The sequence below is a fragment of the Thermobia domestica genome, chromosome 5, assembly GCF_964235325.1.
Source record: "Thermobia domestica chromosome 5, izTheDome1.hap1.1, whole genome shotgun sequence".
NCBI lineage: Eukaryota > Metazoa > Arthropoda > Insecta > Zygentoma > Lepismatidae > Thermobia > Thermobia domestica.
In genome coordinates, this window is record NC_137458.1 from 92,589,262 (window position 1) to 92,661,350 (window position 72,089).

At 36.2% G+C, this 72,089-nt stretch overlaps 1 long non-coding RNA gene across 1 annotated transcript; it reads left to right on the forward strand.

Annotated features, from left to right (window-relative positions):
- The first annotated feature begins 22,058 nt into the window (after positions 1–22,058).
- LOC145684668 (uncharacterized) lies at positions 22,059–28,915 on the forward strand. Its single transcript, XR_014131354.1, has 3 exons — positions 22,059–22,200; positions 25,227–25,364; positions 28,625–28,915. It is a non-coding gene; the product is annotated as an uncharacterized LOC145684668 (long non-coding RNA).
- Positions 28,916–72,089: the final 43,174 nt, after the last annotated feature.

Consider the following 72,089-nt stretch of genomic DNA (forward strand, 5'->3'; position numbering starts at 1 on the left):
AACAATAATTCACTGAATATAATACGGGTGTTCATATCTGGTGCTTGGTGCTCCGGGTTGAAAACCTGCTCCCGCCAGTGATCTTTGTGGTGGGCAAACACCGTGTGCGTGGGTTTTCTTGGGGTTCTCTCGTTTCCTCCCACTTTCTTCAAACCACCAGTTCATTCATTTCTCATCATCACCGGCTCCTTTAGCCTAACCGACATAATCGTGGGACGTAAAACTCAAAGATTTCATTTCATTTATAATGCGGGTGTAAGTTCATAAGTTGATAACACTCAATGTAGAAATCAGTGCCATGTTTTGGTCGAATGTATAAATTCTGCCTGGAATTCTTTTTGGATAGATAGCGCCAGATCTCTGGGAAAATTGAAACTGGCGAAACCTTGTTGACCAAGTCTCGTAAAATTAATCGTTTAAAAGGTATTATCTAAGTCTTGTACTGTAAGGGGTTCTTTTCTCTTACATAAATCTATTATCTTCTACGCATGTAGACTTAATTTTTTAAAGTTGGTTTATCCTTAAAGTAGCTATCATTGGTTTAGGATTGAATAGTGCATATTGTACTTTAGTTTACCTTCATTAAAATATAACAAAATTGTGATTGGTTGAGTAGTAAACATATAGAGTTATATGGTATTCTTCCATTTTACTCTTTTGTTTATCTATTAATATCATTATAATTAATTCAACAACAATCGAACTTTGTATATTTGTTAGTGAATCTAATTCCGTACGCTCACCATAAGGTCTGCGTCAACGCAAACTAAGAAAATATCCTAATGACGTTTGTTATTTTTGTTAATAGTATGTGAAGAGAGTGGGTTGGTCGTTTTCAAAGGCAAGCAAAAGACGCATCTCTATTCACTGATTCTAGGATGCCTTTTTGTTACTTTGTCTTACACCGCCGAACTAAATAATATGGAGGAAGTCTAAGAGGTCCAGGGGTGACGCACGGGGGGCATCGGGACCAGGCCCAAAAAATGATTTACTGGACCCCCAAATGACCAGCTTTACGAACATAATCGTAAGATAACGTGAGGATGTAAATTTGTATGAGATTGGCAGTGACATATTGCGAAATATCTCCAATGACAAATTTTCGAAACTGTTCTGTGAAAAATCAATAAAGTGCATCTGCTTCAACCCGAGTGGCAAAAAAAGCTAGTTCAGTTCAGTTTCAATTACATCCAAATTTTATGGAAAAGGTTTAGACAATGGAACTAAATTATTCTTCACCATTTATAATTTGTGCATCTGTGTGTGTATTTTTTCTTTAGAATATTGTGTCAACATAAACCACTTAATAAACAAATGAAGTTTGTAAAACACTTTCTTGTGACTGCTGATTACACAATTTACTGTGATTTATATTTGATAGTTTCAAGACAAACGTTTTAAAAATGTACTGTAAATACGGCCATAAAACAATGTTATTTTCTGATTTCTAAGTGCTTTATATTTTTATATCTTGCAACTAGTTTTAAAAAATGTCAGATGAAAAATGTGGTAAAAACAACGCTTTTATTCAGATTTTTAGTTTAGATTTCACTCTCTTTTTATTATTATTATTATTATTATTATTATTATTATTATTATTATTATTATTATTATTATTATTATTTGCTTTTCGGATATATTGCGTCAGATTTCTGGGAAAATTGACACTTGCGAACCCTTGTTGACCAAGTAAAAGAAGAACTGAGATATAGCAATAATTAAAATAATTATGGCATTAGTCACGAATAATAAAAAAATATACTTTTCTCAGGGAATCTTCAAGAAATTAAATGAACTTTCAAAGAAAGTCAGTTTTATGTAAATATATTCTGTGTAAGAAAGCTTATATTTTTGATTTCTAGCGTGTTCGGAAAATGCAAATAGAAAAGGAAAGGAAAGAAAGGCAATCTAAGAAAGGAAAACCAAGATGAGCAGTGCGTATCAGTTCAATTTGCAAAAAAACATTGCGTGATTTGAAAATATGCCATATCTTTCAAATGTGACGAATAGTCATATTTTGTGGGCGCATAACATGAATTTGAGTAATTTAATCCTTAGTTAATATTACAAGCATGTTTTTATTAGAAACATATACGATATCAAAAGAATAGGTAAACAGCATGATTGCTTGTCGCAAGCTTGTCTGTCGCTTTTATTTGATTTTATTTCGCTTTGACTTATATACAAAATTTTATTTTTGCTTAGCGCAAGCTTCACTTGCGAGATATCTTTCTTTAAATTGAAGTAAAAAGTCTGCGCGCATTCGATTTTCAGTTCTTCGCGAAAACCACGTGGCGCTGACACCTTAACTTTCAGCTCCAATGCAATGTTAGCATTTTTCTAACATTTACCTTGAATAAAGGACAAAATTAAGTTTTTTTAAAAAAAAAAATCCTGCCCTCTAGTCGCAATACTAAAATGTCCCTCTATGTCCTCATATTTCGTTAAACATGCGACATAACGAATTGTAGTATTTATTTATAAAGCATAAGTGTGAACGTAGATGGCAGCAGATTTGAGCCCATTTGTTTGGCGAAAGAATACAGAACAGTTGCAATTATTTTAATATGAACCTCAACTTACAGTATAAACTTTACCTGAAAGCCGTGTTTAAAGTTTAAAGATTTTTGTGTGTTTTTATTTAAAAAGTCACAAAATTTCAAGTATTCGCGGCTAATATAGCAAGATATTGGATATTGGTAATAAGCAACGCCGCATTGCTTTACCACATTACTTTTTCGCAGCGTACTCTAAAGATACTGATTGTCTCACGACAAGTAGCTCAATTGCACAATGTTACATCTACATGCAACGTCAACAAAACTGTTTCCAGGAATGGGCAAGGCGTTGGAGGATTAAAATAAATGCAGACAAAAATGTACTGTCATCAACACTCGAAAACGCATTCGCGCTTCTCGAAACTTAACCTATAAGAAAGCTCGCAATCCTCATGCTATGCACGCCAAGTACATGGGTGTGACTTTAGATCGTGGTCTAACGTTCGCCGCACACATGAGAGCCAAAGTAAAGAGTATTAGGAAAAATCTCAGCGTTATATTTCTTCTTTCGCTGCAGCTCTCTTTCTCATGAGGTCCGAGTTCACACATTTAAAATGATAGTCCTGTCTACAATTTTTTATGCATGCCCCTGGCAACATGCTTCACACAGTCACATACGAATATTCGAAACTGTACAAACTCAAGTTGGTCGTATAATCACTGTCACGACAGATATATACGAAACAGACAGATTCTGGAAGATTTAGAGCTTCCCACTGTTCGAGAAGTTTTAGGGTATACTCACAATATATTCTGGCGTACTTAACCTAGACATATCAATTCAGCTATAGCTAACAACGGCACCGAATGCGCTCTCTGGAAAGTCCATCACTTATTTAACATATTTCTAGAACTCGCAATGAAGTCATAATCACCTACTCCGGGACAGTTGCAGATGTAGATTCCCATACATAACAAAATAGTATTATCCAACAAACCACATGTAGATATGCATGTATTCTTCACGCCATCTCACTCATGGAGTCAGGGGCTCCGGCCCGATAATCTATACAAAGTTACATTACCATGACAGTGACCGTTGCTTATCACAACAAATCATTATGATTATGATTATTTTGATTTTTTAAGAACTAGAGCGGAGTCGTGGCTGTTATCAAGGCTGTGGCTTTGCTTCAATAATTGGACACTCTAAGGGAAAATTTATATCTCATAGATGTTTTTATGTTTATGTTTTTGATGCGCTCAAGTATTGTGGCATGGATTTAGTCAGACGATCGTTATGTACGGATTTCTTACTGTTATGTGTTTTCAGCTAACTTTGCTTGCCGTAAGCTTGAATATAGCTACTTTTGACTGTCTTTCGCATGCATTTAGCTCAATTACACTTGCCATTGATGAGTTTCGCCTAGACTTGGCTTGCGTTTGAGATACGTTCACTTGTGTTTCATTTAAGAATACAAGTTGCGTCAATCCTTGTCCTGATGTCACTACCTATCTTGCCTCAAGTTTGCAGCAGTCAAATTGGCTTGCATGGTAGAGGTTGCGACAGGTCAATTGACGTGCAACTGCAATTTTGGTGCAACTTTGTAGGAAATATAAATTGCTGTCTGGGTGCGAGATCACTCTTGTAATATGCCGTAATATATCATTCATTATTCCTTGCTATATTCTATGTAATAGAGAACTTTAATTTTACAAAGAAGAATAAACAAATATGAACTAAACATAATCAAATATAATATCGATGAATGTTTCTGATAGTATTTCAGTAAGAGATCCATCCACTCTCTCTTTCTCTTGGCTAATAAGGACACGATTCTTGCATCTCATTTCTAGATGGAGAGCTTTGAGCAAAGAGAAGTCATCATGCAATTTGAAAGAACAAATTAAAAGTACAATATGAGGTACAGTGGATTTTAACTCGCGACTCCAGAATTTCTGAAAAAAAAAACTGCCTATAACACCTCAACTATTCCTTCAATACTGCCGAAGTCTCCTAACATGAGCTTTATGTTCATCAAATGATAGGCAGAGAGAGAAGGAAAGGGAAAATAATTTTGAATTAAAATGAAAAATCTAAAAGAACCGTATTTCGTTGTAATTTAGTAGGCTACGTTACTATCTGTCACAAAGATTTTTGTCGCGGGTCTAGAACGTTTAATCCTTCCTGGAATCAGCGGCGTAACCACGATCACTATGGGGTAAGTGATTCGTCTTTAGTGTTCAGGTCAGGTTTCTTTGTCTCCACTTACAAACTTCTACACGTTATTTTTCTTCGTTTCAAAAGGTATTTCATATATCTTTTATGATGGTATATATCAATAATCTTTGGCTCAGTTTATATTAATAATTTGAGTTATTCCTAAAACTTTGGTTCACAATTTTGCTTCTTCTCCACACCAAAATATCAGATTTAATCCTCATATCCTGCTTTTGGTTCCAAAGCAGTTGCCATTATATTCGCCAAGATTCATAACACCGATTCTAGGCACTGGCACAAATCCCGGGAATAAGGGGGATATGTCGGCCCCAATGTTGTAACTGAGTGTACTATCCCTCCAATAATTTAATCTGAAATGTGTTTTGGAAAGAAATGTGATTTTTGACCGATTGCCACAAAGGAATGTGAGACGAAACTGATGACCCACAAATATAACCATCAAATCTGCCCGCCTCCCAGCGTTGAAGACAATTTGTTTCCTTTATAATAGACAACATTATTTTTCAACTTCATAAATATTTTAGAAATCGCTTAAAAGTGATTATGGGAAGGGTCTTAGCCGTCCTCCAATGTTGAAAACAGATTTGCGCCGCTGATTCCTGGAAGGGTTAAACATTGTAGATCCACGATAAAAATCTGTGGCAGATAGTAATGTATTATATTAACGCAAAAGGCACTGGTTTTGATTTTTTTCTTTTAAATTTAACATATTTTACCGTTCCTTCTATCACCGCCTATCATTTGATGAACATAACGCTAAAGTGAGAAGATTTCGTCAGTGGTGAAAAATAGTCGATGTGTTATAGACAGTGGTCTGGAGTCGTGAGTTCAAATGCACTGTAAATCAATATAATTCTTTTAACTTGTTCTTGCAAACTGTATGATCACTTCCCTTTCCTAAAAGTTATCCATCTAAAGATGAGATGCAAGAATCATGCACATATTAATTTTAATCGACAGAAAGAGAGAGTGGATATATATCTAATATAAATATTATCAGAATCATTCACCGATATTCATATTTGATTATATTTTAGTTCACGTTTGTCTATTCTTTTTTACGAAATTCCAGTTCTCGATTACTTAGAATATAGCAAGGAATAAATAATGATATATTACAGCTTATTACAAGAGACAACTCGCATTCCTTGGATATGGTAAATATTTCTAACTAAAACATGCTTATTGGAGATTAAATTACACACACTAATGTTGTGCACACAAAATATGACTTTCTGTTATATCTGAAACATATGACATGTTTCCAATTGATGCAATGGTTTTTGCAAATTGAACTGACATACACTAAACATCTTCTTTTTACTTCTTTAGATTGCCATCATTTCTTTTTCCTATTCCTTCTTTTCATTTTCCGAACACACTGGAAACGAATAATATTACATCGGAAAATATTCTTGTTAGCTTTAATGTGTAAATGAATAGTAATAATAATAATAATAATAATAATAATAACAATACAGTTTGTATAAAAATAAAATCCTACAATGGTTTTGGTAATAAAAAGTATTCCCGCCAAACAAAAATGGGAGTCAAATCAGAAGCAGGGCCTGATAATTTTCTTCATAAAATTTTAATAGAGATATTAAAACTGATAACTAAGAAAAGTAAAGGTAACGTTGAAATAAATAACGTAACATATTCAGAAATGTTTAAAAAACACTGTAACTTGTTAAATAAAATGAATGTTTGGCCACCATTGATTTCTACTTGGATGTATAAGGTTGAATACGGCTTGTTTGTAACTTCCTCTTATCAATTGCTCTGTAGATATTAAACTATGTCTTCTATTCGACTTTTTATTCGTTCAGAGGCATGTATAATTTTTGCTGTTTGCTACACTGACATTTGTCAAGGAAACTAGAACACTTGTAGAACGTCTTATGGAGTACTGATCTAACCAACCTTAACGGTATTGTTCGTTGTCTAACGTTGCAGGAAATGAAAGTTGAAAGTGTGAATGCACTTTTGCTCGTGTGTATACAGTGGGCAAAGGTATAATGTTTTTTTCTCTGGTAGTAGCCCTTGGTTGAGGATAGGAAAAATTACTTGGTCCATAATATTTATGGATAAAAACAATTAAGAAACAGTGTTTTTAGTTCTCCGGACCGAACCTAAAACTTTCCGGTTTTTTCAGGCATCAAAATCACTAACGGTAACACAACGTTTTTGCCTGTGTACACTGTAGCTGTCCCCCTCGAAAAAACGGACTCCTCCGAGATAAACCTGCTGGCTACACCCCTGAAAAGGTCGCAGGATTCCTCGCTCCAGAATCCCTAAAAAAGGGAGTAAGTATAGAACAAGAGAGGTAAACTCTGTTCTTGAAATAATAAGCTTCGGTGCTCTCATCGTAACATATAAAAATTTGTTGACGATGTATATTGGTGTTTTTCTGCCTAAGTGAATAATGTCGCCTATGGTTGATATTTGTTAACTTCATTGTGTAGTGCTTCAACTTTACGCACTTGGGTTTCCTATATTGACCCATATCGTGTTCTGTTTCAAATATTGACCAATAGTAAACTTCACTGAATCTACTCTGTTTTAGCATAACTACGGCAATATTTTGATGGAATAAAATCTTAGTTGATTGTTCTGTGGGAACCGAATTCGTTCATTATAATCATTTATTAGTAGTAAACCATCAGACTGAAAATATTCATCTAAAAATCTATTAAACTGTTACGGGTAATTTATAAGCTTAGATGAATTTTAAGGAGGTGGCTACATTTAATGAAGTTAGTGCGCATAAGAAAATTTACTATAGAACAGTCATTTGTTCCATCGTTCGAGGAATATTGATTAGCAAGGCTTCTAACATACAAATGTGTATAGTCAAATGTTTCTTCCTTTTATTGGAACTATCTTACTAACACGGTAGGGTCCCACAAGTTGTCGCTAAAATCTTATTGCCACATAGCACATCTGATAGAGCATCATTAGAAATGAACATTAGCAAAATTTAAGGTGTTATGGACCAGAAGGATGCGAGCTAGGGGGCTTAAAAAATTTGAATCACCAAAAAAAAAAAAAAAAATCATGCAATTATGTACGTTTAAAGTAAATATTTTGTGAAACCGTTAAACCAATCAAAACAAAATTACACAATATAATGAGAACAAAATGCCCTATCGAAAATCATAAACAGTGTTGCCATAGGTGAAGCAGTGTTGCCAACTCAGCATAAAATTATTTTATTTGAAATAGCAGCATATACAAGTGTGCACACACTTAAAATGCACTATTATCACTAAACACAACAATGAAGTGTAGTGGTACAGTGTTGCACACTATTGGAACTACATGTGCCGAAAATGTGCAATAGAGAAGTCTGATATGTAGCAACAAAGGGTAGTAAAGGAATGCGCAAGAAACAATTGAGTATTTTGCATTACACTTCTGTAGCCCGATGAATAAGCAGAGAACTCGCGAAAACAAAATGATACACGCGAGAAAAGAAACATGTGTTTTCTATTTCTGTAAACTGGTTCTCTATTATCTTATCAGTATTTGGAAGAGTAGTTTCTTGGTCTCTGTCTTTCGTGTTAAGTGACATTCTTTTACTTCCTCTCCTACATACATTTGTTTATGTTTGTACACTGTAATATAACCATATTCACATTGGTAATATAATTATGTTAGCCCGGTCCACTCTAGTGCAAATGAATGTGGGGATTGTAGCTAAAAGGAGAGGACCAGACCAATCTTAGGGAAATATCTGAAATTCCTCTTATGAGCATGCCCCTAAAAGGTAGGCAAAATTGTGTACAAAACTAATTCGAGCAGTGATCAATGAGGTTGATGTTTAATTTAGAAAGAAGCTTTGTGATCATTTCAGATCAATTTATTGGACATAGAGTTTTGTGTTCTTAAATTGGACGTGTTTAAATGTCTGAAAAATTGTGTAGGATAAAATAAAGGAAATCTGCCCAAAGAGAATGCCATACCTTGAGTACTGCTAGATCCATGTTGATAAGAGTCCCTATCTGTAGCCCCGTTCCGGGTGTTGTAAAATGTTCTTGGAAGTATCAAACTTGGTAATCGAAACACTTGGTAGCAAGAATCGTTCACGAAATTTCTGAACACTTTTAAGACTTAAGTGAATTATTCCGTCTCTTTATTTCGTAGGTAGTACTGTATCGAAAAATTGATATATTCGTCTAGTCACGATTCACGGCTTTCTACGTTTACTAATTTGTCGTGCCTCTCGTCTGCACTCTACCGACTCTCGATCTCTACTACCACTGCCTATTTCCAAGGAAACAATTTTATGTAGCCGAAAACATGAGAATGCAGCTTTCAGAGATACTTCGAAACAACAATGGCTCCAGCCAACACGTGCAAATTCTTCAGGCAACTCAGTTGAGGAAGAACATTCTACTGACCAAAAGTCCTTAAAATCCCGAGAACGAATCAAAATACGGTTTTGCTTACTCACGTCTGATCTTCTTGATGCCCAAAGGTACTGGGCTGGCTGCTGATACTTTTGGCTGTATAATTTTAAGATACACTTAAGCACTTGTGTTTGAGGTGAAAGTCCTAGCTTCGAACCCGCCTGAAGAATCTTCCTCTTCTTCCTTAGGTCTCGCCTTGCAGACTCGCAGGGTCTCGCTGCTCGGCACGGGATGTCGTGGTCCTGGGTTCGAACTGGCTGTCGTCTCCCTCTATGGAACTAGACTCTTGAGCTCGAAGTCCTCCCTGGAGGTCGTCTTATGCGGTGACGTTTTTGGAGACTCGGACGTACGCCGACTCAGCTTCTTGGACTATAGGTGCTGGCTCTTACATTATCCAAGTAAATTCGTCGGGTCTTCTTGAGCGACGCTCGGAGTGGCGACGTAAACACTCTAATTAATAGTTATGAACTGGACGAGTAAATGTTCTAAAATTTTGCTTTTATACGGATAAGCATCCTTGTTTACTCATATGGATTTTAATTTTAAGTTGGTAAAAGTGTGTTACTGTGACATCCGTGTGCTTGTTTCTGGAATTAGGTTCGTTGTTTTCCTTGACTAAGAGTCTATCCTAGAGTTACAAAGCTTGTCTGGATCTTTACTGCTAAAACCAAGAAATAATAATTTCTTAATAATAATTTTTTTAAAAAAATAAACTTATAATTTAGCCTATTCTGGCTGCATGTTCGCTATGTTCCTCCGACCAAGACACGATGCGAGCGCCATCGAAGTATGCGCCATTCGTCCTGCATAATTCGCCCATTCGAATCTGAGGCAAGAAGACCTGGTTAATCACCTGTATGAACGAAGTTATACCTTGGCGGGGAAATTATGCACGGAATGGACGACAGAGTATGACGTGAAAGAGCAGCAGTGAGCAAGCAAACCTTAGAAAATCAGGATTTCTCATTACATATGACATGAGGCTTGAGAAAAAAGGAAGGAAAAAGGACATGATCTTTCATGTAAAAAAAAGGCATGGAGAATGAGATGATATACATGTGAATATACAATGTAATTGAAAAAAAAATAAATTGTTGTTGCATTGGAGACTATTGTTAAAATCCAAAGATCAAACTTCATTTCTGGTTCATATGCAATCAAAATTGAGACAAAAAAAACTAAATTCAGTGTCTGCACAAGTTGCCACTGAATGTCCACAATCAAGGGAAGTGCGGGATCGGCAACTTCAATTATCTTGCCTCTCGTCGCCGGTATCAGGAAGCCTTGTTGAAGAAAAAAGGAAAAAACACAGCATGTCAAAACAAGTGTCCACAGTTGGTTGGGCGGACACTGACGTAAGACCTGAATTCGTCTGGGCGAAACACCACTTGAAAAAGAAACACAGTTTAACACTATAAGGTGTTCCATGCGTTTTGTGAGCAAGAAAACCACATTCTAGCTGTCGACGTTCTTATCCTGATTTCATGCTAATGGATGTAATAGTGCTATTGACTTGAGTAAACTCCATAATACCTTAAAGAAAAGTAATCTACTACTAACATGCTAGCTATGGAGTGGGGAAAAGAGCACACGTTAAACGACATACAAAATTCCCAAAACCAAAAATTGAGAAAACAAGAAAAAAAAGCGAATAGGTTGTAAAGTCGTTTGCTTACGCGGGGGAAATATATCCCAAATCTCCAACGGGATACTCCACTTGGAGTATTTCCATGGGAGTGAGGGAAAGATTCACATGGGTATTGACAAATATCTCTGCCTGGGAAAACGTAACGTTCCTTTTCGCGCGTTGTCTATCAATGGAAGGATGGGATGCAAGAAAGGATATGTCACCACGGAGGGAGGGGGAAGGGATGAAAACGCCGGTGTTGGCAAGGGTACGGGGTGGGGGGTGGTCATTGATTTGGTTCGGGTGGTTTAAAGCATCAAACAGATGGTCAAGCTCCGTATCATGGGTTGGTTGTCGTGGGGTGGCTCTATAGTGGGACGTGATGTTACGCCTGTAAAATTTTGAAAAAGGGCTACTGTTTTTCGTGCAAAAATAAAAACAAACGATGAGTAGAATGAAGGCTCCAGCGACGACAGTATTGATTAGTGTAATGACTAGGATGCCTGTCAACTGCATGGTGGGGATCGACTTGGTTGCAAACGAGTGATGACTGGAAGTCCTAAAAGAGACATGGGAAAATGTCTTCAGGATTTGAACCTAATACGAAGGATTAACTGTTGGTAATATATTGTTATTTCTCGGACCTACTCTTATGAATGAAACCAAAGAGAGGGCAGAGAGAGATCACGCTATTTTGTAAGTACATCGTAGTGGCCAGACACTACCTCAGAAAAACGTGTTGTTCTATATTTTTGTCATGATTCTCACGTATCGATATGCCGAGGAAGGTCAGTACACTTTGACTTCCTGGTTAATTCCACATGTCACAAAGAAAATATGTCAAAACAGGGTTGGCAGTATATTGTTTGTGTTGCGGGAGGTCGTTAAAACAAAGTTGGAAAGAAACCTGCATAAAATTTTGGAAACAAATATCATTTCGTGTAATTTCACCGAAACTATGGCAACAGAAATGAGTTTGCATACCGAACGTGGTTGACGGTTAAGAAAATTATTATACAGTACTAGGGAAAAAAGGTAAACTGGTAACACTCAAAGTGAAAGTATGAGTTCGACACACGTAGGTTACATTTGTAGTCACGGCTAATTAGTGAACTTGGTTCCTATCGTGTGATAAATGCGTATGTATAAGTAATACACTTTCGCGAAAATAAAGTGCTATAATACCTTTAAATCCTGTTATGGTACGTTTTAACGTGACAAGTGTTACAACTTAATTATTTGTTAGGAGTTGTGAACCTTCGTATAAAAACCTAAAAAAATGGAGAAAAAGGGAAAAGTTTGAAGAGCACAAGAGGATTTACCGTATGTTAGTACCTTCAATTTTTTTTTGGGGGGGGGGAGATGTACGAAGTTCTTTCCTTTAATGTCTTGTGGTTGTGCAATATCGAAATGTATTGCGCATAGCTTTACAACTACTCCAAAGGTTCCTTAAACAATTCAATATTAAATTCTTATGAACAAATGGTGGAATGAAACAAGGAGGAAAATAATACAGAATTAATGAAGTAGGGGGAAGGTGCTTGAAACAGAACAGAACGATTTGCAAGGATCCGTGAAAAACAAAGAGAAAAATCGAAGGAAAAACTTATAGCAGGAAATTAGCAAGAAACGTACGTTGGTCGCTATGAACTAAGCTATGGTTTTTGGTGAAGTTTCAGCCTTGGTTATTGCAAATACTGCATCTATTTAGTGTTATACCTGTTAAAATTGTTTATGGTGAGTGCTGCTTTATACACTTTAGCCGCAACGTTCTCTTATAATGTTAGGCTTAGAAGTTAGGCCTAACGACATAAATTTTGCTGTATATATAACTTCCCACTAAAACGTATCATTACCAAATAGTAAATATGGATGTATACTTTGTTACAATCTATAATTAATTAAAAGCTGATAAAACAAAAACATATTTATAAAATACAGAACCATGAACATATACTGAGTACACCTCAGCTAAAACTATATAATCTGAATTTAAACAATCCACATAATACAGCCTCATTTTTATCTTCTTCAAACATTGTCACTTTGACATGTGTGTACTTACTGCAGCACTTATTTCCCAACATCTTCCCCGGGTCTCCGCAAACATTTTAACTCCCAACATTTTCCTCGGGTCTTCGTAAATAGCCTTTCTGCACTTCTCGTTGAACCTTTATGATCGGCAACCTACTCACTGACATAGCTTTCCTGTTCTGAAGCATCTCGACATCCTAATGTTTTTGAGCACTGAGCTCCTCCTGAGCGCCAATCTCACTTTAATCTGAGCACAAGGCACCAACTGAGCACACAGTTGCTATTGAGCACATCGTTCCTCTCAAAGCTACTCCTGAGCCCCAACTGAGCACACAGCTCCTTTAAAAGCTCCTCTTGAGCACCAACTGAGCACAGCTCCCCTAAAAGCTCCTGCTGAGCTTCCACTTAGCACACATCTCACCTTAATATAAGCACAAAGCTCCAAACGAACACACAGCTCCGATACCTGCATAGGATGTACGATTCTTCAGATACCACCTTTGGCTATATTTAGTCTAACTAAACTTTATTTATGCACCTATCCTGGAATGGTCTTATATGGGAGTCGTTGTCGCTATGAACTAAGCTATGGTTTTTAGTGAAGTTTGAGCCTTGGTTATTGCAAATACTGCGTTTATTTAGTCTCAAAATGGGGGTCAGATCGTTATTCTGGGAGATAGATCTTTAAATTATTTTTAGCTACTGGACTGGGCTTGCCTTTAATGGATAGTAAGTACGAATTTTCATCCAGTTTAGGCAAAACTTGTTCGGTCCTTGAAATAAAGCTCTCAATGGTCCCGTTTCGTGTGGCTTGGTGTACAAACGTCGAACGATGACCTTGAACTGCGGAACAAACTCAGTCGATGTTCGTTTAGCGTGTTTCGTGTCACGAAGACGCTGAACACTTTCTTTTTCTTATGTAGAACATAATCCCGTAAGTCTATCAACGTTGTAAGTCGATAAATAAAGCCTCGTTATTCACAGGGGCCTGGAGTACCCTGTCCACCGTGAGAACAGGTTGAACACCATACAGGAGTTGAAACGGAAAGACAGCGAGGGAAGTGAGGGGAGTTTTGTTCACGCTGGCGACTGCCATATTAATGAAATGTTCGCCATTTCTTATGATCGTCCTTCGTTAGAAAACGGATCGCGTCTTCTGTGGTTATCACGTGGCTTTCAGAAAACCCTAATGTTTTATGGTTTGCTGGTAAAGTATAGAGAACTTGCACTCCATAAGATTCTAAAAACTTCTTGGTTTAATGGACGTGTGACTAGACTAGCGGTCCGTGAAAAAAAAAAACGTTTTGGCAAGGATATGAGATGGTTATTTGTTCCATAAGGAAAGAAAAGAATGCATCGGAAGTGGGGGTAATGATCGTATGTACTACACAGAAACTAGTTCTATGTTCCACAGTAACGTAATAATACTGATAGCCGTCAGATTCTGATGGAATCAATTTCTCACATAGGTCCACCGACCACGCCTCAAGGAGATCATAATTCGGGTGTCTTTGAGCTGCGTCGACAGTAGTGGGTTGGGGACGTTTAAAAATGGCACACTCAGTGCAATGCTTTAACGGTGGTAAAGCCATTTTTTTTTTCATTTGCGGGATGAAATACTTGACCTTCAGGATATTCTACATCTTACGAAAACCTGGATGTGTTAGACAATGCACATAAATCTCATCAAAAACAGCATCCCGTAATTTTGCTGGAACACATAGCAAGGAACTGTTATCGTGCATGACTGTTACTTTTTTGTATAGTACTCTCTTAGATATTTCTAATTTAGTGGTGTAGTTTTTGTATTGTGGGTGGGTGTATTGTTGACAACACACGGCAAATTACTGAAAAATACGCGTCTCCTCGCTGTAGGGCAGCGATATCATCGTTTCTGTCTAGGGCTAACAACTGAAATTCATGGATTTCTTCGTTCGCATCTCGTTCTGTCTCTTCTGTCCGGAGAAAGGGGTTGCGTGATACCTGGTCAGGGATGGTATTAAGAATTCCTTTGACATGCTGAACATCGAATTCAAAACATAGCTCTCCAATGTTGTGGCTTGGGTGGAAGCCAATTAGAAGATTTTAAGTTTGTCAAGGCCGTGGAATCAGTAAAAATTGGAAACTTTTTACCAACTAAATAAGGGTAAAATTCTTTCATGTACAAACGCCAAAATATTCTTGCTCATACACCGGCGCTGGAGTATTCCGGGATGCATACATTACAGGATGTTACTCATTCTCATCTATCTTCCTCTGTAAAAGACATGCGCCTACCCCCTGTAGGCAACCATCAACAGCAATGGCATGCTCAGTATTTTCTACTGAATAAATTTGTAACACAGGAGGGGAAGTAAGTTATTTTCTCATCGAGTTGAAACTTCCTTCGCGGGCTTCATTCCAAATTAAGGACTTCGGTTTTCCACGCAAACCCTCATATAATGGAGAAAGTTTTGAAGCCATGTTTTTGAAATGATTTCGAAAATAGTTGACTGAAGACAACCGACTACGTAACTGTTTAACTGTCTTTGGTTTTGGAATGTTTAAGATCGCCTCTATCTCTTTCTCGTCGGGGCGGATATGACCGTTCTTAATTTTGAAACAAAGGCATTTGATTTCTTGTGCACCAAAAACTGATTTGTCTAAATTCAAAAGAGCCGAATACTGCTGCTCTGCCTGTAGCACTTTTTCTAGGTTCTGCAATAAATGCTCGAAATCTGATGAGCCCAAGTAAAGATCATCAATATAGGATGCTAAAGATTTAGGGCAAATGTCCTCGAAGATTTGACGCATCACGCGCTGCACATTAATGGCCGAATTTTATGACCCATTGGTATTGCGGACAGGTGATATTGCCAGTGGTCTAGCACTGAAAACGCAGTAAATTTGCGATCTTCTTCAGTTAATTTGAGCTGGTTTAAACTGGTGTAAATATAAAGTTACAAAGAGCGTACCATCAGCTTGCTTCTCTATCGTGTCAGAAACGACGAGATTGCATCGGATATTAAATCGCACTGTATGTTTAAACTGCGCTAATCGAGTACCAATCTCGTATCCTGTGAATTAGGCTTTGGTACAATCAAAACATTGTTGCGAACATCTGAGTTAGACTTCTCAATGACACCCTAATGCAAAAGTTTAAGAACCTGTTCCTTAGCCTTGGGTCTAAGTCGGTGGGGAATTGAAAATTGAGGTCTCTGAAGTGGCTCGCGAGAGTTGAGATTGAGACTCGCCTCAAATGCAGTAATGGATGTAAAATCATCTGGATGCCATTTGAAAGCATTCGCATAACGTGTGAGTAATGCTCGCAACTGCTCTTGGTAGTGCAGTGGTAATGTACTATCAATATTAAATTTTGATGGTTCCACCAAATGTGTTATTTTGTTCCAACGCTCAGGCGTAGATTTACGGACCTGTTCTAGGGTTTTTGTGTAACATTTCCTAATTGTACTGAACTGAACACGCTTTTCATTGTGTGCATCAAACACTTTAGCTAAAACAATATCCATGTTTTTTCAAAAATAACGGGTCACTGATGATGCATTCACCACTGGTACAAAAAGCTGATAGGTTTTTGCGACAGTACATACAATCACACATTTATGCAAATTCTTTTCAACGGGAGAGTGAATGTACAATTCTTCAGTAGTGATGTTAAGCGGTAAAGTCAAAGGAATTAATATGGCCGTTCGGGGTGGGATTACAACCCTACGTTGTGTACTCAAAACGAAATAGCTATTGTTCGTTAGGTAAAATGAAAGTAAGCTAGTGAATTTTGTTTGTATGGCCACCGAACTATGTTGGAAACCCGTGATGCTGCAACGTAACTGTGTTACGTTCATAATTTATACTTGCAGAACTGTTGTTTCAAAAAAAGTATTCGATAGTATAACTGGAAAAACCATAATAAGTATCAAGCGAAAGAAAACTGTAAAAGATTTTATGTTAAGTTTTATCGGAATTAAACAAGCTTGAGAAATCTGAATGGGAGTATTAGATATGCCAATCAGAGCGGTTTTGCAGCTGGTGGCAAATTGTAACAACTAATAGTGTTCGATTCAGCTCCCGTATCCAGGAGGAACATTGCTTGTTTCTTAGCTAGATCGCCCTCAACAAACATTAAATCGCCTTTGTGAATAAGAGGTAAAACAATGTTTCCCTTGTTTTCATTATCATTCTTAGAAGCTTGGTTAACGGGAGTTTCAACGAAAGCACGCATCACTGGAGGAGTGATATTATGTGTGCTGCAAAAAGAGCTATGAGAGGGGAGGAAGTGTCAACTGGAATGTTAGTGATAGGATGCTGAGTGGAGGGAGGGGAAGGAGGCTGAAGGGGAAGTGGGTAACACAGAAACAGTGGCGGAGATCGGAGGGGCTTGTGAAATCTAGGTAGAGTGTACTATAGTAGACGACGGAGGGGGTGAGGGTTCAAGACCCCCTTCACAAGTTTTTTTGTTCAGTAATCATAACTGAAGTAGATGAGCCTTGTGAAGGAAGTGCTGGGATGGTATTCGTACCGAAAGGGTATACCGCAGGGAAATTTTGCCAAAAAATAGAGGTGCGGGGGTTCAAAAAGTCGTTTGTACCGCCATTGCTTGATAAGAAAACTCATTATTTTTGTTAATTTCCCTTTTTTTACATTTTCCACCTTTCTTTTTCTGGGAGCGGTTTGAATTGTCACCTCGCTGCTTCGAGAAGACATCGTTCTTCTTGCAACGACAATTACAACAAGTAGAAACTGCACGGGTGGGGAGGGTGACCGTTTACGGGCAGGTTTTGCGACCTGAGGCGATGCAGAACTATTGCTATGCTGAGTGGAAAAATCAGACTTTCAAGCAGAAGAAGATTCAGGCTTTGAATTTTCCTTACTAGTGACAAAGTTTACAAGTTCCTGCGACTCAAGATGCCAATTAAACTGTAACTGCAATTGCTGTATTTGAGAAACTATATCTTTCAATGTTTCGCTAGTATGCTGAGTCGTAGTAGAAAGGGGAGGAAAAAAACATGTCTGAGTTTCTGTTGTGAGCCTAGTTCATCGGCCGTTTGCCTTTGGCTGCCTATGCGATGAGTTTCTCAAACATATTAATGGGTAGTTGGGCAAAATGTTGCATGTACTGTGCCATCTTTGATGAGACTACCTCTAAAATAAACTCTTTTTCTGTCATATTCTTATTCAAGAAATCTGCCAAATATTTCTTCTCGTATAAGAAGAGAGTTAAAGGTTCAACTGGTTTCTCTACACGTGATCGGAAGGCACGGCAACGCGGAATTGTATTCCTATTAGCACCAAACTCATTCAAGAATTCTGTCTTTATTTCGTCCCACGTTTTATTTTGGAATGTATCGTTGTGCGCTAAAAACCAGAATTTGCTGGGACCGTAGAGTGTCGATCGAAAAACGCTAAGGAGTTTATTATGATCCCAATTATGCAATTCTGATATGCTATCAAACGAAACAATGAAGTTTTGGGGATCTTCTGTTTCTAAACCAGAAAAGGTGGTAAGCGGCGTTGACGGCAGAACAACCGTCGTAGTTTTTGGAGGTGGTGGGGATGTCTGCCTATGTCGTGACATCTTTAAATTCACTAATATTTCTCTCGAATATGTCAACAAAATATGCAATGCAAAACTGTAAATAAAAGAGTTCCGAAAGCACAATAGCACAGTAAAATACAAAATTAATGAAGCATGCACGTAAGATTACGTGATAATTTGGGGATAAAGAAACCAAAATACTCCTAAAATTATCACGTATCAAAGATTATTAATAAATGCGGGGAGCCATAAAACGAAACCGTGTTGCCAAAAGGCTTACAGCGATACTATGTAGATTTCTGACCTAATTAGAATGATATCAATAGGATAGAGCGAACGTTGGACGACGAAGAAGAAAGAGGAACAGAAGTTGCGCTTTGCGGAGATGAAGATATTGCCGTCAATGTGTGGAATGACACAGAAGGAAAAAAATAAATTATTCGGTTATTAATAAAGGTAAGACCAGAAGTACAAAAACTGCAAGGAATGAGACTGAGATGGCATGTAAGAAAAAGACCTTTGGAATATGTAGCTCACTGACTAGATGCTATAGAAGTATGTGGGAAACGAGCCCTAGGCCGGCCAAAGAAGAGGTGGTGAGATTGTGTTAAGAACGATATGGTAAAGTGTGGTGTCACATCGGTTATGACACAAGATAGAAACAAGTGAAGGACAACGATCTGAAAACCTAACCGAGCTAACTAGGAAAATGGCTAACAAAAAGAAGAAATTCGCTTCAAATAAATAACATACCATGCTCAATTCCATAAAGACATATTTCTCATTAATCTCATATCCCATCAGGATAGGATCCCAATTAAAATTCAAATAAAAATCATGTGAAGGAAACCTAAGTTCTTTAATGACAACTCATCAGATTAACTCTACCCTTGTTAGTTTCGAAATATAGGGCGTATTTTGAAATATTTAAGAAATTATTGAATAAAACTGTATTTCAAGTAGCGTTGCTTACAAACGTCAGAAAAATCTCCCACCAGCTAAATGGTGAAACATTTCTTCACTAATGCACTGGACTTTTGATTCAAGATCTCTTATCATGTGATTCAAATCTCGTGTTACAAGCTACATCCATATTCTCATATATTCATCATGACAAAACCTTTAAAACTCTACACAAGTAGCAACAAACAACTGACATCGTTACAATGTCTTTCTTCTTGCGTATTTGTCAGAGTAAAACTTAAAGTTCACCATCAAATGAAAAAAAAATAACATGTAGCTGTGTTAAGAAAATCATAATTATACATATCAATTTATTTCTTAAGTTCACCTTTAAATAACATCCCTACAACTATTTTAATTTTCTTTATATTACGTTCCTTATAGTTGTCATTGTACATGCAACTGGAGATAGAATAGTTTATATACATTTTGACAAAATTATGTTATACTATAATAATTGTCTGAGTTATATTCTACTGTAATATCAAGTGTGGATAGTAAAATAATTTTGTGCTGAGTCTTTGGAGCCAATATTTTAACGTAATTAGTATCTTACAATTTTTCCATCAGCAAGTCGTATATAGGCTACATACTGATACGTTCGTCTTACCTTTTCGCAAATTTTTTGATAAGCCGCATGTTTGATGGAGGATCACCACGTACAGTCAGAGATGGCATATTGAATTTCCATTCCTCCCGCTTTCTGTTGATTGTTAATACTGTAGGGTTTTCTTGATACTTCCGCCATGACTCCAATATAATTAGTACTGTTGCTGTGATGCATGAACCGACTAGTAATACCCAAAAAATTCTGAAACAATATTGCAAGTATTGCTAAACAAACATCATATTCGGTTTAAGAAGTGTAGGAAACTTCATTTTTAAAAATTGACACCTGACTAAATACTATCATATCTCGCTAAATAATGCAAATTGAAAACTTAAATAGCAACAGAAAGTAATAGAGAATAGGACAAAGTTAAAACTACTTTATTAAAATGCATATTTTTTAAAATTGTCAAAACAGTAAAGCAGCTGTTAAGGTCTATCAAAATACTATATAACGTCAATTCATGATCGTTCACTTTTTTAAATTTTTACTTTAAAAAAACACGTTACTCCACTGCTAAAAACATACCAACTAGAAATGTTCAAGTATATATATATATATATATATATATATATATATATATATATATATATATATATATATATATATATATAAGGGGCAGATGGAAAATTCATGAAATCACCAAGAGAAAATAAAAATCAAAACGTGCCATTGTAGTCAGTAGCAAGGTCATATATTGTCATCCTCTTATACCGTATATGATCATTTAAACGTCGTTATTTCCTTTGTTATAGATTCTGTAAGAAGATATAGCGGAGGATTTAAGGAAATTCGAGAAGAATGAGCTTCGTAGTGTCATCAAGTTTTTGTGTTGCAACACAAATCCTATATGGAAATTTTTAAAACTTTATAGGATACTTTGGGGGAACACACTCCTGGATATACAACATTAGCGAAGTGGGTGAGACGTTTTAAGACTGGTCATCATGACCCTGAAGATCTACCTCGCGCAGGCAGGCCTTCAAGTACAGTGATCACGGAAAACATCGACAAAGTGCATAACATGATCATGGAGGATAGGCGCATAGCGATCAAAAACATTGCTGCGTGTGTGGGGATATCGCGTGAGCACATGAGTGTCATAATAGCCGAATATTTGGACATGCGGAAGGTCATTGACAAATGGATCCCAAAATGTTTGACTGCTGACCAGATGAGAACACGGGTGCAGATGGTCACAGGAAATTTTGCAAAAGTTTTCAAAAACCTGGTGAGTTCTTACGCAGTCTGGTGACAGAGATGAAACATGACTGCACTACTATGATCCACAGCAATCCATGGAGTGACGCCACAGTGGATCTCCTCGACCGAAGAAGTTCCGAAGCCAAAGATCAGCTGAAAAGATGCTTGCATCGGTGATTTGGGATAAGGACGGTGCCATCCTTATCAAATACCTTAAAAAGCGTGAAACCATCAGTGGTGGGGTATACTCCAACTATTTGAGTGAGCTGAAGAAGGCTTTGAAGAGAAAACGTCGGGCAAAAGTGAGCAGTGGTGTTCAGTTTCTCCAGGACAATGCACCCTATAACAAGACTCATCAAACCATGCAATTACTGATGGATCAGAGCTTCACCTTTGTACCTCATCCACCGTACTCACCTGGTCTGGCCCCTTCCGACTATCGCCTCATCCCACAACTCAAAAACATCTCAAAGCAAACATTTTCCATCGGATGAGGTATTCATTGCGGAGGTGGAGGGCCGATTTGCACAGCAGGAAAAGACCTTCTATTTGCAAGGGTTAGAAACGTTACAACACCGTTGTAAAAAATGTATTGAGCTTCCGTTGGAATACGTTGAATAGTGTGTTGTGAAGTAGCTGCCCCATGCCGTAAGAGTCGCTGAAAACCAGTGGGCCACTGCAGGGAAATGGTCGACTCGTCGTCATAGTGACGTATCGAAGAGTATCACCAGTGGGCCGCTGGCGGCGGAGTTCCGACAAGTCGGATAGAGATATGTAGCAGCGGCATAGTGACGGTGCCACCACGTGACAGCGTGTACTTCGTTGCAGTCCGCGCTTCTTCGATTCGCCGAGGAAGGAACGCGTCAACATCGCCGCGCGCATGCGGAAGGAGGTCTTCATTTGTTTTTTACAGACGGGTCTGAAGTGTGGCGGGCAGGACGTGCAAATTATTTTGGGTTCTGTTTAAGGAAGAAGACACACTTGCCATGGAACAAAACGACACGAGAGATAATATTTCATGAAGAACCAGATGAGAGAACATGGGATACCTACGAAGGGGCAGTAAACTACACTAAAGGTAAGATTTTTAAATTTACTTGCTATACTCGCTGGACCAAATCGAGGAAAATTGTAAACTTTGCGTAGAATAAGGTTTAGAGAGGCATTAGTGCCGTATCGCAGGACCAGTTTGAAAATTGAAAATGCACCAAAACGTGCTGCAATCGGTTATATTTTGTTGAATTACATTAAGTTACGTTAGACGACGTTACTTTCGTTAGGTTACTTACATATCAAAAGTATATATTAAGTTACTTACGTGTACTTATAAAAACTACAGTGCAAAAACACCAACCATCCTTTGCTACGTGGCCACTAAAAAGCACGAAAGCTATCTAACCTAGTTAGGGCAGGAGCACAACAGAGGGGCCCGAGCGGAGCGACGGAATGCGCCCGAAAGGAACATGCGCGTCAGCGACGGTGTGTATCCGCGTAAGCGAGGGTAGTGACAGCATGTGGGTTTTGGCGATCATTAAAATTTCAATAGCACTTATCATTTAAAAGTTACCTGTAGTCAGTTGAAAGTCACTTACCTTCTAAATTTAGGCTTGTAAGCTTTCCCAATTTCAAGAAGAAAATCGTGTACAACAGTTCCCTGGGGTTCCCTTTCATTAAATAAATACTCCGCTAAATAGCCCTTGAAATGCTCTTCCTTCTTCCCCAACGCCATGCCTTTCGCGCTACTATATCATAAGTAATGTACCTCTCCGCGAAATAATCCTTCCGCCTCCACATACAGTGCCTCTTACAACATCAAAAATAACAACTTTCTTCACTTTTACTATTTCACTTACCTCACTTTCACTCATTCCTCCTCACAAACTTAAATAAATTCTCCAATTGACCCGGTAAATTTCTTAAAATTGGTTCGGCGATACGGCGATACGGCACTCTTTAGAAATGTACTAAATTGTTTACAACGTACTAGTAAGACACTAAAAAAAAGTTATAGCCTCGAAATAAAAATATGCACATACCTCCTATATATTGTGAAACAAATAAAGGCGAAGGATGTAGATGCCCGACCCCCATGTACATAGTACTGGCTTAAGTTAGTTAAATTTAAACGAGTTTGGTTTACAAATGATAAAATGAACTCCTGGAAAGGTTCTAGAACACAAGTCCCCATATAGGTTAATAGTTAGGTTGTATTTTTTTCTGTACGAAAGTAAAATATCTAATTCATTATTGCAGAGCGAGCGTTAGCAACTGAAGGCGTGTAAGAGCCCCGCAGGACACGTTATCTTCTGTCTTTATTACAGATAAATGGGAAATTTAGACATGTGTTCAAGAACCCTGAACTTCTTCATGGTGTAAAGATTATTACTTTAACACATTTAGGCCCTTGCACTTCGAAAACTAATAAAATTCGTACTGGTGCATATATGGGGGGGGGAATCAGTTTATTTTACACCCTTGTCAAATAAAAGTTAGTTAAAGCTGTTTTAGAACGCAGGCCACTCATTATAAACTCATGAAAGGGTTGCAATTGTGGTTCGCTTGTCTTACGCAGGAGCATTGGCCAATTGGAACTGTGCCTTCCTGTATGCAAGGACTATGAGAGTTCCAAAGATGGTGCTAAACCAAGTGAAACGTGAGTGGAAGGGGAGGATGGAGTGAGTATTGCCCTCCTGTTGCAACAACAATTAAAGGGAAGGTTCAAGATCACTGGTCCGCAACACCGTCACAAAATTGTAGTCCGTGCAATCTTTGTTGAAACTCCGTAAATTTACCTTTTGGATCTATAATTTCTACTGCTTTGTTTTGAGTTTTCTTTCTCTTGGAATTTTGAATTTCAACATAATGGTAAGTTGCCACAATGTTGTATATTAATTAATAACCGAGATACACATTTAAAAAAGATAAGTTAGCGCCATTTCCTTAACTTATATCTGGAGACAGGTAAAATCCTCGGATCGTTCCCTAAGAATTCTGGCTTGAATACATTTAAAATTAGGTTCGTTTGCTTTAGTAATCGTTAAATACAGTTTCTTATGATGCGAAATGTGGGATTTACGCCCTTGTACTTAAAAATGCAAGGACTGTTAGAAGATATAGGTGATGGTAAACGCTGACACTAAGCTGCAAACTTAACTTCAAAAAATTATATCTTATTTGTTAATAAAGGTACAACATAGTGGTAACTCACACATTATGTGGAGGGTGCAAATTAAGATTTCCAAGTGAAAAAAACAGTAAAAATTACAGGTCCAAAAGGTCCTGTTGAAACTCTCACAGCCCTGGTAAAACTATAGAACTCCGCTAGTTCTACCGTGAAGGAAATGCATGAAATACCTTATTTTCAAAATGTAGGTTCCTTCCCACTGCCATCAGATTTAAAAATTAGGGTTCAGTTTACCGTACGGTCTACTAAATAGAAAATTTGGTAGAACTTTAATTACACTTGCATATGTAAACAGGTAGGAATTCATCCGGACATGAGTGCAGATTTTGTTTACCCATGAAAATGTTGTCAGAAAAGAATGATTTTCATATTACTGGATTGGCCTTGAAAAGTGCAAATGTCCGGAATACAGACATGCATATCGGGCTAACAATATACAAGTTACTGGTTTTTCGTCAGCAGGCAACAGTGTCCAGATGACAAACATTACTTTTCAACACACGTTATGTATACATCAGTGGATGCATTGTGAAGTGGGTTTCCTCGTAGCTTGATACTTAGAGTGCTTGCCTTCAGTGCGCGTGGTCGCGGGTTGGATTCCCGCTGGGAGCTCACCGTAAATGGAGTGTTTCGGAACCCACTTTATACTGTAGGTTCACATCTGGTATGGCCCTCGCTGCAAAAATGGGACGTTAAACACATACCAATTTTAATTTAATTGTAAAGCGTAATTGCGTATCACAATTGCGCAGGGTTTGAGAAGACCTGCTTTTTTTTAAATAAAAGCCAACCCACCTGGGCCCATATGGTTTTTTTCGGATTTTATTGTTTTTTTTTCGGGTTTAATTCGTAGACCGCGGTAACAGCATGTGTATCACTTTAAATTCAGGTGTCAGAACGCTTTTTTTTTCTTTTTACAGGTTCTCGCTGTAACACTGTTGCTTCAAGCTCCACTCGCGTCAACAGTCATGGTCAGAATACTCCAAGTTGCGAAGGTGATACAACATCGAGTGTTAAAAGCAGGCACACATCCGGTGCAGTTTCACCAGGAGAATCAGGTATGAAAGGTTATCTATTTTTGTGTTCATAGCACTTTTAATAAATGTTAACTACCTTCCGATATTGTGTTCTTTCAATTTTAATTAACAGAGCTCAAAATTTCCTCTAAGTTGGTCATCACAATTGCGCTACTTCTACCGGAGCTTCTAATTTATTTAGAATTCCATATTTGCGATTTGGTGAGTGATTATACAGTTTTTCTTTTTAATAATGAGCATATTCAGTTTGCAATTATCCTTCTTCTCATCTAGTGCGTACCATACATGCACGAAGCACCGAAGTTTTCGCCTAAGGTGCCACTGAACGTATTACTCATAAAATAACTAGTGATTGCATTTAAAAAAAAACTTTCGGCTCTTTGACATGGTCATCGTCGGTTATCTGTTTAAGAAAGATACATAGGAAAAGCGTTAATGAATTGTTAAAACACGCTGGGGAGGAAAAATTAAGAAGAGATTTAATCCACTTGAAATCACCACAGTATAAAATTCTTAATTCTCTTCGTAATTTTTATTCCTTCAGCGTGTTTTTAAACGTACAAACTCGTTTTACTTATATATCCGTTTTCAACAGATCATGACAATGTTAAACAGCTGAAATTGCTTTTGTTTAGTTTTTACATTGCTATTAGTAGTTACCTTTATATTTTTATTTAATACGTAGTACGTTCAATGATACCGTAAGCGGAAACTCCGGTGCTTCGTGCATGTATTGCAGACACTAGATGAAAAACTTTTTATTTTATTTTATTTTTTGTCTTTTTTTTAAACATTGAGGTGAGTAGTGATTAGTATATTATCACCCGCTCTGAGTTGGAGTGTTAGTATTGTTTTCAAATTGTAACATTTTTTTTCAGTAGCACGCGCGTAAATACAATTTATTTTCTATCACTTTTAGCCAATTGCATTTCTGGTGTTACTTTGTCTGATAAGGAGGGTGTCCGAAGTGTGAATCTCAGATTTCAAAAATGTTTGTGCAGATCGTTAGGGAGGCTCATAGAATAAAGATCGGCACAACAAATTTCGGCGGAACCCCATATTTGGGTGGGGCAGTGCCCCTTTTCGATTGTAGGCTTTCGTAGTAAAAATCGGCCTTTTGATTTGAAAATTGACTTATTGTTGTCGACAATCGTTATCATTCGTGTTCATTTGCGTAAAGATACTTCAATTGTGGGTCGAGGATCACTGTGTGTGAAGGGGTCCCCAGTGGAGGATCTAGAAGGTGAAAACTGGGGGAGGCCTACCCCAGGCTATGATACTATATCATGAGTTTACTATAAACTTTCAAGAAGATATAAATAATAGCTTCAATTATTTTTGTCACTAAAAAAACTGGGGCTTCACCCGGCCCCGGGCTAGATCCGCCACATGGGCCCCCCTCACAAGTGAGATACATGTTGCTCCTTCATTTTGACTAGCTGAATTCAAACATGTCATTAAAAGTTTTTTGAGGAGCACATGTGCGGCACAGGTTGCTACCTAGTTTCTGGGACACCGAATCACAAGTTGAAAGACAACTGAAGGGCTGAAGTTTGGCAGAATTCGTGCTTACTTTATGTATTGTATGTTTTACAGAAATGAAACTGTTCGAAAAAGTGTTCCGCGGAAAGACTTTTGCAGCACCAACTACATTTCAGGAGTGTTATATCTTCGCACTCATCACATATGATAGTGTCGTTTAAGGAAAATGAGAAACTCACAGGATTAACAAATTCTGGCGGCCTCGCATCTACATATCCGGATTTATTCCGACTATATTTGAACACATCATGGTAATTTGGCGATGATAGTTGTTCATAAACTAGCGATTGCAATTTTATAATGTTGTTATGTTGTGAAGTTGTATATCAATTTGGTTTAAAATTACGAGATCTCTCATTTTCCGTACATAATTCTTCCATATTCTAAAGCCACAAATATCCAGTGGTTGTACAGCCCAAGTTGCTCCCGGTGGAATCTGTTTACATAGCATTTTTTCGTCCGGAATGTGTTGCTGCGTTTCTTTCTCGTTAAAAGATGATCATGAATCTACGAGCAAGATACTTTTGTCTCCTATGTTAGGAACTAAAACGTCACGGATCCACTCCTGCAAATGCATCTTACTCATCTTTCCAGATATTGATGCAGAAGCCTTAACATTTGGGGGCTGGAATAAAGTTTTCTTAACCTGTGCTCCAAATTTTCCTGTCGGTTCTGCGAATACAATATATAATGGCCCAACAAATTTTCCATTTGCAGACATAAGGGGTATTATTGTATAGTTATGAGATAAGGCATTTTTGGATTGTGCAGAAGCTTCTACTGTTTTCCGACCTTGTATGCCTAACATACGATTATAGTGCAGTTCCATTGCAAAAACACTTTGATTGGAATTGTAAGTATTGTCTATATCGAATTCCGGTAACGTATCCCTGACTTCTAGCTGGAAAGATATGGCCGACGTTTCTATTTGTTCTGAAGTGTCAACGTCTGTTCGCGACACGAATTTTGTTATTTCTCGCTACACAATATTATGTTTCCGTTTAAAACGGGTGCATCAACTTTTGGGACCCTTAAAGTTTTCAAGATTAATTTCTTTCGCTTTTTCAGTTGCCCATTTCCTAACATCCATGTCATATACAGGCATGAAATCTCTTTTGGCTTCAATCCATACAGTAAGCACTGATTCTGCTGAAAACCTATTTCAAGCCCTTCAGTTCTCTTTCAACTTGTGATTCAGCATCCCAGAAACTAGGTAGAGACCTGTGCCGCACATAGGCTCCACAAAGAACTTTTAATGACATATTTGAATTCAGCTCGTCAAAATGAAGCGGGAACATGTATCACATTTGTGAGGCGGACCCACCACTCACATAGGGATCCCTGACCCACAATTGTAGTATCTTTACGCAAATGAACACGAATGATAACGATTGTCGACAACAATAAGTCAATTTTCAAATCAAAAGGCCGATTTTTACTACGAAAGCCTACAATCGAAAAGGGGCACTGCCCCACCTAAATATGTGGTTCCGCCGAAATTTGTTGTGCTGATCTTTATTCTATGAACCCCCCTAACGATCTGCACAAACATTTTTGAAATCTGAGATTTACACTTCGGACACCCTCCTTGTGAGAAGCTCACTGGAAAGAGAATGAAAATAAAATTAATACTAGAAAGTGATCATCTTTTACTGTTAGTTAGTCAATACTAATATTTTACAGTGCGCCATTTTTGCTCCACTTTTGTACTTCTAAATCAAATTATCTGCATCTTCCAGATGTTGTCGCCGCAAAGTTCCCAGGATATAATGTCACAACACACCGAATTATACACATTATCCAAAGATGGTTAAAAGGTGCGGTGGACAGGAACGGAGGAAAGGAAAGAAGACGTCAGGTATACTTGAGCAGTATATTTTCTAACTCTTTAGGCTGTAAAACATGCATAGCTCAGAGCAGTAAAATTAGTTACTGGCCTAGTATTTTTAAAACTAGTAACATTTGTCCTATTTTATTCACCGTTTGGCTCTAAGCCTAAAGTTCTTGTTCACGCTGCATTGCATTTAAGCTTACCGTTCAAATATTTGTATATAGGAAAAGAATACTTACGAATATACACACGAAGATATTGGAGCAAGTTTACAGTGTAAGAAACCAGAATCATGCGGACGAAAACCCGTAGGACTTAGAGCCTCAGTTGAAAATGTCCTTCTACTCTCACCGGGAGTGGAAAACAGGTCGCCAGATTGGCAGTAGGTCACTTTACCGACTAGATTACATGTCAGCCCAAGGTCAGAAAACAGAGATTATAAATTATTTTATTAATATTTTTTAAAATAAAGAAGCCATTTTTTGGGAAGAATTTAAATGTTGGAAACTTTATTTTTTCCTTTGCAAATTTACTGGCTTATTATGTCAATCTTTTTTTTTCAAAAACTGTGCTATTCAAAGGAAAAAAAGCAGCTTTTGGCACAAGGCCGCAAAGGACGTAGATTTCCTTGAAGCATGTATTTTATTGATGCGCGACGTATTGCACGGACTTCTCTTGATAGATTGAAATATACAAATACTGAGAAATAACCTTCTTCCCTCCCGAGTGGAGCCACATGCGTGGCGGTGTGGTTAGACGCGTTCGGCTGCTGTCCGCACGGTTGTGAGGGTAGTGGGTACGATTCCCGCCTTCGGCTTGGGTGTTGTTGTCCAGTGTCGTGGTTGTTCTTGTGGAATGTATTAACCGGAAAACGATAATCAGAAATTAGTATATGTGGTATGAATGTGTAACAAAGATCGACGTGAATGGTTAAAAAAAGTGGTCTAAGGCATAGGTTCAGTAATGCAAGGGTCCCTAGTTCGATCATCGTTCACGGGAAGATAGCTTTTTCTTTCTTTTTTATTTTGCTCCTTTGAACGGCCGCCACTTTGAAATTTTCTAACGGCTCGTTCTGATTTTCACACACATCTAGTGTATTGTTAATCTCAACATTTTGGTCAAATATGGAGCAGATCGGTTCATAATTGTAAAAATTATGAACTCTTTGAAAGTTCAAATGGCCGCCGTTTTTAAATGTTTCATCCGATCATTCTGGTTAACGAACTCATTCGAGCTATTAATACGACCAATTTTTGTACCAAGTTTGGTTTCAATACGTGAAAAATTACGGCAGCTAGAGCGTGCACAAGAAACGATATATATATATATATATATATATATATATATATATATATATATATATATATATATATATATATATATATATATATTTGAACTGAGGGAGGGCAGGTAGTCATGATCGACAAAATATGTAGAAATTTTCCGGAAGTGCCAACATGATAGTCTCTGTAATAGGCAATTTTTAAAGAAAACTACCTAAAAAGCTGGGGGAGGGGAGGATAGTAAAAGTAAAACTTTCCCTAGTACAAAGTAAGAAATTCTTCAAATATCTTTGTTCATGTGTCTCAGACTTTCTAGAACATGCTTAAGGAAGCTCATGTGCACAATTTCTCCTAGTGTGTACTAAGAAAAGTTTTTTTTTCATCTTCATGAAAAGTTTCGTTTTTGGGCAATGGTTATTATTATTATTATTATTGTTATTATTATTATTATTATTATTTTAATGCTACGTCCTGGGTAAGGAGTTACGTAAAGGACTAAAATATGATGCTGATGATGATACCGAAAGGTAGCTACATTTTCTTTGCGAGCATATTCGTAAAAGCTATTTCCCTTATTTGATTTACCAATTTGCCTTTAGACACCTTTCGTTGTTCTGTATGTACGTATAAGGAATTTTAAAAACAGTTTAAAATTTTCCTGTCGTAATAATTGTCCAGAGTAAGCTCAAAAAACAAAGAAGTTTGTGTTAGCTGAGTCAACGAGACAGATGCACAGGTTTGTATCCGCTTTTCACAGAATACCTTCTAATTTTTCAATACCGTAGGGACAGTCTGAATTCTGGTTAGCCCTCTGTAGTTCAATGTATTGTTGATGTTCGTCACCAATCATGCAGGATGTAGAAGATAGATATATTAACTCTGTATCTGTCATCACTATTTATATGTACTGGGATATTTTCCTAAGAATAACAAGACCCTTCATCTAATTTTAATTCGATTTATAATAATAATAAATCACAGCCATATTCGATCCACTACTGGGTGAGGCCTCTTCCCAGAGGGAGGAATTGGTCTACTGCTCCCACGTTCACCAGACGGGTTGGGAGAGGAGAGCCGAAGCTTTCACTGTGAGCATTTATATTTCCTTTACAGAAAAAATCCTATTGAATGCAGATGCCTAAGAGTGACCACCGTGTTTTATCTTCAACTGTGCATACGAAAGAATAAGGAGGGAGGTCAACCGACAGTTTGAAGATATAGTGGCAAGTGTTGAACTCTCTAGAAATAATGAATCAGACAGTACCATTGTTTATGACAAAGATGAGTTTCATTCCGTACAAGGAAACAGCACATGAAGTCAGTGTTAGTGACATCGAATTAATGAATGTAGTGAATTCAGTATTAGTGATGTTGAAAGTACTGCACAAAGTGACTGCGCGATATATATTGAAGATACAATTTATTTTTCCCACTTTTCCGTAGAAAAGCCAGATAGGCATATGCACGTTCTACACCCGTAAATCTTGTATTATTTTTTCAGTCGTAAAAGACCCTGCCCTTTCCTTATGGAAAATGGCTCTCGGTCAGTTTTTTATTTCTAACTATGCCACGGTTCCCACCCACCTGAAAAACCGGGAAAAGTCAGGGAATTCACCTTATTCGTGAAAAGTCCTGAAAAAGTCAGGGAATTTCATGAAAATCTGACAACACCTGGAAAAGTCAGGGAATTTCAATATGAGTTTATGACTTTCAAATCCAATTTTTAACTTTTATAGTGCTAAGCAGGAATTTCTTCTGGTTCATCGCAAGACGAGCCAGTAGTTTGACATTTCTTTTTTAAAATGATGTTACGGCTTTTAAACGACGAATATAAATGTACATGCACAGTATACCTCTGGTCCGAAGAAATAAAGTTCCTTTTTTATATTATATATAGCCCTGGAAATTTATAAATTGTGCCCTGGAAAACCTGCAAAAGTCAGGAAATTCGTGCTTGCCAATTAAGTAGGAACCCTGTATGCACAAACGAAAGGTCTTGATGTGTAGGTAGAAAGTCTCCATGGGCACAAATCTCTAACAATTATACTTCTCGAGTTGTATGGGTTTAAAGTCACGCGATGTCATGAAATCCGCGTGAAATGAAACTGCAATCTGCGCGTACTCCACTGACATTCTGCGTGATACATTATTCGCCAAAATATTACTTCGGAGGATGCGATGCCAGTTAGTCAATGACATCAAAGCTAGCAGAAACTCATAATGGCATTGGCTGACTGGCTTTCGATCCCCTCGAATCTGCATTTTCGCGAATAATGCATCACGAGGGTTGTCGAAGTAGCTTGTAGTTCACGATGGGATCACAAACGTTGCGCAGTTCCTCGTCTGTGGCCATATTGTGAACTACAAGCACTTAGGCAAGGTCAGTCCAGTCATGGGTACATTACAGTTTTATTTCACGCGGTTTTCATGACATCACCTAACTGTAAACCCATATAACTCAAGAAATATAATATTTAGAAATTCGTGCCCATGGAGATTTTAATCGACACATCAAGACCTTTCGTTTGCGCATAGTTAGAAATAATTTGACCGAGAGTCATTTTCCATAAGAAAGGGGCGGGGTCCTTAGAATTAAACACATATATTTTCCTTGTGATATAGCTTGAAAATGTTGACCATTTGCACTTTTCTTTAGACTTCCTCTTGTTTTGTGTTTATAAATAAGCGTTTGTTTGAATAAAGTGAGATTTTAGTTTTAATTACTTTCTTTGGTTTTTTCCAGATTTTATGCTTTCGTATATTTACTTTAAAATTCATTATTAACTTCTGTAACACTCTCGTGGTGATGCACAATCAATGCATTATTTTTTAATAAGGCTAGCTCAATTTGCCACACAAATGGGGGTGAGAACTCGTGGTTCATAAGTGCAGGATCTTTCATAATTTATATTTACAGTTTGTGCACTTTAGTCCCTACAGTCAAACATTCCAACAGGTAATAGCTTACCAACATGTATATTTTAAATCTAAAATCGAATGATGTATGTCACGATTGAAAAGGGTTTATTTTTTAACTCTGCTTGGCAACACATGTCTTAATTCTTATCTCCTCGATGTATTTTTTACACTTATTTGTTGCTTCAACCAAGGTCAGTTCAAGAAGTTTAATTGTTGAAACTTTGCATTCAAAAATGATAACGCAAATGTAAAGTAAAAAACAAAAGAATCATCAGACAATAATAGCAAAATATAACCTTGTGGAATTCACCATGTCTGACAATTTTAACATTCTCGATTGACATTTTTATCGATAGCGACGAATTATATTTTAGAGTAAAAAATACATTCGGGAGATAGAAAGACGTAGGAGCGATGGAGGAACGCCTATAAATTCCTTTTTTCTTTATTGGATCTTTTTAGTTGGTGTCAAACAATTCCCCAATATCCTGAATATTATAAATAATTATTGAATTATATTTTGCTTCAAATTATGTGAAATTCTTTGTTATCGTTAATAATTTTCAAAACTCCTTCGTCACTTTGTTGTCTACGTCCTCGTCCCACTCGCCATATTGTCCGCCTCCTTAATTTTCCACCAATTAGCAAGAAGCTTCTGCCAACACAGAATACTGTACTTTGTAGTCCCAAAATGCCTGACGTGATTTAATTTTTTTAACAATAGCTATAGTAAGAATAAAAATAAAATTGCTTGTTCTTAATGCAATTGTTTTATGCTTATAAATGGTTATTCAAATGGACTTTCTCCCATTTTTATTCATAGAGATTTTGACTCAAAATCTGCAGAAACAGAATGAAGCAGATGATATTCCTGCAGATTTTGAGCCAAAGCTGTGAAACCTCTATGAATAAAAATGAGAGAAAGTGCATTTGAATACCCATTACTTCAAGAACAAGCAATTACTTCTTTTTATTCTTAGCTATGGTTACTATAATTCAATCACATCAGGTAATGTTTGAGCTACAAAATACGGTGTTCCATGTTGGCAGAAAAAGCATCTGCTAATTGGTGGAACACAGGCGTTTCGTGGCGGCGGGACCGCGGATTTCGGTCACTGGTGGGCCACCCAACAGTAAAATTGGAAAAACGGAAACCGGGCCGCCCGCGAGCGTCGCCACTGACCCACCAATTTCTAACGGCGCGTCGCTGGTGGGCCATCCAACTGTAACATAACAAAAATTTAAGCGGGCCGCTGGCAATTGTCGCGACGGGACCACCGATTTCTATCGCTGGTGGGCCACCCACCAGTAAAATTGGAAAAACGGACACTGGGTCGCACGCGAGCGTCGCTTCCGGGCCACCACTTCTTAGCGACGTGTCGCAGGCAGCCAATCAGTGGCCCACAGGCGTTTACGGCATGGGGGTGTACTAGATATGAAGTGACCATGTGATAATTGTATAAACTCTTAAGTTAATTCGCTAAATTCAATAACTTTATTAAGATTGCATTTATCAAGAACAGTAATATGAACACTTATAAATGCAACGGAACTGAACTTTTTATTAATGTTGAACATTGCAAGATAGTTTGAATAAGCATGTATTTGTTAATTGTTACTTTTGAAATTGTTAATAAATACGACTACTTTCCTTCTTGCTTTTACTCGTTCCTTTCCGCCTAGCTTAAAATATCCTGGTTCATTGAACGTCAGACTCATCGTTTTTCGATTAAGCAAACCATGGAGGTCACATCGACCGGGGAGTTACCTTATACTTTAGTATAATGTAACATGGTCCGAGAATTTGGAACATCCTATATATATTCGCAAGATTTCGACAAGTAGAGATTTCAAAAATATGTCTCTCGATTTATCGTAGAATTATAGAAGTGAGTCGCAAAATTTGAATAAATTTTGCCCAAAAACAATTATGTTCATTTATATTCCACAAAATATATATGTAATATTATCATTTCAGAATTTCGCTATTCTAATTGAAAATATTGCATTATTTTAGAAAAACAATATTATATTTGGTAGTTTTAGTGGGGTTTTAGTTTATTTCCAATGATATCTTGAAGTAAGGAATCTTCAAAAGAAAATAAAAAATTGTATTTCGTTTTTTCTTCGAGAATTTTAGTTCAGGAAAGTCAACCATAATGTCTTCTTGACATATTTCTTTGTTTCAGTCAGAATTATATTTCATTGGATCATTCAGCAATCACAGCTGCGTTTGAGATTGTGCGGTTCTTTTGATGACTAGTATTGGAAACTAGCGTCCTATAGTTACGTCATCGAAACTATCCAATTAGGGACCTTCTACCTATTATCTTTGTCTTTTGCCAGAAGCAGGGTTAAGAGTTGGACGTAAAGTTATCATCGTCTATATAAAACGTGAGAAAGTAGAAAATTTGATGCGTGACAACAAAGAAAAATTATTTTTATGCTTTCATATCTTTGAAGCAGTGAAATAGTGAAGTGACAAAGATGTGGTGCTCAATGGACATTGGATTTTCTGCAGCGAGAGCAAATCTTTCACGTCAGGGCGAGAGTGGTTGGGGTCAGCCATCTTCCCGGTTTCAGCAGTGTATGGCTGTGTAGTCCAGGACATACAAAATTCGCTTTTTGACTATACCGACGGAAGCTCTCAATCCTCGAGAGCTGGTGTAAAATTATTATATATGTTCCTAACAACCACTGGATAAAAAAGAGGTATCTAATTTAAAATATTTTGGAGAAGACTGGCCAAGAATGTGTGGTAGCGTTTACATTCTGACAGGATAGAAATTTTATTTGATAGCTAACTTGGGAAAATTCGGTTTGGTTCAAACCTTCAAAATTGTGATGTTTTGACAGTGGAAAATTGTGTTCGTTTTGAAAGAATTTAACATTATAATGTTGCAAAAAGCTCCGTAGTTTCCCTCGGAATCGGTCATATAGACATACGCAACGTAATATCATAGTGCATTCAATGGGGGGTTGGGTAATTGTCATAGCGTCAGCAGCGATTGTCATAAGAATAACAAATATATGTACAAACCTGTACATAGATTTACCCAAAAGTTTAAAGAATTTTTAGAGTTTATAATTGGAAGATTCTTTTTAACCTCGAGAGTACTGTTCGTGATGTAATTTAACTCTCTTTTCTTTGCTCACATGTAAGAAACATAACCACTTCTGTTTAAAATCTTTCGGGCTCAAGTAGACAATATGGGTAGATTTTCCATAGTACCGGTAATACAAGATTTTCATCAGTAGTTCGAATCTCGATCTGTATTTTGATACCCATCTTAATTCTATAGTATTTATGGAATAATTTTGGAAATTTCAAATTAGAAACGTTAATAGTAATCCGATGAATAATCCGATAACTAAACGTCCGTATACGGTAACTGGAAAGATATTGTGCTATCACAAAATGAAAATGTCAGTGTATATGTGATTGTCTGTAAGTTAAGTTAATTTAGTTAAGGTAGGTTAGGTAGGTTAAGATAGGTTAAGTATGTTAGGTTAGATGTAATATATCTCGAGAAAAAAATTTCTGGAAGAAATGTCAGTGTAAGTTGTAACATGGTAGTTTGGGAAGACCGTGTTGAAGAATAAGGTAGCTAAGAAGGGCGTAAAATTCTCTGATCGGTCATCACCATGCAGACCGGACATTCACAGAAGAAAGATGGGAAATGCATAGAAATAGATTATCAGAAAATAAGAAAGAACATATATTATGATTTAAATGCTATTGAAGTATTGCAACCTCGATAAGATTTTATTTTCAACTGTTTATTCTTATTTTTGTCGACTAATAATACTAATATATGCGGATTAAGTAAAGTGGTTTAGAAAAAAATTCGAAGTAAATAGCCTATTTTTAATGAGACTCTTCAAACCAAAGAAAATTTAATAGTAATTTGTGAAGTTCAATTCTGATGGGTATGCTGATATTTGATTTTTTAAAACATACTTTTCTACAAACTTTATGTTATGAAAATTTCTACTGATTATAGAAATAAAGTGTATCACCCGTGGGTAGAATATTTGATTTTTCTTTCAAACAGAGAAACATTTTTCTAAAATTTAAGTAGCTGAGTTTAGAGTAATGTGAAATGTGTATGAAATATTGATGAGGTTCAGAGCAGTACATGAACAATACACTTTCTAGAAAATTGAATAGTACAGCTGTGAAGAAAACAAAAGAGGTGTTTTCTTAGTGTGGCTGGAGACGAATACAGCCGAATCCTAAAGAAATTAATTATTTCAGTTTATAATCATTTTCCTTTTCCAAAATTCAGTTTGGAATATTTTTTTCCGTTGCGCCAAATTCTGTTTGGGATTCTATTGAAAGTATTTGATTTTGTCTGGTAGGGCCATTACAGATTAAATTTCAAGATTTCTATAGTCCTTATTGCCAACTCCACTGGAAGGTCGACTTCCTGTGTCGGTAGTTTGTTGTTAGCGACCTTTTACTCGAAGGGTCTCGGATGTAGAGATGTGGGTCGGGTAAATACCCAGTTGGTAGGTAAATAAAAAATGGATATTTACCCGGGTATTTACCCTTTTCGTACTTACCTACCCAAAAGATGGGTATTTTACGAAAATTCAATTATTATGAAATTTTAACAATAGTTAACCATACAGTGAATTTTTTTCTGTATTTTATTAATTACTTAAATAGTTACAAGTATTACACTACGGATATTTTACACCAAAATGCGTAACATCCCTTAGTTTTATGGAGATTTTAGCAGAAGTACAAGACCTGGCAACACCACAGCACTGGTTTGAATATTAAAAAGGAAAGATAATCGTTGCAGTTGGTCCCTGCCTTCAATACTAGTTTTGTACTGTGCTCTGATTGTTCTGCAAGATGGGATTGCATCAGTTTCTGTCGAAACTATATTTTTTTACTGTTATTTCAACAGTGTTTTGAAAGACTAGAAATGTAACATGGGGAAGAAGGGTAATGCATGGCATTCTTTAAAGCCAAAAACAAAGGTGGTGTTTGCAAATTCTGTAATAAAGAATATAAACATGCGAATCTCAATAAAATGACAAATTATTTGAAAAAGTGTTTTAAATGCCCAGCTCATGTGAAACGACTTGAAGAACAAACATTCTACAGTACTTTTTCGAATACCGTTGCAAGTACATCATCTGCGAAAAAAAATAGCTGAATTATTAGAAATAGACATTCCTGATGTTTCAGTGTCAAAAGAAAGCCCTGCACCTCTATCGCTGGGTTCATGTGCAATACAACTACTAGTTCTCATTCAAGTAAATCATTGGGTTCTTTGTCACAATTTGTGAACTCTATGGATGCAATCATAAACGTAAGCTTCAAACAGTTTAGTATATCTTAATTTAGTAAGGTGGATATTAACCCTTATGGTAACAAGAGGGTATTCGTGGAACCCACAACCAATTTCTTTACCGTCTCAAAAAAATAAATTTAGCATTGTCAGAAGGAATGTTAAGAACAGATTTCAATTGCATTTTTTTTTGTTAGTGGCTGCTGGTTTACCTTTCAGAACCCTACAAATAGGAGTGGGTTCACGAACCTCTCTCCCCGTTGGTAAGGCATGCATTTGAGAATGCCTGAAGTTTCAATGTGAGCTGTCATATAAAAAATTAATGTTACATATACCTACAGGGCAGTGTCCAATCTATGTGATAACACCTGGGAAAAGAACAATCATCAACAAGAATACAATTTAATAAAGCCTTTGAATGAAATTGAGACTTGAATGAAAGAAACATTTCATTCAAGAAATATAAGAAAATGTAATTCAAACGGTTCTACACCGACATGGACACCACAACAAAGATTACATTACATTACACTGAGTATTGTTGTTGATGGTTATTCTCTTCCCAGCTGAGGTGATTTTACCTCGATTGGGCACTATAAGTATACCTGGTAGATAACATTTATTTTATTATATGACAGCTCACATTGAATCTTCAGGTATCATCAAATGAGGTACTTACGGGGAACTAATGGCAACTTCAACCTCATATTCATGCGCAGGATGTTAGATTCATACGAAATACGCTAATATCAAGTTTCACTTTGACCCAAAATGGGGATGGGAGCGCCACAGGCCACCAAATGGAGTCTTAGCGATTTTGGTGACTTTCGAGTGTAATTTTTTATTCATTCATGAGTAACACTGCAAAATAATAATAAATTGACCCCGTTCAGGTGCGGTGCATGTTTGCAGACAGTTTTGACCATTGCGCACCCGCGGTACAATTGTGGATATTATATGTTATTCTAGGATTAACGCGACATTTAAAACCTACTTTTTATATCTTTTCTCAAAGACCTTCATAGGTAAAGAGATCAAAATATTGAATCGAATTTTTTTGAAAGAGGGAAATTGTGGAGGTTAGCTGATATATTTTTCAGACGAAACCCTCGTGTATACCTATACATACATCTAAGTTTTAACAACATCGATCAAGCCAATCTTGAGAAATAGTTCACATCACTTTTCCGATTTTACGTCATTGCTCACGAAAAATTAGAGTTGAAGCATATGTCTCCTGGGGGTACCTACAGGGGGACTCACTTGTCGTCTAAAGATTGATATGGGGGGGCCATTTTACTATCTTCCCCATCTATGCTCTTTCTTCACCAAGGTGTGAACGACTTGTAAACTTAGATTCGTTTCACCAAGACCTAAAAAATGAAGAAATCATAGTATGGCTTCAAGCTTTAGATTAGGTGGTTAGGTTGTATACATATAAATCGTATATAAACCCTGTTTGTTGAACCTTTGGGAGACAGTCTGAGTTTTAAATGTAAAGTCTGCGGTGATTCGAATTGTGTGATGATTCCGACTCTGATCTTAGGGTTGATTCTGAGTAGGACGGTAAAATTTGTGCTCGTTTTATAGTGCTCCAAATATGGTAGAGATTAATTGCTGCTCTATACTAAATAAGTATAAATATTACCTTCAGTGAGTTACTATACAGCTTAACATTGTTCATCACATTAATATTTTAAATATGCTATTCCAATAAAATACTTTCACAAAGCATTAGTGTTAGTGTTAAACCCCATTTAGTAAACACTATAAAAATAAGGAATTCGTTATTTAAGTATTTTACGAACTGTTATTCCTCATTTTATGGATCATTATCTCTCAACGGCATATTTAGTAAATAATTTGATCAACCAATTTATTAAATTTAGTTACTTTGATTATTCTGCAACTTTCGTAATCATACAATTACGTCTATAGAATGGCAAATGGGTGAATGTGTAATTTGTTTAGTTTCTCTGTATTTTCTAGGTTATTACTTACTAAAGTCAAGTTTCTTTACTGTGATATAACTATATCAACAATTTAGTTGTTACAGTGTAATTTCTTAAACAGATTAAATTTATTAGTTCAGTAAACCAGGAGTAAAAGATAAGAAACTTATTGGTATAATTCTTTGCATAATTGACAATTGCGTATATTTCATTATCTATACATAAAATACCAAAAATAACATTATTTTGCATGAAGAAAGCAACCAGCTGTATCTGGAATATCAGTTCAGTTTTCTTAATGATCAAAAAAATCATCTGTACTAGTCAATTTTTTAAGGTAATGTTAAAAATATATATGTATAATAAAATTGTTGCAAACTTTAGATCCTCAAAATAGGAAAGTAATTATTAATAATTCAATTTCCGCCATTAATATATTTGGCAAACCAAAAGAAAACGTGTTTATTTATTTTAGTAATAGAGATCCTGCTGTTACTTAAATAGTTTAGTGAGTGTATTCATCGGTGATTTGAAAAAAAGAAACTGGAGAAGGTGTTGAAAATAAAAGAAGATGCACCAGATTGAGAAAAATGTAGAAAGCAGTTAACCTAAGGAAGAACCTTAATTCCGTGTCATTAATACCAGGAGCTGCTGGTAGGCAGAATACTTAATAATAGTGATTGGTTTGGTGACAACTGACTTAACTTTTGTTAGTCATCGTTATGTTCTATCATAAATTTTATATTTTCTTGTTGGTTTGGTCCACTATCGAATTCTACCGCGTAGCTAATTGGACGTCCCAGGGGCACACTAAGGTAAAAGTTCATGGGGTAGAATGGACAATTATTTTCCGCGAAGGGTAATAGAACAAAATCTAGTATAAGTAGAAAGAAAAATGATGGTGAGTAGACAGGAAATCCGTATTCTGTTACTTAATAAATATCAAATTCATTCTTTAATTACTAGAAAAAATGATTAGTTAAGTGGTTATTTAGTATTGCTGTTGCAGGTCATACATATTACCATTATATTTTTCATTGACAACGATAAAATCCATGTATGGTTATTTGAAACATAAAACACCCACTAAAATACCCATTTTGGGTAAATATCCGGGTATTTACCCAGGGTATTTACCCGTTGAAATAAATACCCAGGTATTTTACATCCCTACTCGGATGACGGACTGTAGGCCTGGATGTCGGGCTGCGAGTTGAGATGGAAGAGGACCTGAAATCATATTCTTTGGGCAAATTTGAGTTCTATTTTCCGGAGACAACTGGGTTGGTGAATGGATCGGTGATTGTTGGTGGCATGCCTGCACCAGGCTCCGTAGGTTCGCGACCACCAGTCAGCGGTACATTTACTTAGTCCATGGTCCAAAGGAAAGTGAACATCATACTGAAAAATATATTACACTACATTACTTCATCATTACATTTTTATTTTATAATTTTATTTTTTTATTGCCAAAGGGGGTATTAGGCACAAGCTTTAGGAAGGTGCAGGATTGAGGAGAAAGGCACATCGCACCATTGGGGAACAACCAACTCCATGTCTTAAGAGTACCATTCTGTCGGTTCATCGCCACAGATTCAATAGAGTCCAATATCTGAGTAGTGGAATGAAAGTGTAGTGAACATCAATGGAAACGCATCGCCCCATTGAAGAGAACTCGACGCCCCTGGCAGTCCAGCAGGATTAAGATCCAGTTGTTGGCTGACTCCACTACATCCAGGTTCCTACAGGGAAAACCACTCATCATACAGATAACCAGGGCGACACCAGTCTAATCAGGCTAGTGCTCTCCTTTGTTTCTTAATCATGACCTCTCTCTCTCACCTTTTCCCCAACTAGTCACTTTCAAAATAGAAACATTTGAATGTTATTTAAATTCAACCATAATTTCGCAGTTAATTACCGTCTTGTGCATCAGCTTCATCCACAATTGTTGCATTCATTTTATGAATATTTTAGATTTTATTCTGAGCTACAACTGATGGCAGCATCGGCACAGTATTAAAATGGTTCTTCCATGTAATTTTTTTCTTGGTGATTTCATGTACTTTCCAGCCTTCTCTCGTTTGTATGTGAGACAGAGAGAGGTACGAGTATTCCCAAAGTGTTTATAAATGGGTGGAAGTTTCCTACGTGAAGCTACTAGGTAATTCTAAAAAGTCGTTGCATAAATATTTTAGAGTAATAAACGATAATTATCAATGGAGAAAAACTATTTGTAATCGTGTTACCCGCTACATGTAAAAATTAAGGACATTCCAAATTCATGCGAATTTATTGACATACTTGTATAAATAGCATATTTTAGCGTTCTAACATTGAACGCTGATAAAGACCAATAATAGGCAAAAACACCTTATGAACTATACCGACAGACTATAAGAGCTGATTCCTTAAATGAAAATAAGAGAAAAAGTTCATAAAGATGTATTGAGAAAATGTATAATTTCAGTGCTAGGGCTGTCCAGAATCGCAAAAAAGTTAAATTTCAACACGCTCTATTGCGAATTCCAGAAACTGTGGATGGTGGTTCTTATCAGTGTAAAGAAAGTCACAGATACACAATCCAAAAATGCATATTAAATCAATTTTGAATAGGTGCGCTGTGTATTCTGTAGAGGGTATAATTCTCAAAAATGCTCTCAATAGATTTTTCATATATGCTCTGATTTGAAGGAGTGTCCAAAGTAGGCAGGAGGTAAGACTTGACAGGAACCGACATTGAGTACTTCGGAGGGAAGTCGGGAAGTGTTGGGAATCAGCAGCCACATGTTTTTCTTCTTTGCGTTCGGAATAACGTATGATGCGATGTATTTTGTCACGGTATATTTCACGTTTCCTTCACTTATAAAAGTGAAAGAATGTATCGCATCAAGATTTTTACCGAGTACAAGAGACCGTGCTGGTGACGATGATTAACACTTCCGACATCGCGACAAATGATTCTGTGTTCACTGGTGTCAATACTTATCGTTTGCCTACTTTGTACCAATCATAAAATCAGAGCATATATCAAATTTCGGTTGATGGCATCCCTGGGAATTCATACTGCAAGGAATACTCTGCACTCCGATTGAACATTAATAAAATATGCATTTCTGGATTGTGTTTGCGTGACTTCCTTTTTGCTGATAAGGACCACCACTCAACGATTTCTCGAATTTGAAATAGGGCCTCTTGAATTTTTTCCCCTTTTTACAATTTTGCACAGCCCTAGCTCTGAAATTATGCACTTTTTCTCACAGGTCCATAGGAACATTTTGACTTATTTTGATGTAACAAATCACCTCTTACACTTTGTCTGTATAGTTCATTAACATCGTATCTATCTATCTATATCTATCTATCTATCTATCTATCTATCTATCTATCTATCTATCTATCTAGATAGATAGATAGATAGATAGATAGATAGATAGATAGATAGATAGATAGATAGATAGATAGATAGATAGATAGATAGATAGATAGATAGGTAGCTGCAATGGGTCTATTCCGGACGTTTTCGTTACGTTTAGACCCCTTTTGCAATGCACGAAAATACGCAAGGGGTCTATACCGGACGAATGGGTCTATTGAGGACCAAAAATGGGTCTAATCCGAACGATAGGGGTTTAAATGGGACGGAGGGGTCTAAATAGGACGATCAGTGCTACCAACATACTTTTCTTGAAGTGTTCAATATATTTTACTGAAACGTTATAAAGTATGCTCATTTGATAGTGATTTTAAGTTTAGTGTTTCTTTTCAGCAGTAAGGCTATTTGACACTTGAATCTAAAGTTTGAGGTGGAATCCGAACTACATTTGTGCGTTCCAATTTCTGTTCTTTTTCAAGCGGCAGAACATTAAACACTTTATGTAGCACTTACAATTTGGGACATCTTTTCGGTATAGTTTATAAATATCTTATTGATAAAGTGGTAGACCGCTTATGGTGGCGTTTCCTGGTTCGATGGTGGCTAGTGCCAAGTTAGATTTGGGATAGAAAAACACCGTGTGCATCTGTGTTCTCTGGGTTCTCCCGTTTCATCTATTATCAAATGTGAGAGGATTCAGAAGTCTCCGTAGAAAAAAAACCTTTTTGGAAGCTCCACTATTTTCACGAAATGTGGTCAAAGTCCTCTTTCAAGTATGATGTTGCAAACTAAATGTGTTTCAACTTTCATAAAACTCAAACCGGTTACAAGTATGTGGAGGAAAGACTATGATGATTATTCAAGTTTAGCATCTCTTTTATGCACCAAGGCTATATAAGATGTAGATCTACAGTGAAATATCGAATGTGAACGACCATAATACTTTAAAATTTAGGTACTCTTTCATCACGAATCGAACCCATGATCTAATGAACCAAGGGCGCGTGTTAATTACTAGATCAGCGAAAAGTTTGGGGAAAAAATGAAAGTGTATATATTACATCTTGAAAATTGATCTACCAGCTTTCACAAGAACTAAAAAAAAAAAAAAAAAAAAAAATTGAGGATACACGGTAGCGAATTACATTAGTCTCAACTTATGAAACAGTAAAGAGATACCTGTAGTATGCATTTAAAGTTCACTACTCTTACGCCTTTGGTAAGGAAAAAATTTAACTTGGGAAGAAGTATTTTAAATCCATCTAGTGGCAAACAGTTTCTAGTCACCGCGCTCCAATCACAAAAGGTTTTTTAGAGGTACACATAATGATTTATTTATATTTTGTCATTTACTCCACACTTCCCTGGCTACAACCCAATTGAGAATTAGATATTTGGAAGCTTCCAGTTGGATGGATGGTAAATTAGGCATAAAGCGTATATCAAATAACTAAGCGTATATCAAATAATTGGCTAAACTATATTTTGCCGTTTCATCCAGTGTAAAGCAGGATTGAAGCCCATTTTATCCAGTGTATGCCTAAGCGTCAAGTGGGGGCTATAGCCCCTATATCCCACTTTGGATCCGCCACTATATATATATATATATATATAGCGATCAAGTTATATTCATTGGAGCATAGTGGCGAGAGAAAATTCACTTTATTCTTTTTGCTGTTTTTAATCCTCTACTGTTTGATTATCAATAAAATTAACGTTAAAATCTCTTTCCTTTACATTTTTTGGCAACGTAATTCTGCGTAGATCTCATTCCAATAGACCTACGCTATACTAAAACTATACTGGACTACTTGTCTACTATTTGCTTTAAACAGGTTCTGGGCTTTTAATATATATCCGCGACTTTGAATATAAATTTGAAATGTGAAGCTGTTTGTAAAAGTGAACAAGAAATAGAATACACAGAGTGCGTAAACTCAGACAACTGCTTCCTTTCTGAGTTACTAGTTCTACATATACCCAGAAACGGAACTTTGCAGCCATCTAACGAGAATTAACAATGATAGTAAACTCGATGTTGAAATTTATACAGAAATTGATCTCTGAACTTTATAAAATTACCTCATTCGGGCTACTACAACATATCTGTGATGCAAACCTGCTTTGTAGAATCTTTTTCAAACCACTTACTTCGTTTGAAAAACCCTTGGGGAATCACCTAGAGGGATTAGAATGAGAGATTTTTCCAAAAGTCCAGACATGATTTTGTATGTAAATGTCAAGATCGGTTTATCTATTGGTGCTTCGACCAGATGCTTTAAAATTCTGCTATTCAACTTTTTGGTCTTCATAACCCGACAAGCAGTGATGTGGAGGCAACTTTTCCACTGGTGCAACGTCAAAAGTCTATCTACAAGTATATTTCTATTTATTTATCTGTATTTCATATTTTTAAGGTTGGAATATTTTTATTGATATTTTTGAAAAAGTATGAATTATACATTTTAAAAACATTTTATATATTTTTACCAAGCAACCGGTAGGGGAACGTCGTTCCCCTGCATTTCCCTCCACTACACCCCTGCCCAAAAGTAAGGTAATTTTGGTGTTGTTGCACGTAAACTTCTTGTTTATTTTCTTCAAGTCTTACTCTAAATCATGGAAACACTGTCACAGATTTAGTAGACGTTCGAAATAATTTTACTCAATTCAATCTTCATATGCTCTGTTATGAGCATGTATCATTTAAATCAACCAAACACAATTAAGCAAAATAAAACCAAAAACTCATATTTATCTCTTAATTACTTGGCTTGTCACAGTCCCAAACTAAAACGCTAGTTTTAGCCCGAGAGTCGTTCGCACTCACCTCCCTTGCCCTCAACCCCAAATCGTATTTTTAATGAAGTCCCGATAACTAGAAAAATCAGTGAAGGCATTCATCTCCTATCTGTAGGTTAATAGTGTCATTCTGCTGGAATAGTATCTTGAGAGTGGTCCTGGTCTCACATACAGAGAAAAGCTATTTTATTATCTCCTCTCTGTATGAGTATATTGATCAACTAAGCAAGATAAAATAAAGTCTGAATTGACCGCCTTTGATACTATTTTGTGAAGAAAATACTTTATACTACACCAAAGAATCGTTTAGATATTCTACAAAAATATTATATAGACCTTTGATGTTTCTGAACGTAATTACTGTTAGTATCGAAAAGTTGAGAAATTAAAATTAATACTTAAGATTAACCTTCTTTTTATCGACGACAATATATTTACTTTATTTATTGGGTAGAGTATTCATGTAAACTAACACTGAAACTTTTTATAAGGAAAATAAATTAAAGAAATGGTTAAATGGGACGTTTATTGCATAAAAAACTTGATATACAGAACAATGTAATTTACATATCTTAATCTTAGACATACAATATAACTTTTAATATTTCTTAAATACGCAATGCTAAAATTTCCGTACAATTTCTTACTTGTTACCTTCAGAAACTTGAAATCTCGACGCACCGCACCCTAATTAACCTCAGAATTTTACAAGACAACTTAATGAATAGAGTTGCTTTCCTTGTGGACATGTTTAACAAAAATATATCATAAAAGTCGAGAAATATAATTCCCGAATAATAATTCTTACTGAAATAACAAACTTAACAGCAGTGGAACCTGTGTGTACACTCCACTTGGTAAACAGAGAGATAATATCTATTAATGAAAACCATACATACTGTGGCATTTAACACTTGTTGGTATCAGATGGTGCTAAGATTAAAAGAAAATATGTTATCATTAGCCCTTCCATTGAAAAACTAGCTAGGGAAAGTTTCCCACGATTTCCACGTTGTTTTGCTCAAATGTCCAGAACGAATGACACCTGCTTACTTTTAAAACAAGATAGGCTGCGAAATACTAAGTTGGATCCGCCCTTCAATCTTTGCGCAAATGTCGGATATTCTAGTGACTAATCAACGAGATGAATGCTCCTTTGCGATACTCTGGAACATCAGGTGGTACAGTCTGCACACTGGGAAAATTGCCAGATGAGAACTATGACCCTATTACTTGACTGAGAGTATGTATATTTATAACATGTTAACAAAATAGAAAATATTTATAAGGATCATCATGCTTTCGTTATATTGGAGGAATGGAACTTTGTACTAACTGCTACCCGAATTCAAACATATGTATAAGTATGTTTGCTCCAGGACCTTTGGAGCTCATTCGTGGCTAAGCGCAAACCGGGTTCGATTCCCGGCGGGAGCTCATGTGGTTCAGATTCCACGTTAATCAGTAGGTCCACGTCTCATATAGACTCGCTGCTGAACGGGATGTTAAACTCAAAATCAATCAATCAATTTAGAACTTTGGTGCGTTTAGTTCGATTTCCGATGGGGACAACATAGAAATTTAAACATACACTTTACAAACGATGTCATTGGAAACACAATATAGAATAGTCATCGAGAATTAGACGCAGAAAATATTTATTGTTATTATTAACTTTCCTACTGGGAATCGAACCCAGTAGCTCATGTTGTAGAATCTTGCGTCACTACACCAGCATGAATGCCAGGTCAGTGGCTATAAGAACTAGGGCATATTGCACATAATGGGATATCATCCACTTTAATTTTTTACAATAACGTTCTGCTACCCCATCCTTTAATTAGAAAAGTGCATTCCTTTCAATCCAATATCGATCTCTCTTCCTGTCAGATACAAACCATGTTACCGTATGAGTGCATTCATTTGACTATAACCGTTTATGAATAATATAGTTTCTTACCATTTTTTATAGTAACTGGCTCTCATACCTTTAGTGTCTCTTAATATCTTAAATGGTCAAATATCAAATAAACTCTTTTTTCAGGACAAATCCGAAGGAAGGATAAGATTGCCAACTGTTTAGGCCTAAGGGAAATATCCTGCACGTATACGCGTAACTAAATATGATGATGCAAACAGCGGTGTATTCCACTCTCCCGATTTCTTTTACTGGGTGAAAATAATGCGACTTGCTATATCTTATAGTCACAATAACATGTAGTAAAAGTATTCGTTCTTTAAGTTACAAATAAACGTGTACTGTTTGTGCTTCTAATACGCCTATAAGTAAACACAGAATGTTACATACGAAGGCGCGGATCCAATAGGGGGATATAAGGGCTATAGCACCCCCGCCCCCTTGACGCTCAAGTATACACTAAAGAAAATGGGCTTCAATCCTGCTTTAAACTGGATAAAGCGGCAAACTATGGTTTAGCCCTTCCCTTGATCTTATCCTGGATCCGCCACTGCGATACAACCATTTATATTTTTAACGTAACTATGTGTATAATTATAGACACTATAAAAACGATAATAATATATCATAAATATGTTTTATAACCACATAAGAATTTTCTCATATCGTTCTGATAACACAATAGGTACTTTCAATATTTTTAAATATTACAAATTTTTTTTCCGGTGGCATGTGAAGTTTTTAAGTAATTTTTTACGTTTGTTTCATAACCTTATTTGCTTTCTGAGTGTACAGTGATTCTGATTTCGCTTGAAACTGAAGATGTACGTTTATATAGTATCGCTGCTCATAAGGAACGCAAAATTTCAAGAGCAATACTTGATTCTTTCACATTATGAAGCACAACTAGAACATTTCTAAAGATACACAAGGTAGCTCTTCGACGAATTTAAAACTATGGTTTCATTAAATTTCGTTATATATTTCATTTCAGCAAAAAAGAAGCTAAGAATATGTAAGATTTGTTCTACTGATAAAATTAGGATCCAAGTACGGTTGCATATGTAAGGAAAAAAAGTTCCCGAAGATGATCCATGTAAACTGCTCTTAAGTTTCAGAGATGTAAGAGACCAAGTTGTCATTTTTACTTTTGTCATTGGTAATTGTAGATCAGTCCTTTTTCCTCTGTGTTGCATGCCATGGGAAAGGAAAATCGAACTTAATACATGTTTTAATAAGATCTGAAATTTATCAACTTACTATTACCATATTAAGGGTGTAGTGTTCAGTCAAATACCTTTTTTTGTGGTTTGGTAAAAACAGTTTCGTAAATACCTTCAGAATAGAAGGGCAATTTGAGCACAGTCTCAGTAAATTAAAAATAATGTAATTTTGTGTATGCTCCAGTCTTAAAAGTAGGTGAAACTGGGTACGTGGCCCTTTTCCAACCTGGAGTGAGCAGACACCCATGGGTCTGCAAGACAATCTCAGGGTGTCTCACAGAGCCAAAAAGCGTGTAGGGGTTGATGTACCGGTACGTGTTTATAAAATATCTTCAAACGTAAATCTTCTTTGACACACTAAATGTCTCGAAAAGGAAAGAGGGAATGAGAAATTCTTCCTCGGCGTTATAAAAACTCTTGACTTTTTTTTAAAGCAACATCTTAGTCAAGGTATTCGGCCTCACGTTTGAAACCTAGGACTACCCGATTACGGAGTATGCATCGTACCACTCTCGCAAACGAAAAACAAAAACACTCACATACACATACACACACACACACACACACATATATATATATATATATATATATATATATATATATATATATATATATATATATATATATATACCAACATGGGGAAGAAATATAAATACTACCCGTATATATATATCCTTCAAGGGTCCTTCATAGACTCTAAAAGGGGCCGCAGTATGAAAAAGGTTAGAGAAGGCTTGATATAATATTTGTTATTTGTGTATTTGAGTGATCACGAATGAATAAAGTTTATATTATTATTATTATTATTATTATTATTATTATTATTATTATTATTATTATTATTATTATTATTATTATTATTTCAATTATTATAGTGTAATGCATTTGTATAGAAATTTCCTCACGTGGTTGAATGTTAAACAACGCTTGATGACCTTAACTCTGTCATGATATAAAAAATACGGAATAACTAACTAAATAAATACCAAAAAATTATCATGAACTTCAAACTTTATTTTCTTAAAATATACTTCTATCGCTTATGCTTCTCTAGTTTTACGCTTGTCAATTATTAGAAATACGAGTATCAAGTCCAAATACAGTCTTCTGACAAATGTAATAGGTATGAACAATATTACAGTAGAATTACCAGGTTACAGTTACCAAACTGAAATAGGCGATAGTATGTAATTGGTGTTTTCTCAAGTCAGATTTAGAAACGAAACAGGGCGGGATCCAGGGTTTTCTGACGGGAAGTGCACCAACAACTACCAGTGCATTTTAATTAAATTTAATTTTTTTACATGCCTATAGGAATCTGTTGTGTGATTAAAGAATTGCCCTGGAAATGCAGTGTCTGGTGTCGGTAATGGAACCCACAACTTTCCGAATACAAAGCCAATTTTTTTTTCCAACTGATACACTGCCGCTGCGTATCGCTATAATTTTTAGTATATAATTAGTTTGCTGCTTTGGATCAGGAATTTCTTTAATCATGGACATTCGGAATTTAATTGATACTTATATCGTACAGAATCCTTATGAAATTATTTAAAAAAAATATTTTTCTGACCAGAGTATGCACTTGTTTATTAAAAGTAAAGGATTTCGTAACAGTTTCCATAACGTAACGTTATCTTCTTCAGACGTTAATATGTATGTTCATTGTTCATATCTATTAATATAGCGTGTATGTATACAAGACGGTATAACAAAGAATGTGCGGCAGGGATTTACTGTCATAAAAGAAGTGACGTTTTATTATAATGAACAATAGTTATAAATATGTTTTTCAAAAAAAAAAAAAAAAAGAAAGAAAAGAAAAAGGAAGAAAGAAAAAATACGTAAACAGAAATGGCAGCAATATAATTACATAAATTTATAAGAGAGTTTCAAGATAAATAATCCACTCTGTATACGTAGAACAGTAGACCGTTTATCTTCAAACGCTATTATAAGTTTGAAATTAAAGGACAGAACATGCTGAATTTTGAACGAAATAATTATTGGTAGGGCAAGCGCGTCTGCCTATTCTCTTCAATTACCCTATAAACAGAGTTGTGAAACAAACATAAAATTCTATTCTTTCAAGAAGAAAATGTCAGTTTATTACATATTTCCAATATACATACATGTGAAAATAACACTAACAACACCGCACTTAATATTAGCTCTTACAAACTAAGGGATACAATATCACAAATATTCAAACTTTGGAAACCCCTAAATCAGTATTAACTTTTGCCAGTGAAAGACAATACATATTTGTAGCACCTTAGTGTCAAATACTTCGCCGATAATACAAAACATTTCCAATACATACCAACAGAGGTACAAATAATTAAAAATTGGATATTTCCCATGGATGACGTTTCGAAAAGATGTTTGCATAAGTAACATCCTTGCGCCATATATCTTATGCCCGTGCACCACAAAAGTACCACCCTTACGTATACCATATTTGCAAAATTGAGTGCTAAATTTTGTATTGTTTATTCCTCTTTTTACATGTAAATTTGACGTATGTAATAACCTGACGTAATGCCACTTCAAATAATATAACTTTATATTGGGGTGGAAATATTGTTCCTCTGGCGTAAAAAATGAAAAGATCAGACTCGCTTGCCCTGATCGCTTTATCAATTATCCTTGAGTTCTTATTCGGCGTCATAATTGCACGTTTTAATAAACGAGTAAAATTATTTTTAAAAAATCATAGTTGTATTTACCTCATATAACAAAAAGAATTGAAATATCAAGAATATTGGCAAGGGAATGTATCATCTTCAAACAAAACAGCACAAAACAATCAGTTTCTGGATTCAGATGCAATAATTACGTTGAAACATGAATGCGACGAAAATAAGTGCGACGTGTTTACACGTTGTCCGCAAATATGTGATGAATTTGATATGTATCTAAAGTTGGTCCTGTCTACTTCTCAGAAACTACTCAAACTTTCCAAATAGTTAGTGCATCGTTACTGCACGCTAGTTAAACAGAAAACGCTAGCGTTAGTGCTATCATAGCTTAGAAGTAGGGATGCGCACGAGACGAGTCGAGGCAGGATTTTCCTGACAAAATTCGAGTCGAGACACGGCTCTTCCAATAGAGAAATATACATTTTTCGAGTCGAGACATAACTTTTACAGCACATTTTCGAGACGAGACAGCCACAAATCTTGTCTCGTGCGCATTCCTAGAAGTTATTTGCAAAATACCTGGATGTGGCTAACTTGTTTTATTATTATTATTATTTTACTAACTTTGACATCAATTATCACACGAAGGTTGAACAAACACCAAGAATTGGTCCATCGTTAGGACTTTCGAAAACACTTAGCAGTAACATTAGTGCTGTCATACAATAGAAGTTATTAGCGAAATACTCCAGCGGAGCCAAACAGAGATTTTTCAAATTTGTCCGACCAAAATGCTGCAAGCGCCAAAGTGCTTCCCGAAGTGCATTGTTAGTTCTTCCCGAAGTAGAAAACACTGACGTTAGTGCAATCATAGTTTAATAGTTATTTGGGAAATACCTGGGTGATGGGGTAAAACTTTAAATTTTTCAACTTAGTAACTTTCACAGTAATTATCCCACAATTGTACAAACGCCAAAGCTTAGTACATCATAGGTACTTTCCAAAACACTTAAGCACTAATGTAAGCACTATCATAATAAAAGAGTGACCATTGAAATGCCCAAGTGGAACCAGATTTTTCATATTTGTCCCATGAAGATGGTACAAACGTCAAAGATTAGTGCACCGTTAGTGCTTCCCACAACAGAAAATACTAACGTTAGTGCTATCATAGTTTAGAAGGTATTTTCGAAATACCTGTATGGGATTAACTTTAGATTTTTCAACTTTTAGTAACTTTTTCATTAATTTTCATGAAGATGGGACAAATGCGAGAGGTTAGTGATCGTAAGTACTTTCCATAACACTAAGCACTAACGGCAGTGCTATCATAGTACCAGCGAAATATCCACCCAAGTAGAACCAAACATAATTGTTCATATTTGTCCCACGAAGATGGTACAAACGTCAAAGGTTAGTCCATCGTTAGTGCTTCCCGAAACAGAAAACACTAACGTTAGTGCTATAATAGTTTAGGAGTTATTTGTGAAGGTAATTCTGATTTTAGGAACTGATTATTCTTTCTCTGATTTAATGTCGGTCATTAATGGGTTATCCACCTTCCAGTTCATAGCCAGTTAATGAAAAGTTACTAAAAGTCTAAAGTTAATATCTATCTAAAGTTATCCTTGCTCATCTAGGTATTTTACTAATTGCTGCTAAACTGATAGAACTAACGTTAGCGTTTAGTGTTTTGGAAAGTACTAACGATGCACTAACCATTGACATTTGCCCCATCCTAGTTGGATAATTAATATTAAAAATGAATAATTAATGTAACATTAATGTTAATAATTAATGCTACTAAAACTGAATAATCTAAAGTTAGCCCCTCCACCCAGGTATTTTTGCAAATAACTTATAAACAGTGATAGCACTAACCTCAGTGTTCGGTGCACTAACCATGTGGAAAGTTTGAGTAGTTTCCGAGAAGTAGGCGAAGTTAACTTTAGACACATGTATTTTAATCATAATCAACATATTTCTGAGTAATGTTATCATTATAAGTTCTAAGCATTGTTATCTTACTTGTTTTGTTAAATATTTCTTTTTTCTTTTTTAGATAAATGAAAATTTCTATTGTTATATTTGAAAATGTAAATATCACAATTACCTGTAGCTATTGATGGCACTATAAGTAACATCTGAGGAAAATCACTATTAGCCATAATTGTTTACTATAGAATGTTTTCACTGTTAGTGAGAAGTTAGAGATTTATATTCTAAATATTAATTTACAGTGCAAAGTGCGGACGTGCAAATGTCCTAATACATCGGCAACAATTGAACAATAATGGGTTTTATTTTTGTTTTAGTTACAAATATTAATCTATTAATCTATGTTAAAATTACTTTAGGTACTTGATGAAACAGTCATGCTTTCGCTAAACGTCTTGCCTCAACATATGTCATACCTCATAGTGCATTGGTTCGACCAGTAGCCTAGCCAGATATGTCAACGGTGGGCACGCTGGAATCACGGTCACCAATTCCGGTGGCAAAGGATCCCGTACACTCTTTCGAATTTTTTTTTCTGCATACAGCTAGATACTGTATAAAAGACTGTCAAGAAGAGATAAATTGAAAGAAGATCTACACTGAAAACAATGTTGGTACAACAGTACAGCTGAGTTCTCTCGTCATGACGCCATTAGCTGTAGAAGAAAAATAGGCAATTACTTATTGGCTGCCAGAGCAATGCATGCGTTTGGTTCCATATGCCGCGCCCTGTTGTTGGTGGCTCAATGTAAGAGGACGCAGCCGTATTGTATAGAACTATCATGTTGTTAATTCACCATTGCTGCTTTGTGATAGTATGAGGGTGAACTACAGTTTTGTCGGGTTAAATAGAAAGCTTCTGGGAAGTTAGTTTTTTGAACATGACTTCATAATACTTGTTTTTCTTTTTTGTGATAAATTGTTTAACAGGTGCGATCGGTCCCGAGTTCGATTCCCGGTGGGGATACTCGGTCGAAAAAGTGTAAAACGCTTCTTCAGGCGTCACCCTGAATGCGGTTTTTCCTCATTCATACCAGGCAAATGCCGGGGTGGTACCTAACTTATAGGTCCCTGGCTTCTTCCTTCCTTCCCCAATCCTTTCTTCCTTCCCTTTCCCAGGATTGTGTGCTCGCTGAGGGACGTCATCCCCTCAAATCTTGAAGGGCTAAATGGCCTTACATGCCGAAAGCCCAGAAATCTAAATCCTAAAACCGAAAGTTATATTTAAAAAGTCAGAGCAGTGGGATCATAACTAGAGCATTGTGTATGTAAGGGAAATCATTAGTTATATCTCAACCTTGAGAACGATTAGCCTTCCTGGCTACGCCACTATATAGGATCAAGAACTGAATCAGTCATTTCGAAAAGGCCATATACCTGTATACATCAAAGTAAATTGTTGAGGAGAAAGAAAAAAATGGATTGCAAACTCGACATGCACAATGGCATCGATGATATTGAGGCAATAGTGTAGGACTCATAACACGTTGGCACATAACGTTGGCACATAACGTTGGCACACAATTGGTCTTTTCACAGGGGATGCGCGTTTCTTCGCACACGTCCCGACTTTGCACTAAAATGAAAATGTGGTGGGGATGGACATATGGCCTTTTCGAAATGACTGGTTCAACTGTTCGTTAGACGAATTGTTTCTGTGAAATATACCGCAAGTGACTAAAATTTCGTAAATGAATTATCGCTGTTTTTTTTTTTTTAAGTTAATTGATAGGCGCCTCAATTGGTACAGAAGCCCAGCAAAATAACGCACTATATACCTTTATTTCTCGTTCTTAGACCATAAGTTAACTGTAGACATCCTATAAGTTATAGTTTAGAGAGGTCTGGCCACGAGCGTGTAAAATGGAGTCATGGTACTTAAAACAAAGGAAAATTAGCTATACTCGGAGAAGAACTCTAAACTTGTGTCACTCACTTCTGCGTTGATGTTTGATTAGCGATATTTGGAATTCAAATACTATAATTCAGAATTTTTTCGGAATTCTGTAGTTTCGAAATTCCTTAAGTGTAATGATTTCGGAATTCTGTAAATATCATATTCCTATACTCTGAAATTCCACAATGTTAAAGTTCCCTACCTAGGAAAAGAAATTCCGAAATTACTACACCGGAATTTCAGAAATGGCATTATATAATCCGATCTCGGATTAAACATATTTATTTCGAAACGTTCCGGAATCTGAACACCTCCACATCTCTGAAAGACCATACTACGGCCTGCACTGCTAACGATGAAAGCGTACCATACTAGGAAAGTCCCTAACAACAATGAAAAAAATATTATCTATAGGCCTAAATGTTCTCTGAACACACCTCAGAGGGTGCTGTATTCCACGACACAATTTTAAGTTGGCCGATGTCTGATGATCCAAAGTAGAAAGAAGAGGAGGGGATTCTGACTAACAAGCATAGGCTTACTAACAAGTGTTCCCTAAATTTTGAGTTTGGACAACGCTTTTTGAAACTTTATTAGAGAAAAGAATTTTGGAGGGATATAGTAAAAAATGGGAGGAGCACTGAATGCATTGCGTTCGATTTGAATACTAATGGTCATACATAATTTCTTAACTATTTCAGTGGTGGGACCCCGGTTACTCAGTGAACGAGCGCTCCTCTCCGGTGTGTGGGGTCCCTAATTGGATCTCACCTCGCACCAAGCGAGCTTTATAGTAGACGAACACTGTGTTCCGGTCGTTTTTTTTTTAAGGATCTCCCTTTTCCTCCTATTTTCTTCATGCCACCATTCCATCCATTTGTCATCATTGTCTTCTTTAGCCCCGGTGCATAACCGTGGAAAGTTAAACAAGAAATTTTATTTCATTTCATTTACTTTCTTCGTATCCGAAGAAAATGTTCACAATGGTTTTCGAGTTCACATTGTTTTTGAAAGTTATTATTTACAGTAAGGGGCTGTTCGCCTCACGCCAAACATACAACCTAGGAGGCCACTCACTGTTGGTTGTCCGTGACTGCTCATTCACATCTTCGCAGCTAACTCCTCCATATTTGGGGGACTTTTCCTCGATTTCAACATGAGAACGCGCCATGCTTTGCTGACAACAATTCACGTTAATTTCAAAACTGATTATATACAAACTAAAACTAAAATATTTTATTTAAATGTGGATAATTTGCGAGTATCGGATCAAGTATTAAAATTGATAAGGTAAAAATAACATGAGCAATTTTCCTCCCTGTCATTTTCCCACTTGTCTTTTCTCTGACAATTTTTCCGCTCTAAAAAACTATACTACCATTTTTCCGCCTGGCATTTTTACCGCGAATCATTAAAAATATCATTAATTGGAATGTCGGTTTATATTAATTGAACAACTCATCAGGTAGAGGAAATGAGGCCAATTTAGTTTGTAATAATTAAGGACATATCAACAGAAATTGGAAATAAAAGCCAAAGCATATTTAGAGCTATCACCCCGGCATTCATTGGCTAAATTCAGGAAAAACCCTGAAGAATCCTCCAAAAGGTCGTTCCCGAACTCAAGCACGGGACCTCCTGATTGGAAAGCAAGAACACTAATCCCTAGCCTACTCTCGATCAAGGTCATATATTCGAGTTCAACATTTCAAATAACTCTGAATTAAGGGAGAGTTTCATATTACTTCTGATGTTCAATATGATTTTTTTTCTCAAAATTATAACGAGTAAGCTTCTTACATACATAATGGAGAAGAGCGAAATGCAGTGTTTCTTAATACAGGGGATAAGCAGTGTTATTACCCCTAGACGGTGATACCTACTCCTTCCCCACTCCCAACGTTCTTCTAGGCTAGAAATGAATAGTAATCATCCTTCCATAAATACAAAAGTACCATTATCGGAAAGCTATCGTCATTAATTGATGAGAACCTTTAATCGAAAGATTCTAGAAAATGCTTGTTGTGAGTATGTCATAATCAGTTAACTGAGATATTGCTCTAGGTAATTTTCCACTAAAACGGAAAGCTTATAATTTAAATTGTAGATCTTTTTAAGTCATTGCAAGTGTTTTGAAAGTATAACCTCAAATGTTCTGTTTATTACCTGTCACACTCCAACCTATCATTTTTTTTCCTTGCTAAAGAAAGGAAAGAAAGAGAGAAAGAAAAGGGGAGAACAAAAACCCACTGTCGAACTTTGAATGTGTCGCGTGCCAAAAGCCTCATCTAGGGTAACATTAACTCTTTTATTTTATTTTATTTTATTTTATTTGTATTTGTATTTATTTATTTTTTACAATTTTTGTAACTAGTTCCAGGAAATGAAGCTGATCACTTTGATTGATTTATGATGGGTTCAATAGCTTCACCGCGTGTGTAGTTAAAGCCCGGCAGAAATAAGGAAAAAAGCTTTCCTTCCTATTTTCAGTTAACAACAACGACAATAATAATAATAAAATGGATTTCAATTAGGAAAAAGGAAAGGAATTGTGACAACATTGGTTTTCAGCCAGAAGGGATCATATATCTCTACCACGTGTCGCGAAGACTAGTAGGGGAAGGTTTAGAGGGATGTACAGGGTTTTTAGAATTCTTTGTAAGTCCCAAGTGATAATAATAAGTTTACAAGTGATAGTAATAATAATAATAATAATAATAATAATAATAATAATAATAATAATAATAACAATACTGAAAATTTATATTATTATTATTATTATTATTATTATTATTAGCTATTATTATTATTGCTTTTTAATGTTACAAATTAACTAAGTTTGAACGCCGAATTATTATTCTATTATATGTGGACTGGCCGATATAGTTTACCTACAAAGTTTGCCCACCATAATAATTTATGGTAGTAGTTTCAGCAGCAGCAAACAAATATTTTGGAAAAGTCACTTAAAATAATTTTTTGTCTCTGAATGTATTAATTATATATTAATAACCAGATTTTGTAGTAGTTAAATCCCTTATCGATTGTTTTCTAATCTTACTTGTCAGGCTGTCTACTCCGGATAATAGCTTAGTATTTTTCTATTTTGTGAGCAAAAATAAAACCTAATTTTTAGTAAAACCATAGATTCATTTTCTCTTTTTCTGCTAGACTATATTTTGAATTGGCTGGATTTTTTTTTCATATCTGAAACAAGTTTAGGATCAAAAGACATTTAAAACAAACAAGCAAAATAGTAATAATCTGTCAGTATATTTTCAAAATGTCTGCATTATTTTTTTATTTTCTAGGACTACTGCACTCTTTGTTATACTTTCTTCCTTCATAAATGGTCAAATATTGGTTATAATCACTATCTGCATATTTTTCACAGAAAAAAACAAGGCATTTGAAACTTTAATAGAAAGAAAACTTCTCGCTAACCTCTTGTTTACAAGAACCATGTAAATTTTATGACATATATTCTACCTCAATTATTACACCATCTTTTACGTTTAACAGACATTTGTTATCTTATTAAAGCAATATTATCTTACATATACAGTGGCATATTTACGATTTTGTTTCGGGGGGGGGGCTTTGCTAACTTTCGGGGAGGGCTTTGCCTGAAAATGTGAAAATTCTGCAAAATATTTCATATACTTTACTATAGTAAGTAAGATTTCGGGGGGGGCTTAAGCCCGGAAGCCCCCCTAAATACGCCACTGTATATATATATATATATATATATATATATATATGAATACAGTGAGTCGTGGGTCGTGATTTGTAGGTCGTGATTCAATATGTGACCCACTGCGACTCACCACCCACCGTTACCCACTGCGACCCACCATCCACCATGACTCACTCTGACCCACCAACTCACTCTGACCTACCGACCCACTCTGCTCATTGCAGTGTAGACAGCATCTGCACACTGGCGAATCTGTCTTCGTTTTACTTTCAAGGCCTCCATTTCCATTCCTTTTTCAATTGTTTCTGTTTGTGCGTACTTACCTGAGATGAGTAATATCTAAGTGAAAAAACGAACTTCAGACGATTTTGGATATTGATATCTCTAATTATAATAATAGCAATAGGACTTATACTACTACTTGGCTTCCGAGACACAGCGTGTGAGTTTTACTACTACTGGAAACTACTGAAAAAATACATTTTTGAATCACTATAATATACAAATTGTTATATAAAAAATTAAATGTAACTATGTGTGCCTGATCATCACGGCCAAATTGCAAAGTCAAATGAAATGACTTTTGGTATATGGTTAGGCCGTGATCCAAACTGTGATGTTATCATATCGATTTCATTATAATACATATTCTAAGGTGGTAGTGGGGATTCAATTTTTATGGGGGAAAATGAGTGTCTCGCAAGCCGTTAAACTTATGGAACTGAAATTCAGTATATTAACTCTTTATTGAAAATTAACAAACGTGTCCTAGCGTTTTTTTCTTTTTTTTTTAATTCTCCTTTATGGAGGCGGCACTTTTCTTGTATATGAAAAATTGGTAGTGAGTTGGATTGTAAAAATAAGCGAAAACGATCGATGTTAGTTAAGAAACAAATTCTGGAACAATTATTGAGAAACAAAAAATACAGTGCTTAGCTTGATATATCCATTGTTTTGTATCATAATAATTCCTGAAGCTTAAGTTTATTATATGAAATGCTTAGGGCACAGGGCAATCAACCAATCAAATTGCGAGAAAAATACACATAAAATTTGTACTGTAAGCTTAATTACACGGACATTTTAACTATGGACTGTACGCATGATTTTCCAATTTTTGTTCTTCCGTTAGTCTACTTATCTTGATTTGGAACTTTCAAATTTAATCCTTTCTCCCATTGAAAAGTATCGATCATTCAACAAGCAAGTAATAATACCATGATAATTTAATTGAAATTCATCGTAATTTGGCTCATGACAAACACTTTACAATTTTATATCGTAAAGGTCAGATCCACCGGTATTGTAACAGAGCTGTGATTCAGCAATTGACGCTAGAAATTTGAGCTCCGATTACTTAGAATTTTACAACCTGGTTTCATTACAAGTGTAAACTCTTTAGTCAGTAGAGAAGATGACGTGGATAATGCGTCAGAGTTGATGGCGATGTGTTTAATGGGTCAGAGTGGGTCACATTGATGAAAATGTTTCATGGTAGGTGGTGGATCGGTGTGGATCAGGGTGAGTCGGGGATCAGTGGGACGTGGGTCACGATGAGTACTGGGTCAAATTTTCATTGACCCACGTGACGCTGGCCCAGACGAAGAGAAGAAACGCATGCTAACAATTTGGCTAAAAAGAACTTTTACACGATCTAACTATGAGATCCATGTCCCCAGTTCCTATCTTACAAATTGACAGTCTTTTCTACACCAAAGTTTTGTGCACCGATTTGGTGAAATATGTTTTATTTTCACCCTTCAGTAAACTACCCTTACTTTGGGGTATAGTAAAAAAATTCTAACACCCCTCCGTGGGAAAATTTATAAAAACATCTAAAATCTTATCTCCTATCGTTCTTAGAAAGTAGAAAAAAATTGCGAGTTTGCCCTTGCTATCCGAACGCCTCATATCTGTATAAAGTAGTTTTGTTATCCAAACTTGTTTTTAAAAAAATGGAGTGTTTACAATTTCAGCTTGAAGCCTGGATCATGCTATATGAATTTTGTAGTGAACAGCACTGAACATGTAGGTTTTCTCTGCTTTTCTTCCCTCCGGCCGCGTTTTAAGTCCCAAGAATTATTTTTACATCATCCCATTTTATTTAACGTGGTTTCTTTAGTCTCAAGAGCTCTCATTCGTGGCTAAGCGGTTAGCGGACACACATTTGGCGTGGGAGATCCGGGTTCGATACCCGGCGGGAGCTCATGTGGTTCGGATTCCACGTTCATCAGTAGGTCCATGTCTCATATAGCATCCCTGCTGAACAGAACGTTAAACTCAAAATCAACTCAACTTTAGTCTCAAGAACATGTCGACGATATTAAAACTACTAATACATGTACAAGTTTTCTTTTAATACACGTTGAATAGTCTAGTGCTGTCATCGCGGTTGGTAATTGTGTAAGTAATATCTACTGCTTTTATTTCCTCTACAAAGTTAAGAGTGGAACAGATAAGCCCCTCTTAGCGGTCTCTGTGTAAAAGTAGTGTTGAAACTTCTATCCCCATAACAGAATGCCCGCTATTCGCACGGGTAGAATAAGTTTTATGGAAAATATTTCAAAACATTGCAACAATGAAAAACTCGATCAACGGATTTTAGACAGAATTAAACATAGAACTTTCTCGTTAATCGTAAGTTGTGTTTAAAACTACGGGTTAAGTACACTGCTTTTAAAAATAAAACTCATAATTGAAGAAAACTCGACATGAAATGAAAGCTTAACCTATTTTTGTTTTTGGTTTGTTTGAGTTTAACGTCCCACTCTTACGCCGTGGTGGCTGAAGGAGACGTGAACCGACTTATTATTGTGGAATCAGAACCACTTTTTTGTATCAGACTGGGAATCGAACCTAGGGCTACGCGCGCCGAACACAAGCGTTCTAAACTCTAAACCAAGCATGGGTCCTCAACATCTTCGTTTTACTCCCATTGAGATGAAGAACAACAATGATGTACAGTGAATTATAATGGAGAAACCCAGTAATGAAAACGCCAAAGAAAGGTAGAATAAAGCTCAAACACCGAGTTGTACACTATAAAATTCACATGAAACTTCCTGCAATTGAACAAAGGACGAATATCACCAGATGTCATACCTTTAGCACTTAATCACTGCGGTACCCTTTAGGGATCATTAAGCCGATGACCCTTTCCCCCTTTTTCACAGGTGTCTCTTTTCAAAGTATTTGTGATCCATGTGACCTCTGTAAACTGCAACTCAAGTATCCAGTTGTGTGAAGAAATCGGTAGTGGATAGTCGGGAAACGGAAAAAGCTAAATCACAGCAAAAGGTTTCATAATGCGGAAGAGGGGGAACTCCTTCCATGTGGCAAGATGTTGGTTCAATACATGAAAATAGAACAAAAATTTTACACACCTACATTTTTGTTACTGACGGGAGTGAAATAGATGTTCTACCATCAAGTTAAATGTTTCCTTTGTGTTCTTAGATTCTTTGAATTTCTCTTTACGATGAATGTTTCAAGAAAACTATGTCAGTTGTTTTTTCATTCTTTTTCTTTTCTTTTTTCTTATTATAAAAAAGCAACACTCTCTTGTCACTTGCTCAAGTGTTACGAATGAGCTAGTGCATTTAGAGTAGATAATATTTGCTTTCATTGTTTGTAGGCTCTACTGTCTGTGTACCCTAGAAAACTTTAAAGATATTGTTGTCTTTAATTTTTATCTGGCACATAGAAATAAGCTTAATAAAACATGATACCATTCTTATCATTCACGGCATCAGCCATTCAAATTTTACATATAGTTGTATCTGATACCGCCTGTGTGAACAACAGTCCTGGTGATGATTTATGGTGACTTATTGATTACTATCAATACCTATATGAATGATTCGCTAATAATGATCGCAAATTGATATGAAATTGATCATAAAAATCATTAAAAATTTCTAAATTATATATATATTTAGAGAGAGAGAGAGAGAGAGAGAGAGAGAGAGAGAGAGAGAGAGAGAGAGAGAGAGACTAAAGCTCTTTTAAAGAATCGTAGAATGTAAAGGAGTCCGGGTAGGGATGGTACATAAACAAGGCTGCAGTTCCGGTTTCGTCTCGTTTGACGAAAGTGGTCTCAGTCCCGATCTCGTCTCAAAGTAAATCGTATAAAATTTAAAAAAAAATGTAAGTAGTATAATTTTTTGCTTTTATTATTCAATTTGAATTGCTTTGTGGCATATTCATTAGTACCTAGGTGGCCAACACTCGTGCTTTTTATGCGTGTTCGCGGGTTCAATCATTAGGGTGTATATCAAGCATTGGATAAAACTCGAATAGTGATCCACATTTCACTTTAAACAACAGATCTTATCATATAACCTCAGTACTTGCTATGCAGAGAAACTCTTTACAGTCAACTTCAATACTATAGTTAATTTCCTTCCTGCTGAATCAGAGTTATTCAATATCTACCAGATAACACAGTAGATAGCAGTAAGAATGTATTTAAATGATAGGAAATTTAAATTTGACAATTTCTTATTTATTGTTCGCTACCAGAATGCCCGCTCTTTGCACGGGGAGAATAACTTTCATTTTGGACATAAGGACAAAAATACTGTCACCAATCAACTATGAATTCGACACTAATATCGATCATTTTCAGTTATTTTTAAGTCACCATCCCCTTTAAGAGTACTAATGGGAGCTGGACTTAGAAGATTTAAACAGCATCGGAAGTGTCACTGTTCATCTCAGCGACCCAGAAAACTATGGATTCGACACTACTATCGGTTATTTTTATATATAGATATAAATATATATATATATCGGGTGTCCTAAAAAAAATGGCGCTCACAAACTACAGAACACTATTCTGCAGGTCAAAATAAAGGGAAAATGTTATATGATGGAATGCCCTCCGGGGCCTCCCTCAGCTTTTATGGGGAATTAAAATTTCACTATGTGGCAACATTGCATATTAATTTGGAACATTAGCATCGCTCTACAAATCCATCAAACAGTTATAAGAGCTCCTCCGTGGCTAAGCGGTTAGAGTACGCGCCTTTGGCGTGGGAGACCCGGGTTCGATTCCCGGCGGGAGCTCATGTGGTTCAGATTCCACGTTAATCAGTAGGTCCTCGTCTCATATAGCCTCGCTGCTGAACGGGCCGTTAAAATCGAAATCAACTAAACTCAAACAGTTATATCGATTGTTAAGGTAATAATGGGTGCTAGTGTCAACGTCTATTGACTTCACGGCGTCTCTGGCGGTCTAAAGAGCGGACGCATCCCCCAAATATTTTGAGTACGAGATAAATGGATCAATGCTGAAAGTATTTAGATCTATGTGGAAGAAGTAAAAATATAGGGAGAACAAATTAAAATTATGCCTGTTCTTAAAAATTAGGTTAAGGTGAACAGAATATCCGCCTGACGTATGTTACTTTGAAAGAAGGCTTTTTCAAAGTAACCACTTCTACTTTTAAAGTTACGCTTCTTGGTTAGTCAAAGTAGTATCTGCTGCAGGCACATAAGTTTTTCATTGCTTAACCAGCAACAGTTGGGTTCCATTAACGAAGGGAGACTGGATAAGGGGAGGAAAGGGTGTATAGAAAGTTTTCTGGGAATTAAGAAGGGAAATCTACAAGGACGGAAATATACAATAGAAGCGAAGGTGACCAAAAAGAATTTAAAAAGATAGAGAAATTTGAATATTATATATGAGAGTAAACTTCATGTGCATAGGCGTGCCCACCTAAAATTTTCTGGGGGGGACAATACCCTTCACTCAACATTGTAGGCCAAACTTAAAGAAAAGCTGATGTCATTGTATCCCCCTCCCCTTAATTTTCAAAATGTCACATAACATGAATTAAAGTGCTGCAATTTAGGATAGATAAATTCTATCAATGGTGATAACAGGTTCTATTCCAGAGACACAAACAATCCTATTTATGGTACTGTTGACAATATTTATTATAATTAATGGGATTTCCAGGGCGATGATATTAATGTGTAGGTTTCATGACAGTACAATGAACTTATGATCAGTGACTAAACATATTATACAAATTAATGTTTTCATTTATGATTTTGCATTGTTTCCCATTTTGACACTGAAACTGCGTCTTTAAGTGCCCTGTTAAAAATCTCCAACCTCTGATAATATCTCTAGCCATATGAGCCCAAGGAACGTAGATCCTTCTTCAAAAAGCCGCAAAAGCCCAGCTGCTGATCCTGAAGATGTGTTGACAATTCCGTCAGTCTTCATCTTTTCCAACGTAGAGAGAATTTCTTCATAATGTCAAACAACTCCCGTTATTAGACTAAGTCTACAAATTCACTTAATGGGACACAAGGATTTAATGTTTACAATGTTTAAGGCAAGACCACCAGCATTAGCCTCGGTTAGAGGAGAAAATCATGACCTCACTGAAAGTGACTGCGAAAACAGTACTCATAGTTCGTGCACCCACTGCAAAGAGTTTCTCACTACTTGTGATGCACTACAGACACCCTTAATCACAAGATTAGTATTGTGAGCTCCACAATGTACGTACAAAGCAAGAAGTTGCTGTTTACATATAATAGGTGGGACACTAATTCAGAGCCATCACTCGTATTTCCAGAGCCATCATAAGCTTGTCCACTGAGTTGAGCAATTGAAAGCTTGAGTCTCACCATCTCATCCAGAATAACTGAAGATATAAACTCACCAGTAATTTTTTGATATACAGTAGAACACAAGAAAACTTTCATGAGAACAGAGATTTTCATGAACTTACCTGGCACAAATACTTAATTGTTCTTCGCCATCCACATCACGGGAACCATCAGACACGATAGAGAACAAAGGAGGGTTTTGAGATTTGATTTTGTTACATATATGAAAAGCAATTTCTTGGCTTATGGTTTCGAGATTTCGTTCTGGATTTTAACATCCATGAAATTACATCTCTTCATGTTTCCCTTTATCCGGCTCTTCAATTGTGGAAAATCTTCAGAGCAAAGGCTCATCAACTGAAATAAATTCCTGAACCGGGAGTCATGTTCTCTAAATGCTTGTCCTTGTCTTGCAAGATAACGTATACTTGAGATTATATTTTTTTCCAGGAATTTCCTGGCTTTCAGTTGTTCATCTAAAATTTGTTTGTTTAATTGGTTTTCTATTGGATTTTTTTCTCTGCGTGTAGCGTAGTACAGCCAGTTTATGGCATTCTGAAGTCTCGTGTATACTTAATTTCTCTTTAGCCTTCTTCCAGTTGCAAAATCCTAGAGTAGAGAAATCGTCTTCCATGGTTTTAGTAAGAACTTAAAAAAAAAATGTTTTTCAAGATGTCCATACAGTAAAAACAGAAAATGACGTTAATTTTGTTTGGATAGGCGTGCAGCGACGGAAGTAACCAAGTTGGCACAAATTTCAATGTTCGACCTTTCAGGGACTGTTGTGGAAAATTTGTAGGTAACACTAAAATCTAATTGGGCTTTGAAAGGTTCGAAGGGTGGGGAAAATCTGAACCACTTGCCAGACGTGGAGAGTTTTTTTTTTTTTTTTTTTTCTATAGACACTAATGGTGATGGCGACCAATACAAGATTTGAATTTCCATTGTCAGTTTCAGGTTGTTATCCATCAGCTGAACTATCATTTGAATTAATTTTTCTTTTTTCTTCAACAATGGCACTGCTATGGCCCACGTGCTGTCTTCTTTGCTTTTTTCTTATGACAAATTGATCCATTTCAAACAATAAAACAACATTAAACAGAAACAAGAGATGAAAAACTTCATATCAACATTATATTCACAGTAACACATAAAAACAGCTGTCTAAATAACGTTACTGTTGGAGAAAATACGCTGCAAAACATGTCCTTTCAAAAACAGTGGTGCACTTGCGCACAGTCCAGTTGACCAAGTTCAACAATACATTAGAAAGAACACGCAAAGAGACCTACATTACCCGCACACGAATGAAAAGTTTTTTTAGGCAGGTTTTGAGTTATATTTCCGAAGCTAAACAGTAAGTATTCCATCGATTGTCCAGGTTGGCGCAATAATGGTGGTATTTTTACACGAAGCTGATACAGCAAGAGTCGGTATATTAAATAATAATAATAATAATAATAATAAAACATTCCACATTTTCTCTTTTCTCTTTGTAATACTATAAGTGTAGAGGGAAAGGAATCTTTTTAGATACTTAGAAAGCAACATTTTTTTTTTCTTGCCTCTACCGCTTTCTTGGAAGACTAAAGATAAAATCTCAAGGCAGAAATATTTGAAACTGAGCATGAAACTTTTAATAAGTACTAAGTCAAATTCGAAATATTTTTGCCTTGGAACCAAGTTGTAAATCTTTCACAAAGCTGTAACTGCTCAGAATGAAAAGACACACTAAGAATTGCGTACTTTCAATTAGAACCTACTATTTTCATAAAGATACTAGCTCACACACACAATTAATTATAATGTCAGTGATAACAATAAAGATTCATCTTACACTAGAGAAATAGTTATGCTTCGTTTTTCATTATCATTTGACCATAAAACAAATGCCGGAGAGATATACTAACCTCGTATACAAATGTGCGGTGTTGGGATGTATAATTCGTTGAGATATGATGCTTTACTTTTTAAATGTTCAATACTTCCGCGTACTCCTAAAAAATGTAATAAAGAAATAACGTCCATTTAAAAAAAAAATATTCAATTATAACTCAGCAATCTTCACAAAATTTGCAATCAATCAGTGAAAACTGCATCTTTCCAGAGTTTGTAGTTTCCGAGAGACGATTGTTAAAAGAATTTGCTACAACCATATAAACGTTTATTGACTACAAACATATAAACGTAGCATTTTAATATATAGATATTTAAAAATTTTATTTTTGCCGCAAATGAATATGTGCACGCGTTGTGGTAGTTTTCGATACAGTAATACAGTGTCGCTAATAATCGAGCTAATACAGTGTCGCTACTTTCTATACTTCATTTATAGATCCCTGGTAATTGTTATAGAGTTTTCTTCAATGAAACTGTAATTCCTTTCAATTCAAGGAATTATTCATTGACAATCGACGTTCCTATTCCAGTATTTCATCATTTTTGCCGAGATATTTGGTGAAGAATTCCTGCTATACAATTTTCTGGGGGGGGGGACTATTCCCCCCTAGAAAATTTCTGGGGGGGACGCGTCCCCCTCATACCCCCGGCTGGCACGCCCATGTCATGTGAATACTGTAGAATGGCAGCAAGGGAAAACTACTATGACAATACATCAACTAAAGATAGAAATGAGTGTTTAATGAGTGAATTGAGTTTGAAGAAAATGGAAAGAATACATTGAGGAGTCGGATGACAGCAAGAATAAACAGTACATTTTAGACATTAAAACGGAAAATGAAGTAAACGAGGATGGTTCATTGGACAAGTTCAAAAACATACAGCGAAATGAAGAACAAAAAGGTAGATAATATACCTTTTGAGTTCATTCAGAATGCAGAAGAAGAAAAATTAAAAAAAAAATCGAAATTCACAAGCAAATCAAACATCATCATAAGACTTCTTTCAGAGAGTTAAGATTTTGTTAGCTAAACAATTAAAATATATGCGGACTATGAAACTACATTGCTGCAAATGCGTTTAAGAAAACTGAGCAGGAATTCAACGGTAGGAATGTCAAGGTGAAGAAATTACCTAATAACCATATTATATACAAACATAATTTTTTTCGGCAAGTAATCTAAAAGTCATGGAAGAAAATTATGATAAACTGTGTTGCTAAGGCTAGAAAGAGCGGATGTCATTAGTAAAGTAGATTTCAGTTTACTCATAATTTTCACATAACTTTAGTTGAGGTCTACTAGCATTCTACTCGTCCCCGCCCCCCAATTTTAACATGCTAGAGACGCCCATGATTGACTTTAACTGTTACCTGGCAAGAATCGATGTAATTATTTGATGCATTAGTAGATCTAATCAATGGTTCTTTATCTGCGACGTTGCCACAAAGTGCAATTCGCTTTTGAAGACAAGGACCCGAAAGGTATACATACGTACACACATACACACACACACACACACACACACACATATATATATATATATATATATATATATATATATATATATATATATATATATATATATATATATACCCATTCCTTCCTCCAATTTGCAGAGCTGAATTTGGATTTAAACGGCATCGGAAGTGTCACTGTTCATCTCAAGACACTAAAATCTATGGATTCGACATTAATATCGGTAATTTTCGATCATTTTTAAATTACCCCCCTCCCCCTCCATTACATTGTACCGTTAAAATGAAATAATAAAAACCATCCCAGGCTGGATCTCATCTATGTTGAAAATTTGATTGTGATCGATGGGTGGTTCAAAAGTTATTAAGTCACAAAAGTAGTCACTTGTTTTTTGTATATAGCCTATAGAAACCACTACACTGCAGTGCTAGTGTATATAGCCTGTAGTCACTTTTATTTGGGTGAATAAATACACACTAATTTTACTTTATAATACTGATGCATTAAATAATACAATAAAACAATTAATATAAACAATGAAATGTGCAAATTGTACATAAGTATAACAGAAAAGACAATCCCTTTATAAACATCCAAGCGTATGTCGTTACACTTAGTGAGCAACTTTGTAACTTACAGGATGCTACATAGATTTGCTGTGATGATTACTAAATTAATCCCTCATATTAATTTAGTATGATGATTAGTAAATTTAGTATGAGGGATTAATTCCGCTCTTTCCAAATAGTTTCTCTCAGGCTCGTGACAGTCAGCTCACCGTCGTGGCAGTCAGCACCTTGATATTTGCAATCAGCGCCAGTCGTGGCAATCAGCACCAATAATTGGCTGTGGCAGTCAGCACACTTGGCAATCAGCACCAAACCTTCAGAACGAAGCGATAGCGCAAAATATCACATCTTAAAAAGAAAGAACAAGAAATGGCTACCTGCATTTTCGAAGGTCGAAATTTTCTGAGCAAGAACGCCAATGCAAGTAATTTCTTGCGATGTATTGCTTCATTAAACTTCTACAACGTAAAAGAAAAAAAAAATCCTCTGGATCTACCCTTATGTGTAACAAAATAATATTGGAAGGTTGAAATCTTATGTGCTTGTTTTACAAAATTAGGTTTCGGAATTTGTTGAAAACATGCTCTTTGACTAAAGATGACTTGAAAGGGAATAGCTCTACAGTATATTGAGTCACAACTCAAAATTTGAGTTGTTTTAAACATTTTCGATATACCTTGTGAATCACCTCAGAGGTGGAATTCCTCTTTCTCCCGTGTATATCCCTTTGAACAAGGTCACCCAAGGGTAATTGTTTACTATCAGAAATGTAACTTAACAATGCGTGCATTTTGAGTAAATACAATGGTATATATATGCATTTTTTTGTCGACATTCGAAACGAGAGACCGAGACTTTCGAGAGTGAGCTTGATTTTTTTTTTTTTTTTTTTTTTTTTACGAGCTACTTTCCCTTACGAAGTTATTCCCCAGTATTTCCAGGTGGCGTGTTGTTTGCCACGACTCGATTTTCGTGTTGATTGCCACGATTTGCGTTCCGATCTTACCATATCTCATTATCGTGAAAGTTCACACACACCTGGAGTAAAAGGAAGGGTTGCAAGGCACCTCTGGTTTTGATTCTCTGGAACAAATGGTAAATGTTCTCGCCTTTGAACACAAAACATCATTAATATCACAATAGCTTAGTAAATTGATATAATTGCATTTTCTCTTTTAACTGAGTTTTTAATATGGGCTGTTACAAAATGTTACGTTTTTCGTTATGCTACGCGACTAAAGAACTGGGTTTTATATACTTTAGAAAAATGAAATGAAATATTTCAGTTTTACTTCCCATGGTTATGACGTGTAAGCTAAAGGATATGTTAATGATCAGAATGAATGAAACATAGTGTAATGAAGAAAGTGGTAGGAAACAGAAGAACCCACTGCATCACTGTCATCTAAAGTGTTTACTCTGAGACTTGCTTGAAAAATTAAGCAAATATTTCTCATTTCTGCACCCCGAGAATCCACCTGAGATACTATCTTGTGTACGATTACATCACAAAAACAATATTTTAAATTGTTCTTATATTTTCTGGGGGTGGTTCAGTATCGAATGATTTATCTTTCGATTGCGGAATTCAACTTCTTACATTTATACAGTCTAAATTTTACCTTCAAACGTCCGAGAGAATTAATGGTTCAAACTTAGGGAAATGTAATCTGCTAGTTTACTTCTACCATAGGTTTTATTGTATCAAATCGTACACAGTGCTCCCTTGTGGCTATGTGGATAGCGTACGCACCTTTGGGGTGGGAGACCTGGGTTAGATTACCGGC